A 72,089-nucleotide genomic window follows, 5' to 3' on the forward strand; every position below is an offset into this window, starting at 1 on the left:
CCTTCCAACTTTCCTTGGAGAGAAGTATTACACTTTTGGATTTCAAAGACACACATACTTTAAAGGACATCATGTCCCTGTTGGGTCTATCCCAACACGTTACCAACTGCACGCACTCGGGGGCCATACAATTGATTTCGTTTTTTCTCATTTTATTATGTCTCTACCCACACCCATCCCTCTAACCTGGATGGATCACTACAGGATCCAAATTAGCTAGCACATTGCTCCACTAGATAGGCTAGGAGTCATGGGGCATCTCGCCTGACCATACCTTTTTTTAGGGTCACTCAAAATAGCCTGCTGCTAAACCAAGAATTGAGCAAACCGACCTTGTCTGGTTTGATTCAATCTGATTCACAGTTGTTCATCAACTGGATTCATCCTTCGGTAGAGACTTGAGCCCCTCTCTCATGTTGTGCACTCAGCTGTAATAAGCTTTCTAGTTCATTATTTTTTAATGCTTTAAAAGAATAGAAAAAAGAGGCAAAAAGGCAGGAAGGGCTTGGAGGATAAACTATAGACCAGAAACAAAAGTATTGTATAAACAGGCTCTGAGGACCTCCATTATCTTTATTAACTCTGCAAAAAGAAAATATTAGGAAAAATGAATCGAAACGGCCGGTAATAGACCTAGAGAAAACGTAAGGATTGTAAATGACTTCTCAAATTTTACTGCTGATCATAGAAGCAAGGCCCCTCAGTCAATTGGTGCAAAGAATTGGACTCATTCCTCATTACAGGAGATCAAAACTAGCTTTTCTGCAATTCTGTCACTAAAACCTGAAGTCCCTATACATTATTTTCTATCTAAAACCATGTTCTCGTGGCTCTCCGAGTTTAATGGAATCTCGCTAGAGGACTCCAGAGAGGCCATTCTACATCTTAAATTGGGTTCTTCCTCTGACTCCTCTCCCCCTTCATCCTGGTCCTGAGAGATAATGTTGTTGATGTTATTAATCCTGTTATGAACTCACTTTTAAATAAGGCCCCAGCTACTGTTCCGCTCTGCTAGAAGCAGGCCAAAATTGTACCACTCCTAAAAAAAACTAACATGGACACTGATGTCCCTGGTAATTATAGGTCTATTTCACTCTTGCCAGCACCTTCCAAATTATTGCAAAAATGTGTGAATCATCAGATCTCCAACTATATCGAGGTGAACAAGCTGTTACATCCTAGCCAATTAGGTTTCAGACCAAAGTTCAGCAAAGAGACGGCCTTGTTGGAAGTTTCTGAACAGATTAGGTGCACCATCGATGCCGGCCGTAGGGCTGTCCTGGTACTGCTACACCTATCTGCAGCTTTCGATACAGTTCCGCATGGTAGGCTGCTTGCCCGCTTTCAGGAGACTGGCATGAATGATAATGCCTGGAAGTGGCTGAAATCTTTTCTTGAAGAAAGGTGCCAAGACATGTGGCTACCTCCTTTCACCTCTGGCCATCAAACTGTCTCTGTAGGAGTCCCCCAGGGCTTGTCCCTGAGCCGTACAGTACTCAATATCTACAGATCTCCACTTGCGGAATTGGTTAAATGCTTTGGAGCTGAAAATAATTAAGGTTGGGTGGTGAGCTCCCCTCCCCTGGCAGAGCCAAAGGAGTTTTTGGCACTCTGCTTGAAGTGCAGAGTTTGACCAAAAAGTCCACTAGCCATGGAGCAGAGTGGAGCTCACTGCACTAGTGCTATGGGCCAGACAGTGCAAGCGCACATTGTCTGCCCTTGCGCTGTGTGGCCCACAACTAGTCTGTAGTCCAGTTATGGGCCAGACAGTGCAAGCCGAGACAATCTGCACATGTCCTGTGTGGGCCATAACTGGGCTGTACGTTATTCTGCCTGGCCGGCATGTGAGCCTGAAGCTGCTGCTGAGGGGCAGCACCGGTGCCAGCTCTGGATCCAGGCCTCCCTCCTTTTACTGTCTTCAGAAGTCTGGGGGCAGAGGGAGGCAGAAAGCCAGGCTGCTGGCAGCATGGACCCTGGACCCAGGCAGCATTTGATGCAGGTAAGACCTGCCTTGTTTTACTTTCTCTTCTGTGTACATAAAGGGACCGGCATTGTGCTTGGACAGTATTTGCATATGAGGTGGGGTCTGTGCTTGGCAAAAAGGAAACGTACAGTCAGAGCTCCACTTTAAAAAAATCTGTCTCCCCTGAGTCCCTGGGAACGGAAGTGGTGTTATGCAGTAAGGTACTGAGACCAGCAGGGACAGCTGGAGACCGGGGAGCATCAACTGCTGAGTGGTAGTCCGGCAGCCCCAGCCAGATGTGTGTGGCCTGGGATAGTGCCTTAGAGCCCAGTGGCAAGCAAGGCTAGGCACTTTGTGAAAATACCAGGCTGCTGGTGGTGAGCTATTTTGCTGCCAACTAGTGCTGGGCCCTCAAGAAAGGGTGGTCCGAGGCTGTGTGTAAGTGCAGAGAAAGCAATTGCAAGGCTGGTGCAAGACAGCAGGAGTACTTGGCCCTCCACAGCAAGTTTGTGAAGGAGGGCAGTTGGTGAAAGGAAGTGTGCAGGACAGTCGGAGACTTGCACTCAATTTCAGAAGCGCTAAGCAGGCTTGGGCGTGTAGGCTTATTGTGTTGTCTATTTCCCCTGAGTCCCAAAAGGCCACTGTGTACACGCAGACTGGTGTCAAATTTTGTGAAGTTTTTAACATATGCATAACAATCTAAAGGCGTCTTTGAATTAGCCCTTTAAAATGGCTGCTGTCATATGAACGGAAGCACCTACAGATTTGCGATGGCCATAAGCAAGGTGTGGCTTTGTAGGTATGTAGGACATCCTATGCATGATATTCATTCATTTGATCTAGCATCAATGTTTGTTGAAAGTTAGATACCACTTCTGTACTCTCTTCTTTGAAAACATGAAAAGTTTGTTCTTCCTTTTTCTGGTGTCAAATGTTGATATGATGTCCCCTTTTATGTGCTAGGTGTAGCTGACTTTCACATATACATGAATTGTATTTGCTGCCTTTGCATGTGTTAAAAAAGAAAATTATAAGAAACTTGTGCTTTATAGCTTGTATCTGATTGGTAAAGTTGTATTAATTGTACAGTTCATTTAAAGGGTACTTTCTGCCCTTTATCACTTTAAATTTGCTGAACTTAAATACATTCTTAAAAGCTATTACTAACCTCATGAAAAATATGTTTTGTGATAAATAATTAAGCTGCTAAATCAAAGACTTGAAAGCTAAGCCATTCTCACATCATTCCAAATACATAGTTAGCAGACAGACTCAAGTTATAACAATACAAATTGAAACAATGTAGGTAAATAAAGAACAATGGCCCTCATTACAACATTGGCGGGCGGCAACCGCCCCACTCCAAGTTGTATCTGCTGCGTGGCTGCCAATGCGGCCGCACTCCCGCGGTAGCCATTTCAATATCCCGCTGGGCCGGCGGGCATAAACCTAGTTTCCGCCTGCCGGCCCAGCGGGGATGTCGGCCGCAACATGGGAGCCGGCTCCAAATGGAGCCGGCGGTGTTGCGGCGGTGCGACGAGCGCAGTTGCACCCGTCGTGCTTTTCACTGTCTGCTATGCAGACAGTGAAAAGCTCCATGGGGCCGTGGCAGCGGGCCCGTGACTCCCCTTTCCGCCAGCCTTTTCATGGCGGACCATACCACCATGAAAAGGCTGGTGGGAGGGGGACTCATAATCCCCTGGGCAGCGCTGCAAACAGCGCTGGCCTGGGGGATTACAACCACCGGGAACAACGTGACGGTAAACCGCCGGTCCCGGCGGTGCGACTGCGGCAGTCGTAGTCCCAAGGAAAGCACTGCCAGCCTGTTGGCGGTGCTTCCGACGAAACAACCCTGGCGGTCTTTGACTGCCAGGGTTGTAATGAGGGCCAATGTCTCTTTGTCCAAATATTTATAATTCATATATGGGGACTTTTACGCCTATGTACTAGTGGCAATTGTTCTCAAATACAAATGGCACCACTTTTTGCTTTGACACCATCGGGATTTGGGAGCAAATTATACTGAAATATAAGTATCCCCTGATTTGCCATTTTCACTCAGGATATCAACATTGGATGACAACTTTTGGGAGCATCCAGTACCATTTCTGTTTGCATCGTGGCGATTTTGTTCTCAGTCTAACGGTCGAGTCTATAACGACCCAGGCAAACTGCTACTCAATTAGCTCAGTAAAAGAAAATTACAATCAATAGTGTCTTTGTTATATGTAAAAAAAGATATTGTAAATTTGTCATGCTTATGGTATATGTTGAATGGCTGACACATGTGCTTCCTGTTGTGATATGCCATGATGGATGTTCAGGCAAACACCTACTAATTGACAAAACAAAAAGGAAACCCCAAGGATATCCATTCCTAATGATACTGTACTTATTCTAAAACAACTGAACTGCAAACTACTAATTTCATGGCTTTGAGCCATGGAAGTGTATTTATCCATAACATTTGCTAATTTACAGCATGAAGCAATAACATGACAGCTAAATCACAAGTCTCCAGGAGCTCCAAATATGGTGAGGAGAGAGAGCACTAAAAATCTAAGCTGCAATATACACAAGAAAATGAGTTCATAGATACTGAAGAATTAATTAACTTTTAATGAATTCTACTTTGAAAGAGCATTAAGCCAAAACGTTGCTGAGGACTTCATGTGCATGCTGAAACTCTCACAGGAGCAAATGAAGTTAATATCCTACGCCGTGGCTCTGCAAAGAGATGAATCCTACGACAATGTACTTTGCTTGATTGCAGGCGCAAATTCATGTTTTTAATGGGAGAACCTGCTGATTATCATTGCTGCTTAAGAAAAGAATAATAAAATCAAGTTTGCAAATATTACAATCCTTTTGGATTATTTTAATATTATTTTAAAATTAGTTTAAACGTTTTTTCAAAGACTCCACTACTGTTGTCTGCTGACAGGGCCCTTGAGGTCTTATTCCTGAACCATTTTACTTGGCGTGGGTCAAAACAGAGGTTAGATTTGCGCTGTAAGTGCTGCTGTAAAGGCAATTCTCTGGATGGTGAGATGACAAAAAAAAAAGTATTCAAAGTGCGATTGCTAGTCATTTCTGTGCTTATCTTATGTTAGAGCCAAATGCTGTCTTGAGTTGGCAAGCCAGGTTTGTCTGCATTGTCTTTCTCTCAAGCGGAAATATAGGAATGACTGAAGGTTCCAGTGCTGAATTTCTTTACAACTACCATTTTCTATGGGGAAGGATTTTAGCACAGCACTCTCATTTTTCATCTTGGGATGGGCAATCCCATTTACACAGTTCATAACTGGAGAAAGAGAAGAACCATCAACATATTTACCTTGTGCCCAGTTTCTTGCACATAGGCCGAAAACTCCATAAGAAAACTATTGGCCCAGTGCACAATGAAAAACTTTTTGACAGATTTTCATTAAGCATGTCATATTAGTGGCTGGTCCAGATTGAAATTATTTTGTGGCTTAGTGTAAATATTTGAAGTTGTTCAGGAATAAAGATGCATAAATAATGGGATGTTGTCTGTTTTTTTTTCTTGAACTAGTTTCAGGTCCACAATTTAGGCAAAATTAAATCTGACTGACTAAGACAAAAAAGAAAAAAAACATAAACTACAGCTACGTTTGAAGGCCTTAGAAGGAAGTTCAGGTACCTTTGTATTCTGATTCGTGAAAGGAGCTTCAATCTTGATAGCCAAATAATCACGAGTATTGCTGCTCCGTTGGGCAACTATACTATATATCACACTTAGGCCCATATTTATACTTTTTTAGCACCCCATTTACGTCATTTTTTGATGCAAAAGTGGTGCTAACTTACAAAATACAATTGCAAATGCAGCGCTAAAAGAATATAAATATGGGCCTTAATGTTGCAAAGGAATATCTCGGGACACTTGCTCAAGGGTGAGCTTAATGGACAGGGTACACTGTAGTCAGTAAAAATTGCCTCATTAAGCACTATAAAATAAACAAGCATTGGCAATGCCAATTGGTCTAGCTTTAAAGAAATGGTGTATGGTAATGTGAAGCATTATGAGTAAATAGTATATGTATTTGTGAGGAAGGAAAGAATAATATTGGTGTAGGTTAAAAGGTCAGGTGACAGTTGCACTGTCAAGCCAGACCTAAAAATCCATGTACATTATTAACTGCCCTCCTCCCATTTGTACTTCTGCGAAAGAAAGACAAAACACCATAAACGTTAGTTATCTAAGATACTTTTACAGCATTGCAATGCCATATGTGTGCCACAAAACGTTAAAGCTCAGTGAGCTGAATAAATAAATAAAATGATCACAATTGGCTGAGGGCAAGCATGTTTATTGTGAATGCACACAACTTCTGCCCAATCGAAACATGTGCTTCGGCCTCCCAACATGTAGGCAGAGCCTAAGCATCTCTCTAGTGGTAGTCACATATTTGTTTGGTGACATTATACTGTTGTAACTTAGTATGAAGGAAAACAAATTGTTGTACACCACTGACACGGCTCACGAAGCACTGGGAGAACACAAAATCCTAGAGATCCAGCAGTATTCACGTTTGTGAAACTTGCACATTTCTGCTGTCAGAATCACCCTCCGTCTCTCCTCTCCCATGCAGTTGTGACTATAGATATAGAAATACATGTGCTTAAGAATACATCACAATCTCCATCTTTGCCTCTTAAGAAATCCCCCTCTGATTGAGGGATCTCCCTCTTGTCACTCCTCAGCCCTGCTAAGTGATTGAGGGCAAAGCATCTCTGAAAAGTAGCCCCCCTCACTGTAAATTCATTGGCCTTTTCCAAAGGCTCTGAATCAAACATCTCCGAGAAGGAACTCCTCAACCACCCACATGTTCATTAAATTGCTTTTCCCAGAAGCCAGTGAACAATGGGTGCTTGAGCTGAGGTCCAAAGTTCTCCTCTCTGTTTGAGGACACATCCATCTTTTGAATCCCCTTCACCACATATTGTGCAGAACTAGGCTTCTGACAGCTGTGCTAACCTCCTGAAGCGACTTTTCACTTCCAGTGGCCTAGTGCCATTCATGAAGTGTTCAGTGTCCCATAGTGTTAGCATGCACCTTCCTGCTGCATGCTGGTGCTAGTGGCTTTGTTTAATAGGTGGCCAGAACACGTCAGTAGTCTTGCCTTACTGTGCATGGATGGAGCAGGTTAGGACACCCAACAGCTGGCATATTCTTTTCATGGCCTTTCATGAAATGACCATGGCTGGAGTGAATGTGGGATCATTAGAGGGGTATTACAAACAAATAAAAAGATTAACACCTGATCCTATAGTGGTTAAAGACATCACATTAAGGAATATGGGACTGAAGTGAAACAAAGAGACAGACTTACTGTGAAACACCAGCATCTGTTATTGAAAAGACTGCCATATGAGGACATAGTGGAACAAAACAACTTTACAGACTGAAAAATGAAAGGAAATAATAGAGAACTGTACACAGAAGGTTTAAATCAAAGACTATTCATAATAAAGTAGAACAGAAGCCTATATTGGATATATATCCTATTGGGGTTTAATAATTTTTTTTTTTTTACCTAGACTTATGTAAAAAGTGTGCAATAAATAGTGCAATTTCTGAGGGAGCATACATGATTTCAATGAGAGTAAACATTGTCAACATTGGATCGTGATACATTCAGAATGGCTTCATAATTGTCAATTGTCAGAAAAGACAAAGACACCTAACCACTGCATCTCTGCCTCCTTGAGGTCTGAGAACCATGGTATCTTATGTGGTTTCAGGGTTTACAAGTCTCCAGAAATGCCTCATCAAGCACAGAGCTCTGGACTATGAGTTTCAGTAAATTAGGGCTGCCTTTCTTCATGCTTCTGGGCCCCTAGCTGCTGCTTCTTACTCCTCCAGCTCGAAAATGCCAATCACCTGCCTAAGTATTTGCAGATGCCTTTGGGTAGCATCTCTGCAGCTTGTCTGGTTCAAGCTTTCGTTCCTACTTCATTCCCTTTTTCATCACAGATATTTCTTCCTTGATTCCTTTATGGTTTTCCCAATCTGTTGTGGTTCCTGTTGTGCGATGTTTCATGTAATTTCCTTTTCCTGTTCTTTTACTATATGAAGTTTTCAGTCTGGCTGGAGGGTGCATTGCAAGAAAGCTGTGTTCTTTAACCGGTTACCTCACTCCACTTGCTGATCCTGGCTCCTGCAACATTCCACCATTGGATTCTGGATTTCTGGTTTTCTTTTGTCGTTTCAGGTCTTCATTCAGTAAGGTTTTTTTTTACACCTTTGGCTTTTTCCTTCTGTGAAGATAGCATCTTCTCAAGGGGACTTGCCTACGACATATTGCAGGTTGTTGTGACATTGTGGCTTCCAAAACAGCTGTCCATACATTGCACATTATGGGTAAGCATTCAGACTTAAACAGAAACATGATTCAACAACTCTTTTTGATGAAAAGTTCAATTTGATGATGAAGTCAGAGGAGAAACAGTCTTTATTAATCATCCATTTTAATGCATGAGTTTACGAGGCATGCCTTTACCGCACAGATAAGTATTTTTACTTTCACCATGCAATACTTTACCATGCAGGAAGTACTTTTTTAAATAACATAATTGTTATGCTATTTTTTTTAAAAAGTGTTTGAGAGGTGATTAGAAGTAAAGGAAGGTAAGGATAATTTTAGGATTCGGGGGTCAATAGATGTAAAAGGGGGTCGGGTTGATTTTAGGGTTTAGGGGTGGGTAGAGGTTAAAGGAAGTGAGGGTAATTTGAGGCTTCAAGGGTGGGTAGAGGTAAATGGAAGTAAGGGTGGTTTTAGGGCTTAGGGGTGGGTAGAGTAAAACAAAGGTAAGGGTCTTTTTAGTGTTCAAGAGTGGGTAGCAGTATAGAGAAGTAAAGGTGATTTGCAGGATTAAGAGTAGGGGTGGGAGGTGAGCTCCACTCCGCTGGCGGAGTTAATGGAGTTCTTGGCACTCTGAGTTCCACTTGGAGTGCTAACCTGGCAGCGGAGCAGAGCTCATCGGCATGCGTACACACCGTAGGCCAGCTATGGGCCACACAGCGCAAGCGCAATCTATGCCTGCACTGTGTGGCCCATAGTTGAGCTGCAGTTTACACTCGGCCCAAAATGAAGACATTTGCTCTAAGATAGGCAAGGAGACTCCTAGCTAAGGCTTGCTTTCTGCCAGTTGGTGGTGTAAAGCTGCTGCAAGCTGCTGCTGAGGGGCAGCACCGGCACCAGCTCTAGATCCAGGCCTCCCTCCTTTCACTGTCCTCAGCAGCCTGGGAGCAGAGGAAAGAGAACCAGGCCACTGGCTATGGGGACCCTGGACCCAGCATTCAGGTCAGACGCTTGTTTCGCTTTCTCTTCTATGTGCACACGGGGTCTGGCACTGAGCATGGAAAGTATTTGCACATGAGAGGGGTCTGTGATTTGAAAGAAGCAAACTTGCAGCCAGAGCTCCACGTGAGAAGAACCTGTTTCACCAGAGTCCATGTAAAGGAAGTGGTGTTATGGGATATGGTGCTGAGGCCAGCAGGGGGAGCTGGAGACCAGGGGAGCTGCTGAGTGGTAGTCCGGGAGCCCCCACCAGATAGAAATGTGTGTGGCCTGAGAGAGTGCCTTAGAGCCCAGTGGCAAGCAAGGCTATGCACTTTGTGAAAATACCAGGCTGCTTGTGGTGAGCTAGTTTGCTGCTGCTAGTGCTGGACCCTAAAGAAAGGGTGGTCTGAGGCTGTGTGTAAGTGCAGAGGAAGTGATTGCAAGGCTGGTGCAAGACAGGGGTGTGCTTGGCCCTCTGTAGCAAGTTTGTAAGGGGAAGTGTGGTTTACAGCAGCAGGTTCCAAGTCGGGGGCTGTGTCAGAGCAAGAGGCCTGAAACTGCAGCTTTCGCTGCCTATGCCACACCCTGGCCTGAATGCGCCAAGTCTTGAAAGCGCTAAGTGGGGTCGGTCTGGTTAATGCTACTAACCAGTCCTGACCCTGCTTAGTGCTTCAGAGATTGTGCGCATTCAGACTAGGGTGGTAGTAGGGCAGGCGGAACTCTACGGAATTTCACAGAGTTTTTAGCTAACTCCACTGAATTCCACAGATTAGAACTCTGTGAGCTCTGCCTACCCCTGTTTAGGAGGTGGGTAAAGGTAAAAAGAGAAAAGGGTAATTTCAGGGGTGGTTGAGGTAAAGGGAGGCAAGGGTGATTTTAGGATTTAGGGTGGGTAGGGGTAAAAAGAGGCAAGGGTAATTTTATGGTTCATGGGTGGGAGGAGGTAAAGGAATGTAACAGTAATTTAAGCATTTAGAGGTGGGTAGAGGTGAAGGGAGGTAAGGAATATAAAAGGGCGGTTTATGGGGTTCCCCTCCAAGACACTTCAATATATATTTACATATATATGTGTGTATAGACAATCAAATATGTTAGGTTAGGTTATGCAGATTTGTAGAGCACATTATCACCTGGGAGGGTATACTGGAGCTGGGAAGGTGTGAGCCTAGCCCACCTTAGGGCTGAGTGAGACTGCTCGGAAAGCCAGCTATTCAGTTTCTTGCAGAATTAAAACAGTGAGGAGGAGACTTATGTGAGGTAAGAGGTTCCATTCTTTGGAAGCGATGTAAGAGGAGCTCGCCTGCTGGATCTAATTTTCCATATGCATGGGATTTATGCAAGTAGGAGTCCAGAAAAGTAGAGGTGTCTGAAAGGTATGGGAAAGCATGGGAGCTTGTTGAGGTATGCTGGGCCAGTGTTATGTAGTGCCTAGAAAGTGTGGGTGAGGAGCTTGAATTGTTCTCTTTGTGGATGCCAAGGCAACAGAGCTCCTTCAGGTGTGGTGTGATGTGGGCAGTTGAAAGTGATTCTGGTGCCATGTTCTGAATGGTCTGCAGCTTTCTGATGAGTTTTTTGTTGATCCTGTCATAGAAGGTCTTTCTGTAGTCCAGGTTTCTTGTGACTAGGGCATTTGTAAGGGTTTTCTGACTGCTGATTGGGAGCCATTTAATAATCTTCCTCAGCATCTTCAGGGTATAGAAGCATGATGCGTTGATGGCATGGATTTGGGCAGTCATGTCGATTTTGCTGTTATTGACAATCTGAGGTTCTTGGCATGGGTAGTTGTCAGTCCTAGCTCCGCTAGTTACCAGGTGGAGACCCAGGGTGAAGTGCTCTCCCAGAGGTAATGGTAATGTTGGTGTTCAGCTTTAGACAGCCGTGGCCATATTCATCATTCAAGGCAATGAAGCAAGACATCTTGCTGCACTGTGCTGTGTCTCTGGAAGAGAGCAGGAATGTGCCATATCTACTAAGATATGGGACATTCCTGTTCTAGGGAGTGTGAGCGCATAAACTGCAGCCTAGCGTATATCCAGCCACCCTTGTGCCATGGTGCAAGGGTGCCCTTGTTGCAGGCAGGATTGCTTTTGTGCAGGAAGGGGTTCCTTCCTGCATAAAAATAATCCTTAGAGGTTTTTTCCTCCTTCTGCATGCGTCTGAAATAAATAAAAAGTCGAGACAGGCAGTAACGGCAGTGAAAGCAGCAGCTGGGAAGCACAGGCAGATGTTCCCAAGATCCTGAAGCGAAAAGCTGTTTTCATTTTTGAGAAAGCCATTAGCAGCTCTCTAAGTAAAGAGAAGAAGGGTAGTCTGTACTCTTTTATAGACATTATAAAACAATTCAGGGTTGATCGACACAGCTAACACCCAAACAACTAATTATGTACATTCCGTACAATAGCCATAGTTACCATGTCACTGATAAGAATATGTTTGTATTTGTTTTGCTTGTACTTATTATGAATTAAGTAGTAATATGCATGAACAAATGCCAATGCTATGTTCTTGTCGGATCCGTTTTCTGGATGTATATTAAATTGACAAGTTTATAAACTGCCTGTTATATACCATGCCATCTGAATAAGATAGTTATGTATTAAGCCACAGCTTATTGGTCTACTACTGCTGTGAACATCAAATTGAAATGGAAAATAAAGTTTGAAAAAGCGATAAAGTATAGATTTTCAGGAACTGCACCATGACACTAATGAAGGCCAAGAAGCTTAAAATAAAATAGCTGTCAAAATGTGCAAGTTTTATGTCATACATTTTAACATAAGTCGAGTCAGCTTGCAGGCAGCACACTGCTGCCAAGACTCTTTCGGCAGACACAATCTAAAAAAATCACCATATGGGTTTTCGCAAAAGATATTCTCGCCAAGTCCAAATTGTTGAATAGATTTATCACCAAAATGATGCCCAAAAGGATCCTCAGTAGTTTGCTTTTAGAAAACACAGAATGTTCCAGATACCACCCACAAGCACTGGTCTTTATCACCAGAATATGTCTTCACCAGCACAGAAAGTACTTTAAGCCAAACAATTGAATGAGCTCTGGGTTGCTTTTCATCATTTCCAGCTTTCATTGTATGAGCTCTGGGTTGTTTTTCTTCGTTCCCAATCTTCTTTGCATGAGCTCTCGGTTACTTTTCACCAGCTCCAACTTTACTTTCATTTACTGTTATTTAGAAGTTACTACACTCTTAGTTTTAGAAAAAGAACTATTGTGATCATGACCATCTTTCAGTCGTGCTAATTTTTATTGCAAGTGTGCTTGGAGTTACATGACATTTCCATTACTGTTCTGAATTTGTGCATAGATCTGGTCATTTATACTAAAGGAGTAACTAGATGTTTTTAAAAACGGTGTTATTGTTTAACTATCAGATCGCTATAAGGCAGTGGTTCCCAACCTGTGGTCCAGGGACCCCTGGGGCTCTGTGAAGCCTCCTCAGGGGGTCCGGGACTGCTTAGAAAATTAAATAATATTAACAGATTAGGTCTCCAGCTTTCAGTAATGGCACACTAGGGGGTCCCCAGATTTCAATAATGATAAAGTGGGGGTCCACAGATGTCAAAAGGTTGGGAACTGCTGCTCTAGGGCGTCAGTTTTCCCAGTCTCTCCAGTGCTGTCTATTAATTCCTTGTCATGTTCAGGCTGTGGGGGCGTTTTTGTAAATCGCGCTGCACTCGAAAAGCTGTTGTTTCCTTTTCCCATCAAAAGTGGACTAACAATTTCGAGCATGAAGAGTCACACTACTAAAACTTCAGGGCTGGTTAAAAGGTGCAAACATGTCATGGGGCCATCTTACAGTAATAACCACCCGCAGACTCCATCTGGTATTTGACCACCCCATAGGCCCCACCCACTTGCCACTTTGGATTTCACACTTCTCCCCAACAACGCCTGTTCGATTTTTTTGTTACAGCAGATGGCTGCCTTGTATTAAACTGTGTCTTCACAATTTTCATAGCTGTTATCTGGCGACTTTTCTATCACCCTTGCTAAGCTTTTAAATTGCCAGTAAGGCGTATGTTTTCTGAAATCATGAACACCTTGTTTGTAATTGTACAGTATTTTCAGCAAAGTTTCCATAATACTATACTTCAGTAATAACAGAAATAAAACGATGCTACTCTGTGGGGGCATTGCCAGCTGATGATGAGAATTTTTGAGTTACTTACAGGTACTCTTTATTACCCTGATTCTTTCTTCCTCAAACATTACTTACTATATTGATTTGAAGTTGTCCCTTCAGCTTTCAACAATTCCTAAATAAGAATATTTCTGCATCTCTACTATAAACAATAACCCCACCCTCCTCACTTCCTGTTTTGCTAAATGAAAAAATTCAAACAGATCTGTGATGAAGGCACAAACAGGGATGTGGGGTGTGTAATGGAACAAGGAGCATAGTATCAGAGTAAGCAATCCATGCTTTAGCTCCTCTTGATCTCCCTCATCTCCTTGCTTATTATATGTAGGCTATATCTAAGGGGTATGACCTTCATAAAGATCTGCGAATACCCATTGAAAGTATCTGTGAGAGAACAGGGCTGATTGCAGAGGCCCCCTAACTTTTTGCCCCCATTTTCCACTTTTTGCTGGTGTTTTCCTGACTCTGATGGTGCCCTGGGTACTGCTAACCAGTCCCAGGGCCTGTGCTCTGTGTAAAATCAGTATGCAATTTAGGCTAATTATAATTGGCTAAGTCAACCTACCTATAAGTCCCTAGTATATGGTGGGGCATGGAGGTTTAGGGACCCTACCATAGGTAATGCACCCATAGGTGCACTGCTGAGGTGCCCAGTGTCGTTTTAAAGGCAGGCCTGCCTTGCTGGCTGCTTTTAAATTAAAGTTAGATGCAAATTCGACTTTGGAATTAAAAGTAGTTCCAAAGTCTTAAACTCCCTTATTTTTACATATAAGTCACCCCTAAGGTGTGTCCTAAGTGCCCCTAGGGCTGGGTGCCATGTAACTATAAGCAGGGACCTTATAAAAATAGTTTTATAAGCCCTGGTGAGGTAAAACAGCCAAATTTGTTTTTCTCTCATTGTAGTGAATGGCCTCCAAAGGCTAGAATGGGGAGACTTTATTTTAAATTTAAAAGTCCCCTTAAGTAACAGATACCAAGAGTTTGGTATCAAATTAATTGTTATAATAAATCCCACAACTCCCAGTTGTGGGATTTAATATAACTTGTTCAGGTAAAGAGTTTTAAACTTTACCTGAAAAGTTGCCAACTTCAGCCCTGCATTGATTATGCTGCTGTGCTCTGATTGGCCAGGCTCTGGCAGCCTGGCCAGGCTGCCTTGATGAGGTGTGAAGTGGCCTGGCTTCACACAAAGAGATGTGCCTGTGGGAGGAGAACTCCCCTCAGCAGATGGTGAGGCAGGAGGGGGAAGGGCTGCCAAAATGGTCTTCAAAGGCAGAGAAGGACATTTGGAGCAATCCAGCAACACCACCACATCCTGCAAACCCAGACAATTAGGTGCCCCCTTGTTTAGATTAGGAGAGGGCAGGAGAGGGGTGTGTTTAGGATTTTTAGCAACACCAGTGGGTGGGCTCAGCCAGATGTAACCTCCAAAAATCACTTTCAGCCATGATGTATTTTTGAGGAATGTTGCTCCCTGGGATTGATTTTTGCCACACTTCCCAGGAAGTGGTCATCACAGGGGGAAGGGTCCTACCCCTGATTGTAGAACCAGGACCCCCCTGTTTTTCATCCAGGAGCAAGGATAAAACTGGCAGACCTGCACCCACACCTCAGTTCCCTACCAGATCCCTACCAGGAAGAACTACAGAAGAAGAAGGACTGCCCTGCTGGACCCCTGGCCTGCACCTGGACCCTGCACTCTGAAGGACTGCACCAGCTGCACACTTAGGCCTCACCACAAGAAGGACTTTGCCTGGCTTCAACTGGTTCAAGGAGGGACTCCCTGTTTGCTACAGGTGAAAAATTGCTGACCAGAGTCCCCTGCACCAACTCCTGAAGTAATCAACCAGCTGACCACTGGCCAAAAAGGTGTTTGCACCAGGTGCATTCTGGGAGTTGTAGTCCACACCCCCAAGGATCATCTCAGAGCTTCTGGAACCTTGGGGTGAGCTGTGGACCCCAAAAGAACCTTAAGTGAACATCTGGGAGAAGATCCAGGAGTTTGGAGAAGTTTGGAGAACTTTTGAAAACAATCTCCGTAGAGGGACCGACCCGCCGCTGCAACTCTAGCCAGCTTGACTCAACCGCGACCCGGCCTGACTTGCAGGCTCATCCAAGTGAAGAAAATCTCCAAAAAAAGAGACTAAGGGGGTCATTCCAACCCTGGCGGTCATCGACCGCCAGGGTGGAGGACCACGGAAGCACCGCCAACAGGCTGGCGGTGCTTCCCTGCCCATTCTGACCGCGGCGGTAAAGCCGCGGTCAGAAAAGGAGATCCAGCGGTTTCCCGCCGGATTTCCCCTGTCTGGGCTGAATCTCCATGGCGGCGCTGCAAGCAGCGCCGCCATGGAGATTCCGACCCCCTTCCCGCCACCCTGTTTCTGGCGGGACACAGGAACAGGATGGCGGGAACGGGTGACGTGGGGCCCCCTAACAGGGCCCCAGCATGATTTTCACTGTCTGCCCTGCACCCGTCGCACCCCTGCAACACCGCCGGCTCCATTCGGAGCCGGCTTCCATGTTGCAGGGCCTTTCCCGCTGGGCCGGCGGGCACTCCATTTGGCCCAGCGGGAAAGCCAGAATGGCCTCCGCGGTCTTTTGACCGCGGAGCGGCCAAATGGCAGTGTCCGCCGCGGTCAGAATGACCGCCTAAGTCTTAACGTAGGAAGTTGACCGGGACCTCCCAGCCAGCGTATCCGAGGAGGGTTCCAAGGACTTCGGATCAAGATCCAGGTTCACCCCGGTCGAAGGATTTTCACCTCGAAAAAACGATTAAGTCCGAAGGTAAAAATCTCCACCGAGGGCTCCCGCGACGCGTATCCGGAGAAGAGTTCCAGGAGGTCGGATTGGACTGGCAGGTTCGTCCCGCTGAAGAAAATCTTCTGAAAAACGACTACGTCCAATGGTAAACTTTTGACCGTGGCCTCCCGTGGGCTGTAGCCGAGCCGGGCTCCATCGCGGTCGGCCTTAAACTTTGACTTTGCCCCGGTCGAAGTGCGACCAGACGACCAGATTGGCGCTTTTTGTTTCTAGGCACTAGAAAATAATAATTCTTTAAAAATTCATATCTCCGGTTCCTCTTATCCGATTTTATTCGTTTTTGTGTTATTATAAAGATAAAAGATTTTTAAAATCTTTCCTGTGTTTTATTTAATTACTGTTTTGTGATATTTGAATGCTTTACACTCTGTCTCCTAAGTTAAGCCTTGTCGCTCGTTGCCAAGCTACCAAGGGTTGAGCTGGGTTTAATTTACTGAGACCTAACTGGACCTAAGTGGAGGTTAGTGGCCTATTGCTAAGTGTAGGTACTTACCTGACCTTACCAATAACCCATTTTCCAACAGTATCACATAAGTAGACAGAAATGCTGCTAGACATACATTTTAATTGTGACACCTATGTAAAGAATACAAGCAAATTGCAACTGTTTACGCTGAAACAAATTTAATGAATAAACTATCAGACGGCCTGTAATCAAAGGATTTATGGAGGTAAATCTTTGCAAATCCAGAAGGTACACATTAGCATACTCATTTCAACCAGGATCACAGGAAAGACCCAAGTCCACTACTTCACCATCTTTAAGGATGAACAAAAATGATTTTCATAGAAAATTTTGAATGCAGTGGCAGCAATATTCTTGCCTCAAAGTAATTTAAATAACAGAGGCATAAAAGAGACATAAAAGAGAACCTTGCTCTCCCTGTCTCCTAGCTGGCGAGATTTCTTGTAAGGAAACAACTTTAAGCATATGAAATCTTTTTCATCCTGATGTAAAGGTTTATCACGAGGCTCCTTAGCAGAAGCCATAGCCCACCAAATTTTCCAGAGAAGATATAACTCCCTAAAATTACTCAAAACCTTTAAACAATCTAGAAATGTACGATTCCACAGCTTAAAAGGCATTCTGCAGTGATCTAAAGGTTCTAAAGCTACTTGTTGCACTTTCAGAATAGCCACTGACACCTTTTTCTAAAACTCATCCTGCAAAAACATATTTTTTCTGGATCACATCTGACAGAGGAAAGTTTATTAAGCTGACACAATTTACTGAAGGAAGGCCAATGATAATTTTACAACTTTCTTGTAGTCTCCCTTATGGATGTCTGAATGTACAGAAAGACAGGCATATCCAAGCCTCAATGCCCTAAACTTTCAACCTCTACTCCAATAGTTTGATTTGGTAATCTGTCTCTAATGGAAACAGAGGCTGAAGAAGATACCAAGGAATTTTGGGAGGGAACCATTGTTCCTGTCACCACCAGAGTTAGTGGGGGGAAAGAACACAATGAGGTTCATCATATTAGGTAGAACTATAATTACATACACCCTGCCCTGCTGATTTTTTACTAAATCCCTGGAAAGCAGAGAAATTGAAGGAAAGGCAGATAAACAACTTTTAAGACAAACTAAACCATCTGTCCCCAATGCCTGAGAATCTAGGAACTGGATCAGAAGACTGTTCTGGCAATTCACAAAAAAAGCTTTCCTTGGGATCTTGAATTACTGAATATGAGGACATATCACCTGGAACACAAATGAGCTCACATAGTACTCATGAGAGAAAGAAAACATTGGATTTGACCAATCTGCTCGTACATTTTACTGCTATGATTGATAGAAGATTTGCTTAAGGCAATGAGTATATGAGAAACAACATAATACTGAGAGTTAGGAACTTTGTCCCAAACTAGCAATATATATATATATATAATGGCTATCATATTGTCTGTCTGAGTCTGTAATTAGGACAGTCTGCAAAGTGCTGAAGTGCCAACGAACTAGCCATCATATCTCTCCAGTTGGATTGAAGGCTAATGTGCCTTTTGGACCAACACCTCTGAAATGAACTGAATTGAATTGAGCATTAACAGTACCCTGTAACCTACAATTCTAGCATCTGTTGTCAATATCACTGAGTCTAATAAGAAGGATTGCATTTCCCTCTTCTATCTCACAGAATCTGAATATCATAGTAGACTGTCCCAAATGTTCCTAGTAAATGGAATCAATGCTTCATAATGCACTAAAACAAGAGACCATGCAGGAGAAATATTGAAACCATTTGACCCACTTTTTCTGGATTTAGCAGTGTCTATTGGGATATGAATACATTTGCTGCCTTGAAAAGAAAAACATGAAGGAATAGTCACTATCCACGCTCTGAAATTTCATAATCTATTGGAAGTCAACAAAGCTTCCTTGTTGTTTTATGCTCATTGTGACCCCTGGATCTGTAGCAATTAAAAAAAAGAGAATAGTTTTTCCTCGTAAATTGCTGGTGATGAAGAAGCAATTTCATTATTTTTGCATCTCAAAGAAAAACTGCCTACATCTGCCCTGACTGGGGCTCCTGTGTATTCCAGAATCTAAGTTGGCAGCAGATGTGGTTTTAATTATTTGATTTGAAAACGTAATCCTTGAAAAATGTTCTACACATTCTCCAAATCTTTTAAACTCAGGGTAAGTGATAAAGACTGTACCAAAAACAAACATCCAGATATGAATGAATCCTGATTGCTTTTTTTGTGCAGTACTCCAGAAACCTTAATGAAAACCCTTGAAGTAATCTTGAGTCTAAATGGTATAGCTACAAACTGCCACTGAAGGCTCGCTTCTGCATAACAGAGAAAACTCTGGTTTGAGTTTCTGATTGGGGTTTGTAGATATTCATCAGGCAAATTTATCTTTGACAAGCAGGACCCTTTCGCAATCAGTGAAATTAAATATTGAAGAATATTAATTTTGAAATGAGCTGTCAATATAAACGTATTCACCATCAGGATGTCTATGACTATTCTTTAGTCTCCTAAGGCTTTCTTAATTAGGACACCTATTGTAAATGTAATGTAAAATGTAAATGTAAATGTAATTTATTGAATCACACATCACACAGTAAGCCCCTGTCCAGAGGAGGTAGAAGGAGAATATATTTGTTCACTTTGTCAGGACCACAGGGTTGATATCCTCCTCCAGGAACTTTTTCTTCATAGAATATCTGGGCCACAGTGTGTGGTTGAAATGAGGACCAGGTGGTATTGACGAGAGGTCTAATTTAGTAGTCCTTTAAAAATATCTATTTCCTATTTTTCTGACACTAGATTGATCCACTGGTCCATTAACAGTGCCATATGACCTGCAACTGACTCTGAAAGTATCTCTATCCATGCATAGACAGGCCTGTGCAAGACAAATTACCACATCTGGATTGTTTAGGCTGAAAAGAACACTTATTGTTGAGTGTAAATTCTGATCATATACAATGTCCCTCCTAAAATATTTTTTTCCACTTACAAAAGGTTAGAATTTATATCAAAATGGTTTAGGTATGTCTGATTTTTTAACTGGTGAACCATAGACCCCAGCTCTTGGTCAAATTGTCTGCTTCCTGAAGAGGGCATCCTCTGAAGACAGTTCTTTTGTAAAGTATCAACTTTCCAGCATCTAAGATGCAAATGCCTTTCAGATGCTACTATCTGACATTAGGTCAAAGGTAGTGTCCAACAAAATTTTAGCTTGGATCCTCATTTAAGCTAAGTTCAGAGAACAATCCCTGCCCCCCCCCATTCCTGGATGCCTGATGATAAGGACTGAAAATCTTTGACCAGGGACTGATGCGTGCACAGTGTACATTTCAGATCTCATTGCCACTCTTAAGCCTGAATAAGTCTTCTTAATGCATCCTCTTCCTTTTCATCTACAGTATCTGAAACTGCAGTCTCCTTTGTCAGTAAGGCAATCTGATATGGTAAATTGGTCCAAACATAGGTCAATGACTAATGTCTGAGGACGATCCTAATCAGCTTTAGTCAAAGGGTATAGTATTTCCAGAAAACGTGAAACTGCACACTCCACAAACCGTTCCCAATAACTGTGCAAAAGGCTTGATGCGACCCACTGGGAAGTTTTGTTTTTGGACAAATGACATGCCAAGGCCATTCATATGTGGTCTGTTGAGTCTATGCACCTACAGGGGACAAAAAGGATTACTTCTCAAAACTCAACAGGGAACTCACAGAGATTGGAGAGCGTGCACTGGAGATAGGTAGGGACTGGAACCTGACATCTGATCCAATATCAGACAGATCTGGTCTCCAGGACCTGCACCACAATAATTAAAGGGGACTGCTGAGAGATTTTATGACAGATCACTCACTGGTTGAACCTTGCAGAGTAACCCACCTTCTGGACCAGGACTATACTTTCTTACCATGTCCACATGATGCAGAGGCACATACAGATTATTTTTTGACAAGCTTGACACTCCTTGCCAAAGTCACAAATGGTGACATCAGAGTACAGCGTATATCTGATCAAGCCCCAATTTCAATGGACAATGACCTACAATTACAGATTTTGAAGGACAGGACATGGAGGGTGGATATTCTCAGGTACAAGTATACTCAAGAAAAAAAAGTTGCTTGCATATCCCAAGGGCTACCTAGATATAAACAAAGGATCAATGTCCTCTGCCTTGACATTATAGGCAACAGAAAAGGCCTATCTTTGAGGATTGATTATGATGGACTCTCCAGCAGCAATCAAAAAGACAGTGGTGCACAAGCAATTTCTAGAAGATCTCTCGATCAACAGAATGTACTGTTCTGCTCTCTCAATGAAGTCGCTCCATCTACTTACTACAAAATAATATGAGCTAAGTATACTATATAGGAAACAAGCTGGAAAAAGCTGTTCATAGCTTTAGAGGACACCATTAAGAACATGGGGAGAAAGTTGGTCCTTCCCTTCCAACCCAAGCAAAGAGCAGTGGGATCCAACATATCAGCTCTTTATACAAAGGATGACATCCCTCTTAGCTGTCCCAGAGCAATAATGGTAGACTCTGCCTCTTTCTACACAGCCCTCTATACTTCAGAACAGCCCTCTGACACTATGGTTGAAAAAAATGTTTTTGAGGGACTTTCAATTCCATGCCTTATGCCAGATGGCAGAGCTCCAGTGCATAGCGACATAACGGATGACGAAATAGCAGCAAAAGTTAAAGATAAGCTGTTGGCTAATAAAGTTTATTCCATCACTGATCCATAAAAATCAAGTGGGATTTGTCCCATGCCATTCATCTGACAATTATCTTTGCATCTCATTGCACCTGCTCTTGATTGCACAGTTGAATATAGACAAACATGTGACTCTTTCTGTAGATGCTGAAAACAAATTTGGCCATGTGGAATGGGTCTACTTGTTTCACATGATAGAAAGAATGGAAATAGGGCCTTTCTTCGTAAAGGTGGCACGCTGGCTTTATCACCAACCCAACAGCGATGATCCACTATAATGGATTCCTATTGACACCAACTGAAATTAAAAGAGGAACTATGCAGGGTTGTCTACAATCTTCTTTGCTTTTCATACTTGGTCTGGAACTACTGGCTATTGCCACCCGTACCGTTACTGAAACCGAGGGTATATAAATGCCTATTGAGAGTATGAAACGAATGCTATACACAGACAACATCTTGATGACACGGATCTTCGCTAACACTTCTATACTGGCGTTGATGGACAGTGCCTTTGGTTTCCCCATTTTCATAGGCTATAAGATTAGCTGTACTGAAAGCAAAGCAATGACCATGTCGCCTGTAACCTCAGTAAAATCCCTAAATGCCCTCCAGTTCTCTTGGTTGCCAACAAAAATGAAGTATCTTACAATTCTGGTTAGCAACAACTTGCAGCCTGTGGTGAGAGATTATTTGGCCCTCCTAATGGACCAATTGTTAGCAAACTTCACAAAGTGGTAACATTTACTGATATCTCTGTGGGGGAATAAAAATGGCGATTTTAATTATCTCCTAGCTTTGGCAGATTGATAACCAGATCAAACAGTATATTTGGTTTGGAGAGATGCCACAATTGTTGAAGAGGAAGCTACATGCAGCCAAAATGACAGGTGGTCTGTAGCTCCCTAACATTGAACTGTATTTCATGGCCTTGCACCTACCACAATTGACATATTATTTTCACACTTACCGGGAAGCCACTGACCATGTGGCCCTGGTGACACATTAGCAAGGAGGCCTTAAGGGCATGTCACTCATATGAAGGAAATTTGTCACAGAGGCTGCGGGACAAAATGTGATAAAACTCAGCACTATCAAAACATAGGAAAATAGTAATAAGTTCTTGAAACAGATTGGGTACATATATGAGACAGCACCCTTATGAAGCAACTTGGAAATCAGAGTTCTTCATGAAACCCTAATCTGGCCTCACTGGGCCAGGAAGGGCATCCATACAGTCAAGAAGGTTGTGAAGGATGGAATCTCTATATCCTTTCAGGATATGCAGGTTGAATTGGAAAATACGCAATACCTCAGTCATGAACAGCTGAAACATAGACTGCATTGGAAACTGTGTGGAAAAACAGATGTGCTCCACCTCTCATTGGTCCAGGACTACTTGGTGAAGTGTGGTACCTATAAAACGCTGACTGCGGGCCTCTATGAATCCATGATAGGTATCCTTTATTCGAAACCCACCTAGAATTACTCTTTTCTGTGAAGGAAGCCATACCTAGGTGGCTACTGTGATCAAACGGATTGGCAGGAGGTTACATACATGCATGATAGCAGCCTTCAAAAAGTGAGGTGAGACTGAAATAAAATTTCTTCAAAATCCTATACGGTCATTGGTCACCATGTACACTACACAGAGCAAAGCTAATCCCAAATGCCCAATGCTAGTGATATGGACACATCCATTTTCTATGGCTGTGCCAGAAAGTCTTATGATACTGGGAGTGAGTATGGCACAGGACATTGCAGATATCCGTTACAACCCTTGCTAGTGGTTAGAAATTGGGGTGTCTAGTTGGCAGCGGAATACAACCTGTCTAATTAGGGACCACAATCCTAGTCAGGATAAGTTAGTTACACACCATTAATTAAACTATGCTAACCCTCTTGTAGCTTGGCACAGAGTAGGCAGGCTTAAGTTAAGAGGCAAATTGTAAAGTATTTGTGCAACACTTCAAACAGTAGCACAGTGAAAACACCACAAAAAGACTCCACCCAGCATTAGAAGAATAGATAATATGTCTATGACTAAAACAAGACCAAAACAACAAACATTTAGCAAGTGGATGTTGAGATATGAATTTTCAAAGATTATCTGCAAATATAGTGCTCAGAAGCTTAAAGCGTCAATTGGGGCTATCTGGTCGAGGTAGACCATTTCAAATCTGAAAAGTCCAGACGAACATGAGGGAGCATGGGTCTGACACAGGGACCAACTTTGTCCTGCTGCAAAAGTACCTTTAGATGGAGGATGCATCGAATGCAAAGACCAGATACGAGGAGCAGAAGAGGCAATGCTCAGGTGATGGGTTATTTCCAATCCGTGCAGTTAGGGGTGCGTTGTCAGTCAGTCCTATGGCGATGAAGGTGATGCATCAGGGCTGAGGGTGATGTGTCAATCCTGGGCAGCGCAGTTCATGTTGCGTTGTTCTAGTCCTCAGCAGCAGTGGCGATGTGTTGGCATCATGGAGAGATGCTGCAGTTCCTATAAGCGCATTGACAGCGATGCCTAGATTTTGCTGGTTCAGCACAGGTAAACCCACTTCCAAGGGCCCAGAACTGGATTGGCACCACTTGCAGGGAGAACTCACAGTTGGCAGAGCCCAGGTGCTGGTGTTAAGTTGCTGCAAGTCTTTGATATCCCTGTGACTTCAGACCAGGAGGCAAGTATGCGAGCCCTTGGAGTCTCCCTTCGTTTAAGTGGTGCACATCCATTTCCTCTCACCCAGGAAGAGATGGCAGCAGGCAGGTCAGCACAGCAGCAAAGCAGCTCTTCCAGAGCAGCAGTCCTTGTAGCAGCACAGCAGGCCTTCTTTGTGGCAGAGTATCAACAGGTCCAGAAGTGTACTGATTTGGTGGTCCTTTATTCCTGCCCTTGCTCCAGATGCAATAAAGGGTATGAAGCATTCCTTGGTGTGGGAGCAGGACAGTGCCTATTCAGGTGTGTCAGCTCCTCCCTCCCATCCTGCCCAGGAGGGTCCATCTACATGCAGATGGCCCCCTCAGTCACACCTACCCTTCCTTTGTGTGAGTCTGTCTAGAGGAAATGGAAGAAAAGAGCTGTCACCCCACCCCAGACATGTATTGGAGACAGGTTGCAGGCACACAGAGGTAAGGTCAGAAAAGTTCCACCTTTCTAAAAGTGCCATTTTCAAAATTGTAATATTAAATCTGACTTTACCATTAAAGAGCATAAGTCATCACGATTCCATAGGTAGTAAATATGACATAGCTACTGCTTCTCAATTAGGAATTACTGCTTATTAAATGTAATAAGGAATTTCACATGTTAACCTATGGAAGGGGTAGGCCTCACAGTAGTTTTTCCCTATCAAGACATGCAAAACTTAAAAGTACATGTCCTACCTTGTAGTTACATGCCACCCTGCCCTATGAGCTACATAGGGCCAACGAATATGTGACAGAACAACTAGGTCCTAAACAACTGTAGCCTAAACCACTACTGCTAAACAACTAATATATATATATATGTATTCTAAACAACTCATTAACCATAATAACCAAAAAGAAAACCTTACCTAAAAATTAGTTGTTCAGGCAATTGTTATTCAGGCACAATTGTTGTTTAGACAGTAGTTGTTCAGTACTTAGTTGTAGAGACTTTATAGTTGTTTAGCAGTAGTGGTTTAGGCAAGTAGTGGTTTAGACCTAGTTGTTCAGGATGTTTCCCAGGGCCGACCACTGGGGGTGACCCCTATATATAATAAGAGGGGAGCTTAAGGTCTGGCAAGTGATTTTAAGTGGGAAGTCACCTGCAGTGTAAGCTGCCCACAGAATCTCTTCAATGACAGGCCTGAGACATGTTTAAGGGCTACTTGAGCGGGTGACACTAGCAGTGCTGCAGTCCCACTAGTAGCATTTAATTTACAGGTCCTGGGCACTTTTAGTGCACTGTACTAGGGACTTACAGGTAAATAAATGTGCCAATTGTAGATACATCAGTAAAACCATGTATTTTAGGAGAGGCACATGCACTTTAGCACTGGTTGGCAGTGGTAAAGTTCCGAGAGCTCTAAGGCCAACAAAAAGAATCAGCAAAAATATGATGCAAGCAGACAGAAAGTTTGGGGGAAGACCACCCTCAGACTGACAGGTGAGACATGGAAAATATTACCAACCACCAAAAACAATGCCTAGATGAATCTCTAACAGTGGCCACACTATGCATACTTAGACATTGGAAACAGCTAAAACCTCTGACAGTGGAGGAATGGTCGACAACTATGCAGACACAGCTATGCTGTGTGTCTAATTCTTAATGACTGATATTTTTACCCCTTAGTTTTTCCTTCCTCTTAACTTGTAAAGGAAAGATGAAAAAGCCACGTCACATCTCTTACCCTGTCCTGCTCGCTATGTTGAGGCTCTTCCTTTAGAAGTTTGGTGGACAATTTAGTACATGTATATGGTTCCTATTGATGGACATGTATGAGCAAGTAATATAAACTAATATGCTTTTTGTATAAGTATTTTCTATTTCTCTGTTTGTGATCATAATCCTGTTATCTCTGTCATATATCTGGTGTTTATTGTAAAACCAATAAAAGATTAGACACAAAAAAGAAACTGTGTCTTGAATCTGCAGGATTGTGGGACTCATTGCTTGGGTAAACAATAGCCAACTTTCATACAAATGTATTTCCTTCTGAGAGAAGGAGGGAACACAGGGAAACCAAATCCCTATCTTAATCCACGGATGAGCAAAAAGTTAAGATGGAAGTGAGGAAAAGAAACTGAAAAAATGAAAGATCAGAATTTTCAGGGGAATTTCAATGATAGAGATAATGTATACCTGTCTGCCTATTGTATGCCTCAGAGAGAGATTCCACCAAACCCTGAGCAGACTTCCTTGAAACTTAAGATGAATAACTGCTTCATTGGTGACTTCTACTTCATCTAGGAGAAGCGGGAGGTGAATAATGATGTCTCTTTTTTGCACGTTTTCTATGTTCTATGTTGCTCATTGAAGACCAAGAAGACTTAGAAGCCAAATACAAGACGCATCATGCTCACAACAGATATATAGACCAGAAGGTCCTTACAAAGTGTTGGAAAACATGAATTCAGATTATCAAGGCTAAAATGACAAAACACTTTTACTATACATTACAACAGACAATATACTATAGATACATAAACATTATAAAATAGAGAGGGACACTCCCCCTGTCCCTCCTGCCCCCCGTCACTTCACTGGCCTATTATGAGAATTGCCACTGATCCTGAAAGAGCTGCGCAGCCATCCAACAGGTAAATGCGTTCTGGTGATTTTTACCTTGGTTTAGTAAAGAGAAAATAACTTGAGAATTAGGGAATGTGGGCCACTGTCATTTTTCCAATTAAATCAATATGTCTCCCAGTAGTGGCTTACTGCACTATAAAGGGGTGGCACGTGGGGGAAGGGGGTTGTTGGGGGACAAAAATATTTAATTAAAAAAAAAAAAGTACCTGCTCCGTCGCGCTGCTCCTCTTTTTTGGTCACTGCAGGTAGGCTCCCAGCATGCCCTGCGGCCAATCCTGACACTGCTCAGAGCATCGTTAGGATTGGCTGGAGTGCCCAGCCAGGGCGCTCCCAGACAGACAGGGAGCCTGTTCATTTTCTTTCCAGCTGTGCAACACAATGCCAGGCTGGAGAGAGCATAGTGCAAATGTGAGTTTGGCCAGCCCAAGACGGCTGGCCAAACATACATGCACACTGAGGAGAGTGCACAGTGCACTCCCCCTCGTCAATGCCATCCCACCCTTCTTTAACAATGAAACGATAATAAATGGGGGGCAATGCCCCTCTGCCATAGTGGAGGAGCCACCGATGATGTCTCCGAGGCTCACGTCTCTTGCAACACTAAGGTACACAATTGAGACAACGTACCTGTGCATCCGATGTCAGACTTGCGTGCTAGTGCACCCAAATGTTCTGAAGTAAGTAAAGAATGGAATGAGCTTAAGCACTGCCTAGATCTATCTTAATGTGTTGATTAAATTAAACTTGTCCCACCAATTTGAAAACTGGTCAACACAATGTGTCAACACAACGTAGCAATGCAGGCTGATGCACAAAGGGAAGTGGGCAATACATCAATACTAAAATGAAGGCAAATGCATTGTTATATTGAAGAATAAAACATATCTACGTAGCATTCATTTAGAGAGACATAACGGATCCCAAACAAGCCAGGTGCTAAATATAACAAGATGGTTCTCGCACCCTTTATACCAGGGCCAGTGCATGGATGGGCAGCACGCAGTATGCTCGTCAAAGGCTAGTCCGTCAGCTGCCAGATTGCAGCCAGCGCCATCCATGCTGCCGGTTTTGCAGCTTCTTCAGGTAAATTAGTTTATACTTTCTCTGCTCTTTATACCTTACGATAGGAGGCTGCTTTGATTTTATGTTTCCCTTGGCTCCACTTACTGGTTTGTCTGCCTTTCTTGCTCTGAGAATGCATCCCCTCCCAGCACCGCACCCAGTTCTCCATCTCCTAATGCAAGTCTGCCAGGCCCCTTACCCCCCCCACCTGCTCCTGGAGCCATACCTATTCCAAACAGTGAGTACCCTAACCACGTGCACCCACACTAATCACATCCAGCTCCTTGTGCATGATAGCCAGCTATTGAAAAGACGTAACTGGTTGACTTCCTCCATGCTGGAAGACTCTTTTCCTCCTGAACACTGACTAAGGCCGGATGGCTACCCCCCAGCAAATCGTGCAGAGCCAGGCAAAAGAATATACATAAGGGGAATGTCCCTGCCCTCTCATCTCCGATCTGTTTTAACCTCATTTAGCCAGATGCACAGACCTTCTTCCTACTCACTGAACTCCTCCCAAATAACTTCCCTACACCCACTGGCCCCCAGAAGAACAGCACCATCTCACATTTCCCTTGCAAAACTTCCACACATCACAACATTTCGAAGGAGAAAGGTCTCGTTTTTGGATCCCAGTGCCCTACTACCTAGGTCCAGCCTTCCAACATCTTTTTTCCCTAAGTCACCAGTTGGGGGGGAGGGTAGCCCCATAAGGGCTTACCCCTGAACACCACACTTGCCATTTTTGCATAAATAGGCACACCTGTCCTGCCTACTTCCCTGTGGGACATTACAAATTGAACTGAATCTTCTGTTCTGACCCAAACCTCTGACTTTCACCTGATGCTATCCTCTAAGCATTCAAAACAGGCCTCTTTTGAGACTGCTATATGAACTGCTACCAGCTGCAAAAACCCCTCTCTCCTATTGAGCAATGCTCCAGCTGCCCAGTGTCCACCTCCATCTGCCCTCGTGGTCGGCTCATGAAACCTCCTCCACTGTGAACAAGACAAAGCAATGGCAATGTCACTGTCCACCCCTGGCACATGCCTGGCTCTGAAACTATACTAAGATGCAGCATTGTATAACCATAAACGTCAACAACTGACTGCCTGTTAACCGCCTACCCAACTGTCATGTTGACAACCCTGAGGAACACACTCTTGAGGAACAACTGCTGATCCACTGCATCACTGCTGAAAACCGGGGAAGGAACCCTAGAAATGCAAAGTTGTGCCCACCCCCGCTTCCACTCTGGCGGGTGCTCTTTGGTCCCCCACTGGCCTTGCCAATAACATCCCCAATACTTGGACCCCCTTGCTGTGTCTGAAAACAAATGAGACTCCCAATCTATGTCCTGACAAAGTTGCTATAGAAATTCCATAAAGGATTGTAAATAAGGCCTGCTGCTTCCTCAAGCCTTCTTTTGACCCCTGCCTGATGATATGGCACTGGCAACCCTGAGAGTGACAAGCCCCAACCATCAACAAAACGTCCTCCCTGCACTGTCACGACTCACGTGCTGCTTGCGCCTGGAATTTGCAGATCTAGTGGCGTGGATCTTCGATGTTCGGCTTTGGCCCAAAAAGGGGCGACTCTTTCTGGTAGCCACGGTGCTGTAGGTGATGGAGACGACAAGAACAGACCGTGGCCTTCAGAAAATAGCGCCAGAGGGAAAAAAACCCTTAGAACAAAAGGGGAAAAAACCTCTAAACAGGAAGACTCCTGAAAAACAAGAACAAAAAGCAGGAATCAAAAAGAACAAAATTCAGGAAACACAGAGCGATGAAATCCAGAACCAAAAAGGCGAGGAAATCAGGAGCGAAGACACTATCTGAGCAGAAAGTGTTGCAGCGCAAGGAAATGAAGAAAACACAGCCCTATATACCAAAAGACAGGAAGTGACCCACAGGAAGTAAAAGGACACCATATTAGACAGGGAGAGGTACATAGAACAAAACAGAATAGAAACCATAGAGAATAGGGAACAATGAATGCTGGGAAGAGAAAGGTAACCCGGGAAGGGAAGAAGACATAAAAAAAGTACAACAAAAAGACCCAAGAAAGAAGAAAAGAAAGAGGACAAGAAAGAAGAAAGAAGAACAGGTAAGAGGGGTCAGGAGACCCCAGCAAGGCGGTGGAAAACGACAGAGCGAGGCCCCATGCAATGCCTGGGGCCTCGAAAAGTGCATGAAAGGCTGGGGGCGCGCCGCGTTTTAGAAACGCGCTGTGCGGCCCCAGCCGAACGCCCGGCTTGTGCCGAACATTCGTCTCACGCCGCACCACGCGGCGCGACATGCACTCCCACTCTGAATGCTTTTGCTGTGACTTTGCTTTTCCTAACATTGCCTGTAAGCTATCCCATTGTAGATTGCTCCTCCTCACGCAACCAGGTTTCAATATCTCTTGAATCAATCTCCCTACCAGAACAGACACAAACGTGCTGGGACCAATTGTCTTCTGTGGTGCCAAGGTCTCACCCCTAGGCACCCATGAGCTTCTTGAACTTACCATTGTATGCTGGCAGTCTGCAGAACAGGGTTTCCCAGAAGAAAAGGTTGTTCCAGTAATGCCTTATATGCTTAAGCCCCTTGCACCATGTGAGACTCCATTGCAAAAATGTGCTGAATCACTTAAAGAGAGAACAGGGAATAGATTGGTTCATTGGGAGCACTTTGTCTACATGCCATTTGTTCTCAAACGATAAACCTTTCTGGAGACTGGCCTCCCGCTCTCCATAGGCTCGTTCATACCATCATTAGTGAACATCACATAGCGATCTTTCTGGAGATGGACCTGCACACTCTCCATAGGCTCCTTCATACAAACATTAGTGACTGTCACATATAGCTCTTTCTGGAGGTGGGCCTCCCCACTCTCTTGAGGCTCCTTCACCTTGACCCCCACAAATAACAAACATGAGGCATATGTGCCGCCCCACAGAATCTTACCTGGCACCAAGGTTGGTGCCCGCACAATGGCCCACTGCTTCGCAATCCTTTTTTTCACCTGGTTCCACATCATCCTCGGTGCTGTTGTCTTGCACCTGTATCCTGCAAAACACTAGCAGCATAGTGGATAGATGAGCCCCCCCAAACCTTCCTGCCAACAGATCTACTCTTCGGCCTGGCCCTCATTCACTCCAGCCACCATCCAGGCACCTCCGCCAGCCTAATTTTGCATATGTGTGTCAAATTGTACTGTTGTTACAGAAACCAACTTATGCGGGGGTTTAGCTTCCCCTTTCCACTGCTCCAACGATGGAGGACATGCTATCTTGTATGACCTTTCGCCAGAGGGTGCTCACTACCCCTTCTACATGTTGCATTACTTGAGGCAGTGATCTTGTGGTCCATCGCCTTCATCGAGCTAACAGTATGGGGCTGCTCTTTCTCTTTCCCTCAGGGATGATGAGCAGCACAACACTTTCCTGAGTCTGCCACCCCAGTTGCTCAGTTGACCTGTGAAAGGCAAGGCAGGCCTGGTATGCTTGTACAAGACTTATACTTACGTCTCCAACGAAACCACCCTAAGCTTAGCCTTCATATCAACTCTCCTTTTCATGTGGGCCCTCCCGATCAGCCCCTTACAATTTAGCCATTACGCTCCCTGTCCCATTTTTCATTCATTTATTTTTATTATGAGCAATTTTTGGTTTATTACAGACATTTTGTAGATAAATGGTGCAACATCCATAAAAAAGTTTCTTTTAGATCAAAACAGGACCTTACATACGGGAAATGAGAGGGTGTCACAGAGATTATTTGCGCCAATATTAGTGAGCTGCTGTTGTGTTGCAATATTGAAAACATGTCACTACCCATGAATATTTGATAGAAATATATTTAGAATTGGACGATTGGGCCTGTGCACTGTCAGTGATCTGGCCAAAAGGACAATAAAGAGCTGAAATTGGATCATAAATGCAAGGCTGTTGTGAACATGGGGTCCCCAAAATATGTTCGGGCCAGGGTCTCCAAAACCCTTAAGATGTCCCTGTCTTGCCACCCCCTATATATTTTAGCTGCAAATTTTACAGTGCTTGGGGACTTTAATGTTAATGTGGATGGACCTAAGGATGTACTGACCTGTCAGGTAATTGACTTTTTGGCTTCACTGAATCTTCATTAACTTGTCAACCTGCCTACACATGAGACTGGTCATATTTTTATCTGCCCTTGATAGATAAGAAGCTGCAAGGGCCAGGCAATTTAGAATCGTAGCACCCTTGGAGGTAGGTAAGTATAGCTGACTTCCATGACATCTTACAGTCTTCTTCCCCTTAGATGTCTAGGTGTGTGGAAGAGGATTGGACATGTATCTCAGGTTGGCTATTATCCACTGTAGACAAAGTTGCCCCAAGCAGAGGTCATTCTCCTTGATGCTCTGCCTCTTGATTCTCCCCTCACGTTTGCTTGGAATAAAAATGGGAAAGTAAATGGCATTTCAGTTATAATTCAGAGGATAAAGCTATCTATAAAAAAGCATTGAAAGATTTGAAGAAAACAATAAAAGTAGTGCAGGCAGAATATTTCACTGGTAAGAAAACTGAATTTAGCAATTCCACCTGGGAAACTTTTAAAGTTGTTCAAGCCTTTCTTAAACCAAAACCTTGTGTCTCTCAAATACTTCAGTCCCGAGAATAAAGTGATAGGTTGTCAGAGGTTTTTGAGGAGAAGGTGGATTTTATCCAGTGAAGTCTTCTGCAAAAGCAGTGTTAACTCTCTTCTTCTCTTATCTGTTTCCAGAAGAGCTGATTCAGCAAAAACTGTGGCTTCACTTTCCTGTTTTAATAAGGTTTAATTAGATTAATACAGGCAGGCCATTCTCTAATGCCAGTTTGGGTCTCAACTGATCCATGTCAACCCAGCTTTCTAGCCTCTGTTGTGGATATTATTAATCCCATCTTTAATAAACCTTCAGTGACTCTCTAGCTTCAGGAGAGGTTCCCAAGGTCTGAAAGCAGGGCATGGTGATCTCTTTGTTAAAAAGAAAATAAACTTAGGGCCAACTCCATCAAGTTGGAGAACTTCAGACAATGTCACTGCAACTGCTTCCAGTGGCTTCTAAGATGCTAGAGAAGTTGGAAGATTTTCAGATGAACAATTTCCCGCAACACCATGAGCTGCCACATCTGTTTCAATCTGGGTTTCGCCATAGATATAGCACTGAGACAGCATTAGTTGAGGTCACAGAATCCATCAAGAGCTACTTGGACTTGGGTGAGAACTCCTCATTAATCCTTTTTAACTTATCGCTGGTAATTGACATTATCTCAAATTAAACTCTTTTGCCAAGGTTATCTGACTTTGGAATGGGGGGTACAGTCTTGCAATGGATACAGTCTTTTCTGTTAGGCAGATCACAGGCCATTATGCTAGAGCCTTTTCTCTCCCCTGTCATAGCCCTTCAAATTGGAGTTCTGCAGGGCTCACCCTTGAGTCCTTCTTTATTTAATGCATACATGTTACCTTTCACCTACATCATTAAAGCCTTCAATATTCAGGCTATCACCTATGTTAACAATACCCAACTAGTTTTATCACTAGAAGATAGTTCAGCAATAAGACAAGAGGACTGTTAGGTCTGTATACTGAAGGTTGTAGAGTAGATGAACCTAAATAGCTTGTGATATAATTCTTCTGAAACAGAGATCCTACTCTTTGGTCTCAAAGCCACTGATGGTCCAGTGACTGGTAGCCAATGGAACTTGGTCTGCTGCCAGTACCGGCTTCAGTGGTCAAAATCTCAGGGAAAAATTGAATGATAGGCTTTTCTTTTGCATTCTAATCACTTCACTGTCTGGGGTGTGTTTTGCTCTACTTCACGCGGTAAGAAAGATTAGCTTTTGTTCTGGTTGAAGCACAGAAAACTATTGTTCATGCGGTTATTACCACTAGATTGGATTATACCAGTGCCTAATTTGTAGGTCTTCCAGCCTTTTTTATTAAACCTTTGCAAGTAGTTCATTACACTGCAGCTAGGATGATTTTTGGACTTCTAAACTGACACTTGATAGCAAGTCATCTTAACTGGCTCCCTATCAAGAATAGAATAATTTTCAAGGCATTGGTGCTTGCTTTTTGCTCATTTCATGGGGTTCACCAAAGTATCTTTGTAGGAGACTCTGTCACTATATCTCTGCTCGCTCCCTCAGATTGAAAGAGGCTTTGTTACTGATGACTCCTGGCTTCCGTCGGAAATCTTTGGGTGGTTGATCTTTTACTGACATCTGTGGGCTAAAGGTCTGGGCAGTTGTAATCCTCCATTGGCCAAATGATACTTTATTGTCTTTCAATGTGTACGATTACTCTGGCTCCGGAGAAATCAAAAGCTATCAAGAGATAAAGCCTAGGATGGTCAAGGCTGATTCCCAATCACCAGCGTCATCAATTTAATAAAACTATGATCCCTTTCAAATTGTAGGTTATCATATAGGTATTAAATTAAATTAAAGATCTTAAGGAAATTTGGGATTGTTGCACCCTGATATAACTTAAATGAGAATGACAATCCAGAGGCTGGGTCTCACAAAGAAGAGGGATTCAAAATTGAGACAGCAACACAGATTAACAATTTAGAGATCTTACATTCTTGGGCAAAATACAAGAAGCAAAATATGAATACTTGTTTGGCCTGACGAACAATTCAGAAAAATATTTTAACTGTTGTGTTGAGTTCCGTAAAGTCTGGACAGGACAGTGGGAATTTAAAATTAAAACGGACCACAGATTCTAAATGCATCTGTTGAAAACAACAACAATTCAAGAGCAATGATGTCTGGGCTTCTTTGATGTGCTTACACATTGAAATACTCTCATGAAACAGAACAACTCCTCACTTCAAGAGGGAAGATCACAGAATCCCTTTCACACAAAACGTTGCCCAGGAAACAGCTCAGAACAGGAAACCCTTTTTGGAGCTATGATGTAAGAGGAATGGTATGGAGATAACCGTTGCTTTCACCGGCCTAATCAAAATGAGAATCATTCATAAGGGAAGATCCCATATATTTGAAGATTTGAAAAGCTTGAAAATGCTTCTTGGTAATCACGATACAGAAGATATGGACAAATGACTGTCAGTGAAGAGTTTGCAAGGGCTTGCAGTAAACGGTTCATATTAGAGCAGAATTAAGGATTATTTGTTTATGTCTGGTTCCTGTCTGAGGTGGCATGTGGGCAAACATGTGATGGACTTGACTGTGGCCCAGAATAATTACCAGTGGCTGAGATTAATTCAGGCAATTCACCCATCACCTTTTTGTTTTCCTCTTTGAGAATTAATAGTCATTGCCTAGATTCATCACAGATACATTTACTACACACAGTTTCTTCCCCTTCAAAGTTTTAAAATGCATTTCATAATAATGGATCAGCATTCCTGATGTTGGATATCCTACAAGAGCTCCAGGGAAAGCTCATTAGCCACTCTGACAAAGGCAGTCTTTTGGATGTGGGGAATTAAGCTTTATACATCCCACCTTTCCTTATTTTATCCAGTTTAATTTACTCCTACCAATTCAGGTGCTTCTTGGAACATTACTTTTATGTATTGTCCATCTCATGAGAAAGAAGCCTCTCATATCTTGTTTCACTTGGTCATTAATATCTCTCACTTTTCATATGACAAGTGATAATTGTTCTATTTATGAATCATGGTTGGTTTTTGGGATCATTTAGGTTTTCCCATGTCATCACCCAACCATTTGTCTCACCTTGCACTGGCAAATGTAAGCCATACAATGTGCTAGTTGTTATGCCATGGTCATTTGCATTGTCCCCTTACTGCAATTTCCAATGGGGCCCTACATGACATAAATCTCACATATTTATGAAGACACCTTCCTAGTATTCCCAGACTCGTGAACACCCATGAAAGTAGAAATGAAATGCAGAGTGAGAATTAAACACATCTTTCTTCTGCTTGGAGGCAGCACAAGCAGTGCCACCATGATGAGGCAACCAACCTGGCACTTTCGTCCTCAAAATCTATTTGCTATATTGTTGGTGTCAGATACTAGAAGATATAATACATAGTATTCCTTTAAAAGGAAGGGTTTTACAAATGCTAATGTTCTCACTTCATGTTGGCTCATATGTTAGGGCTTTCAGTGTTCCTCTGCCAAGTTCTTCTCCTGACAAACTGTTGGAAAAGATAACCATGAAGCATATCCATATTTTTCAGAGGTCATCACATTCTTAAATGCATTCCTGACTGATGTAGGCCAGGAAACAGAAATGAACCTGCCATATTATATGTCCTGAAAGGCCAGGGAGAGAGGAATTGGTGCAGTTGGTTTTGGAGTACCTGTTCATGTGCACTTGCCAGCAGTCTACAAAACCTTTTTGACAGTTTGGATCAAGGTGCGCCTTAAGGATATTGTTCTTGATTGATTTAGGTTGTATTTTACTGGCCAGACACAGGCAATCTCTGCATCCATTTCAACACAGTACCTGTGAGACTCAAATGGGGTGTCTCCAAGCTTTTCCCCATTATGCCCCTTTTCCTGTTAAATATATATATATATATATACACATACATGAGGAATCAAGCCAAAGAAGTTGTTGCTGTGTAATGGAGAGTCTTCCTTACTTGAGGTCTGAATTTGGCCCGTGTTAATGATTCCTTGTCCAATGCCTTCAAACGATGTTTGAAATCTGGGGCTGTTCTTTGATGGGTGAAGCAGATTTCAAATATTTCATCAATGCGCTTTTACTATTCCAAGAATCTACACAGGGTTTTTGCCATTTCTACAGCTTTATCTCTACATTTAGGTGATAAATAATTGTTTCTACTTCCAACTGGTTACTTAATGGTATTTATCTGTCAGCTTTAGAGTAATCAATTTCTGAGTTACTATTGGTGCAAAACTCACTGTCATGTTGATATGAGGTCTCTATGGAGATTATCTATGCCTCAGCCACTATGCAAAGACTTTATTGACTGCTGTTGAAGAAACATGTCCTATTGAAGTACTTTGTATTGGTACATTATGGGCCTCATTATGACCCTGGCGGGCGGCGGAGGCCGCCCGCCAGGATCCCGCCCTCCAAATTACCGCGCCGCGGTCAAAAGACCGCGGCGGGTATTGCGAGTTTTCCCCTGGGCTGGCGGGCGGTTCCAGTTAAACCGCCCGCCAGCCCAGGGGAAAACGACCTTCCCACGAGGATGCCGGCTCGTAATCGAGCCGGCGGAGTGGGAAGGTGCGACGGGTGCTACTGCACCCGTCGCGTATTTCACTGTCTGCAAGGCAGACAGTGAAATACATTTTGGGGCCCTCTTACGGGGGCCCCTGCCGTGCCCATGCCATTGGCATGGGCACGGCAGGGGCCCCCAGGGGCCCCGCGACCCCCCCTACCGCCATCCTGTTCATGGCGGCTTTCCCGCCATGAACTGGATGGCGGTAGGGGGGGTCAGAATCCTCATGGCTGCGGAGCGCGCTCCGCAGCCATGGAGGATTCCAATGAGCAGCGGAAAGTCAGCGGGAGACCGCTGACTTTCCGCTTCTGACCGCGGCTGAACCGCCGCGGTCAGAATGCTCATTGGAGCACCGCCAGCCTGTCGGCGGTGCTCCCGTGGTCGGTGGCCCTGGCGGCCACCGGCCGCCAGGGTCAGAATGACCCTCAATGTCTTCTTTTGCAAGGTTCCACTTTTTCTTGCTAACAAATTTAGCAATTACATTCACACCCATCCTCATCGCAATCTCAGCAAAGTAGTCATCTTTGTGAAATTATTTGTCAGAATAGGTAGTAGAAAATTGACCATTGCATCCACTTGAGTGTGATATTCACTGCGTTCTAAACTATGCTTTGAATAGACTATAGCCTCCTCTTATCTGCAACATAATGTTGAATGTAACTTGTTCTCTGAATCCTTCCTATCTACCTTTAATGTGATCTGTCTTATTCAATTGCCTGTTTCTGCCTAGTATAGCCACATCATCTGTTTCTACACACTCAGCTTCACTGCAGCTACCCTTGGTGGCAACCTTTGCCTCCCGTCTTTACTCACATTGTTTATCCTCCACAGATTTCCTAGATTCCTCAAGGATCAGTAGAATTTCAGTGTGTGATTGTCAAGAACCTAATACAGAAGGCAGAAAGAAGGCCTCTGAAAAGACAAAGAGTTAGGGAAGTTGGCACAGTATGTTTTAATCAACACAGGATACAGATATGACATGATTCAAAGAGATAATTACTGGTTGGGTAGATTGATAACGTGCTGACTGGGGAGGAAGAAGAAGAGGAGGGTTACACCTGTGTGTAAGCTCAACTGGAGACTAACTGGAGACTAGAAAAAGTTGGGAAGGTTCTTCAGGTTTATTTGAAGAAGCAATAGCAGAACAGAAGAAGTTGCCTTGTCAGTTCATTGATTTTATGGTTCTCCATAGGCATTAAAGTAAGCATTTTATGCTTTCCCTCTTCATGAACACTTTGTTTCCTCTGAAGATGTTCCCTTTTGTGCTATTCATGCCCACTCCTGGTTGGTATTCTGCATGTGTGGCTGCTGGGTCTCCCAAATCTGGGGTGGATTCTTGGAACTCTGTGGGGTCATCAATTGCTCTTTCACTGGAGCATCAGATAAGCTGATATGGTGTTCTTTGATATCTTCATAGTCATACCAAATTAATGTAGTACTTAATAGCTTTTTATGTTGATCTCTAAGAGTTCACATGCAGTGAGAAGCCCTGTCAAATCTAAGCATTGAGAGAAGTGCCTTGCAGTGTGGTGATAAGCATGATACGTCTCTCTCTCCCAATCCTCAGAAACCCTTGGAGCAATAGTGTTAGTAGAATAGCTCCACTTTGTGTATGCCATTTCTTTTGGTGAGTAATCCTCAGTAGCCTATGTCACAGTATTCCCCAAGTTATTGTGTTGTGAAGGAGATACATCAGGACGATTGGGGTTTTCTCTCCCATGTTAGCCTAAAATATCCTTCATATGTGTCCCCTTTCATGCTTCTTTCTAATTTCTTCTTTTTAAATTACACCATCCATACTTACAAGGAGTCCATAGCAAACGGTGAAAGAAGTGCCTTGAAGCAGTCACTACTTTTGTCTTTCATGTGTTTCTATTTGCTTTTGCACTACTCGGGTACTAACAATTAGTTTAAAGAGGACTTCCTATGCAGCAGTATTGTTTTGTAAGTCAATGAGGGTACCTACACAACTCTGTAGGTTAAACCTGCAAGCAGTACATTGATGTAGTGGAAGGTTTTCTTCCCATCAGCCTATCACTGCATTCTGGATACCAGGATATTTGTTAAAGTTTCTTTTATCAAAAGAAGGGTGACTATAGGGCCTCACTCTCCTGCTAACATACTTTCAGCCTTTTTTTTTTAGCCTACGTACATACGTTCAACCTTGCTCTTTTCCTGTTTATTGTCAGAACCACACCACTGTCACACACCATCAGGGATGCACCACCCACTTTACTCTTTTTATGATCAGAGTGAAGAACAAAGCAAACTATCAACTTTCCTGGCAGCCCCAAGTAAAGTGGTGACCCTACAATGGCCACAGCAGGATTAAAAAGCAATGTTTGTTTTCCTTGGTGCTTACATCTCTAGATACCAGTAACAACTCTCAATCAGCTGACTAGCACGGAATCCTATTCTTGAAGAAGTGGGGCATTTTCCGAGGTGCAAACACCTAATTGTACTAGAGACCTGTGAAAATCTACAGCACTATTGTCAGTAAAATCACTTTGTTTTTCAGGTACAGAGTATTTTAAATAGTTTCAAAAGCAGATTAAATTTGGCTGGCAAATTTGCACAGATGTCAGACAATGCATATGAATGTTTGTAAACTTCTAATATGGCCCCTGTTAGATCAACAGTACTTGGTACAGTACCAATGTTCTAGGCTGCTTTTGATTTCATAATGTCTGACCATAATGGCATATTTTCTTGTGAAGGAAGTTTATGATATAAAGGGGCATATTTATACTCCGTTTGCGCCGGAATTGCGTCGTTTTTTTGGGCGCAATTTCGACGCAAAACTAACTCCATATTTATACTTTGGCGTTAGACGCGTCTAGCGCCAAAGTCCATGGAGTTAGCGTCATTTTTTTGCGTGGACACCTACTTTGCGTTAATGAGATGCAAGGTAGGCGTTCCCGTCTAAAAAATCGACTCCGAGGCATGTGCGTCGGATTTATACTCCCGGGCAAAAATCACGCCCGGGAGTGGGCGGGTCAAAAAAAATGACGTACGGCCGCTTTTGCGCCGTTTTTTAGCGCCTGCAAAAGGCAGGCGTTAAGGGACCTGTGGGCTCTGAAGGAGCCCAGAGGTGCCCTCCCATGCCCCCAGGGACTCCCCCTGTCACCCTTGCCCACCCCAGGAGGACACCCAAGGCTGGAGGGACCCATCCCAGGGACATTAAGGTAAGTTCAGGTAAGTATTTTTTTTATATTTTTTTTGTGGCATAGGGGGGCCTGATTTGTGCCCCCCTACATGCCACTATGCCCAATGACCATGCCCAGGGGACAGAAGTCCCCTGGGCATGGCCATTGGGCAAGGGGGCATGACTCCTGTCTTTGCTAAGACAGGAGTCATTTCTATGGGGGTTGGGAGTGAAAAAAAAATGGTGCAAATCGGGTTGAGGCGCAAAAATTGCCTCAACCTGACTTGCCCCATTTCTTGACGCCCAAGCTCCATTTTCCCCTACGCCGGCGCTGCCTGGTGTACGTCGTTTTTTTTAACGCACACCAGACGGCTAACGTCATTCAATAAATACGGCGCCCGCATGGCGCTTCAGAATGGCGTTAGCCGGCGCTAATTTTTTTGACGCAAAACTGCGTTAGCGCAGTTTTGGGTCAAAAAGTATAAATATGGGCCAAAGTCCTTTAGAGGTTTCCCATAATGATTAAGTATGCTATGTCCCAGAAGAGTTCTCAACTATCCCCGGGGATAGGGATTTTACTTTAGATGTGTGGGGAGCTGAATACTATTCACACAAGGTGCTAAGAGTAACCTGTTGCTCAAATGCTGGTCATCTGTCCTCCCTTTCTCAATCAACTGCTCACAGAGCTACATTCAATGCGAGTAATAGACTTCCTTATGACTTGCACATCTATATTAGAGTCTACACTAGGATCATAAGATGAAGGTCTCTGAGGTGAAGACGAAGGAAGAGCAGAATGGGGAAGTACAACTGTTTTTAAATTTTCCTTCCGATTGTATGTGATTGCTTTCTGGAGTAAATCATGAATCATCAGCCACTGGATAATTGCAGGTTTGGACTTCATTAAATGTATGGGTTATTGTGAATCAAAATGTACATGGGCCATTCAACCTTCCTTCTTTTCCATATTAACTACTCTAACTCTTGAACTCTCAATTTTTTTCTGGAAGTCTATTAACTCCGTCAAAACGCTTTCTTCAAGACCTGCTGTCTTTAGATCTAGAATAAAATCAAGCACAACCATTGACAAGAAAATCAGGCTGCATGAAACAGAGGGCTCAACAACAGGGTACTCAAGATAAATCAGGTCAAAGCTGAATCAGCAAATGCAGGCACAAATAAGATGGGACTTAGAATACACAAAGGGCTTGTCTTAATGCTGTCTAGGGTCAGAACCATGTGATGCAAATGCACAACCTACTCTACCATCTAACAGTTCCACTGATAATTTTGTGTGACTAGATGATGCTGGTGAGATCCCTGAAGGCCATAAGGACACCAAACTGGAGAACAAATCACCCGGTCACATGGAGAAAATCAAGACACAAAGGGCAATATGATTAACATGAAAGGTCCACATTAGGAAGAACTGAATTGTGGATGTGGGCTACTGCAGTCAATGTGAATGGCAGCCTCTGACTGACAAAGCACTGTGAGTATTTCCCAGAATTGCATCAGCTGTCACTGAAGTTCTTGTGTTGGACTATTGCATCAGGGAACCTTGACGTGAGATTTGACAATTCTTTGTGATACCATCCATCCTTCCTTTACATGAGTGAGCAACAGAAGCATCTAAACAAGCTGTTTGGTGTATCAGGAAGCAGGAGCGCTGGGCCCAGAGAGCAATTTCTTCTCCCCGGTTCACAAACCACCAGCTCAGATGAGACACCATCACAATCTTATCTATCGAAGTCGACCGAATCTTTGGACTTGGAGAAAAATGTAGTAGTCAGGATCATTCAACCACAAATGAATTGCATTATACCATAAACAATGCTAAACACCATAAACAATTTACACACTAAATCAAAACTCCAAACTGACTAAAGTTTCAAAGCTTTATTACAATCCCAAAATCAATTTCATATATATGGTGAGCAAAACAAAGTTATAATCATACATAAAAACCTTAGACTGACAAAAAGGTCTGAAAAGATTTAATCTACTAAAGATGAAATACTGTTAGATATTCCAAAAGAATAATGTAAATTAGCAGCAGTGCAATATTTACATTATTGTAAGAATTCAAAGCAGATGATGGTGACTTCAGTAAATCATAAAAATACAGTTTTCACAATCAATTTCAGATTTCAGGTTTTAGAGCTGGGCCATCCTTATCACTAACCCTAATTTGGACTTGCAAGTGTGTGGGAACAGGCTAACACATGCGGGCAAAAGCAAAAATAAAAGAAAGACAAAAATACTTTAGAAAAACATCTATCTAGGGCAACTCACTTTAAAAATTAGGTGATGTAAATGCCTAACTGGAAAGGAAACAAGAAACCACATTTAGTTATATCTTTACTTGTGGGACAGCAGACAGTAGTAGTTCATCAGACAGGATGGTCACCCTCTTCCAACATCAGTTAAAAGCAGCATCGGGAGGGTGCAGAACATGGGCTGCACATAGGACAAATCAGAAGTTCAGAATTAGTTGGCCTTATTAGTACTTAACTACATAACAAAATAGGGCAATTAAGACTGAGATGGGGAAACTCGTCAAGGGACTTGAAGAATAGGAGTGTGACAGCAGACTCAAATAGGGTTCTGGACAGCTATGAGGCAGGAAAAGAACTAACTAGGACTTCCTCAGGACTGACTTCAGTTTGAATGTTCCTCACTAATTAAAAGTATGTACGATGCATTCATTGATCCTTCAAGTGGGTGCACTTCCGATGTCAGATTCAGCATCTAATGGCTGTAGATCGCACCACCAATTCTGTCACTATTTCAAATCTTCTCAGAAAAATTGTATTGTAAATTCCATGACTTTACACGTTTTCAATAAAATATTACATTCTCAAGTCATCTGTTACTTGAAATTCTTTCTCATGGCACACAATAAATAAAACCAATACTTTTCACATGAGAACTACAAGTTTTCCGTCTTGTTCCACAGCTAAAAAAAAAATAAAGCAACATTGTTATTCAGAAACATGTTTCTTACCTTCAATACAAAAGAACATTTAACATTCACATTAACAGGCTAGGGAAAGAGCTCAGGTCAGAAGGGACAAAATAAACAAGTGAGTTTCCATTACTGCTGCAACATGAATCTTTCAGGCCTAGTCAAGCTAAGAAAGCCTTAATATGTATTAATACACTTAAGAAACCTAATGCACACCTTACAATTATAATCAAATATGCAAAGTAAATTATTAAATGTCATACTTTATTTATAACACGTTAGAACAAATGTAAACGTGCATATATGTTTCTCCACAAATGTAACTTGTAATAATAAAATCAATGTATTTCAATATGTGTGATTAATGTATATTAATTTAATATTATCAATGACATTCTTAATATTAAATCATAATAGTATTTCATTTAATATAAATGCAAATCTCTCATGTTATAACGTAGTGTTTAATACAAATGGTGGCCACATGTTTCACAATAATTCAAACATGCTCATTTTATAACTCATGTTATTTTTCTCTGTTAGGCCTTTAAATGCAGGTTAATATCTCACCATATTCTTACTTGCATGCCACTAATGTATTAGTAAAATGTGATCTCTCTCAAGGATTAACATGGTTAAGGCCCAATTACTTTATTCAGTGTTTGGAACACAATAAATCTGGCAGGAAAGTGATGGATTGACCGAATGTGCCTTACCTAAGGCAGCCACAATATGGTAGAATGGCCCTGAGATCTTTGCTAAGTGTAAGGCCCACTGAGGGAGGAGTAGATAGATTTCCTTATAAAAATAATTTCTAGCTTTCTTGATTTCAGGCTTTTCAAGGAATGATGGTACACTGCATTTGACAATGAAAGAAGAGTGGGCTGATTAACACCACCACAAAAAACAACCTTGTGAAATCACTGGATTGTGCCCCAAAATAATAAACTTTGTGCACTACTTAAATCCTATGAAAAATACATAGGACCTCCGGCTTCCACTTGCAAAAAAAAATTGGAGATGTTATCATACGGCGAAGGCATTCACAGTGAATGTAGTGTGCGTACACTAGAATACCAGGGAGAAAACTGTCCGGCTAAAAAGTAGTAATTTCTATCACAAGATAATATTTAAGATTTAATTATATTACATATACAATTACTGTACAGATAACAAAAATAAGCAGAAACACGCTGGCCATGCTCGGGAACTGATAGAGATTGAGAGAATCCACTTAAAAATAAACAAAACAAAATAAAGGTAAAATCTCGATTCTTTAAAAGGCAAGGTCGTACTTACAAACGTTGTTCATTTGGATAGAAATATATGTAACAAACACCTGCTTTAATCAAAATTTTGGAATTTGTTAGGATTGTTTGCAGAGCTTATTTGAAGTGAAGTCATATTGTATTTTTATTAGTTTGTCCACCATTTCAAATGGAACATATGAGTATGTTCTGTCTACATTTTGCAAAGGAAGTAGCTCCTATCACAATATCAAATAGTATACTAGTGTTTTCAGAGTAAGCAGTACCACAGAATCATACACCAAACAGGTTCCTAGTCCAAGTGAGCAGAATTGATACCATTAAGATTAGTTAAATTGTATTCCATGTTTCTTTCCAAAACGTTTGTGGTATTCAAATAACGCATGTCGACAAGCACCAAGCATGTTTTTTAAATGCTAATAATGAATTGTAGAGCCAAGGTTTGCCTTCAATAAATCTTCGGACGTTCATAAGAATCATAGCAGAATAAAATACTCATTTTGATTTTTGTCCTGTGTGCCTATATTTTTGACAGAATCTAAACAAAGTAAATCACACCTCTCCCTTTAATGTTTCTTAGCTTAATATTTACGTTCTTACATCTGTCCTTCAATAACATATCTTTTATTTTTAATCTGTAGACTTTTTTTCCCATGGGCCTTAAGACTGATTCTTTCTTAAGACTAATTCCAGCTTTAGTAAATCCTCCAGTCTCTCTATTTATTTGAGGAGAAAACTGCTAGTAAGTCCCTCAAACATGATTTATTATTATGAAATAATATTAAAATTTCGAATTGAAGATTTTATTGTTTTACAAAAAGTCACGAATTTCTGCGGGGAAATGCATAACCAAATATTTATTGCTTTGAAGTGATTAATTTAATTTATCAGGATTTCTTGTGTGCCATTTTGAGATATGGATGTTCTGAAACGTGCAGGTTTTCATGATTAATTCAATGCAATCCCTTTTACTGTCCAACATGTAGCCAATTCTTAGGCATCAGTCGTGCATAAGAGTAACAAGTCAAATCACTCTGTAAAATTGTCTAACCTCGGATATCTTTTAGGGGTAGTTGATCTATTCATTTCAATACACCCTTCATGTTACATTGTTCTTTATATTTTCTAACTACTGTTAGATCTTGGAAGAGATTCAGAGCTACATTAAAGTCAGCAACTAATGTTGCTCTCTTGTTGCCAGGAACACTATACACAGTTCTTCAGCCAAATTGTCCAACTTATCATTACATTTAAATCCACATCACTCATAACGACACCATAATATTGAATTTATTTTATTTTTTCTGATGGTAAAAGCTTGAAGCAGGCATCTTTCAAAGATACTTCAGCATGTAGTTTCACATAGCAAGCAGAAGTTCTGGAAATGAAGGGTGCAGTTGCCTAGTCTCTGTAATAGCAGAATGTTTTCAACAGGCCTCGTGCACAGAGGCTGCCTACAATGTATTGTTTTTCGTTGTGCTGTGATCAGTCTGGCTGTTTGTGGTGCTAGAGATTCCTACGTCCAAAGGCAATTTTCAAGAAAGTTTAAAACCTCCCACTCCATTGAAATTATTGTGAATGGAATCAGCTTTCTACTCATTGTGAAATGAAGCAACTGTAGGGCCAGTTGATTGCATGTGTCACCAGACCACCGTCTCGTCATTTGTCATGTGTCTGCATTGCGACCCATGTCCCTTAGAAGGGCCCAAAGAGTGGCACATTGTGGACTGCACATCAGGAAGGTCATGTACTGGTGTGTGGGGCCACTGCCTCTTCGCACCTGTGTCCAAACCTGAATAAGCAAATCTAGGCTAGCAAATATTGACAACTTACACTTTGAAATTGCTATGGCCTGCCCTCGGCAGTTGTTAACAAGTTTATGAAACAAGATAGCAAAGACGTTTCTAAAGCACTTGTGCATACCACTGCGAGCTGCAAAGGGAGAAGAAACGCTCCTTGACAACTCCCTGTACTCTGCAGCCCAAGGGCTTGCAATGAGTGCACTGCCATTCAGAACGGCATTACAAATGGCGACACGCTTCCTGGTAATGTGACTTTGAAATTGCAATATCAGCATGGTCAGTGCAATCTTTTGTACGTTAGGACCCGTGTTTTTTTTTTTTTATATGAACGTGGAAATGCAAAAAAAAGGGTGCCCTGTTTTGCTGAAATGTGTATTTCATACCACTATAGCCAGAGATCAACTATTTAAAGTGTGTCCTTTAAACATGTTTCAGTTAGTTTGTATGTGTTGAGTCTAAATCATTCACCCTTTAAAACAGTGCTTCCGTTTTTCAAATGCTCCTTTATTTTTTCTGTCAGGTTTCCTACAATAATTCTGAGGTACTACAATAGTGAGGATGGGATTTGCCGGGATGGAAGAACAGTAATGCACCTTTAGCATACATTGTATAATGACTCCTGAATGGGAACATCAAAATCCTTTTCTTTTTGGTACGTATGCAAATTAAGATGCTTACTTCTGTGGTCACTGTGTGTTTTGCACTAATGAAAATGCACTTTCTCGATTATTTTGATCATTCTGGATCTATTTTAAAGATAAACATTTAATCATTTCATTTGGTCGAGCAATTAAGTCCTGTGGCAAAGTGATGCAATATGCTACAATGTCATGACAACAAAAACAAATAGCTTACTAAAGGGTCCTTTTATAACAATGTTCCAAGAGGACAACGAGCTCTAATCATCGTGTTGCTCGGAAACGTCTCTGAGTTGTAGCTTCTCAGAGGTAAACAGTGTTCAGTGGAAAACATTTTGTTAGGAAATGCAAATTGTATTCTCAGCAAAAAAAAATTAAAAAAACTAAAAGTGCAGGCTGTCCAGAATAGCCTTTAAAAAGGATGTTCCCGGGCCCAAAAGAATTGCAAGCTTTTCTTTTTCACAGGATAAGCAACCAAAATCTCTTGTGAAGGACCATTGAAAACATGCTGCAATAGTCAGAGGAAAAAATGATTCCTTTATGTCACGCCCGAAACCTTATAATCCCCTTTATTTTCCTGTCTCTATAATTCACCAGGTCTGAGGGTACTGGGAATTCTGAGGTGGGCGCCCGTAATCAAAGCTTTAATGGCATGCATATGTTATGTTTATGATAACTGTTACTGCTGCTTTGATATATTTCTTCACAACCTCTCAAACACTAACAGGCCTTGGCTTCGGCACCTTTATTTTAAACAGCAATGACAAACTTCCCACGAACAGGTTGAGCTATAGATTTGAAATTATGTGGTCCTATTATAAGGACCCTGTCTTCCAACACAGATAAGAGAATTGGTTTTTATGCAGCTGCATTGTGTGAAGGAAATTCATTTAATCTGATATTTCTCAAAGTATGGGGGGGGTGATCTTCAGACAGTGCAGTTCGGAAACAGTGAGCAGGGTTTGCCTCCTTCTGTTTCTGAGCTGTGCTATTTAGAGTACAGCTCTAACCTGGATAAATATTGACTTTAAATATTTCAATTAATTCACTAGACATACTGCCGTATAAAAACAAGATCTAGTCTGTTGCCTGAGCCAGTGCAGTCCATCATGATACTGCCACAGGTGTTGTGGCTGGTGTAGATCCCTTCAAAGAGGGGTAGAGTTTGTGGTGCTTCTCAAGCTGTTTTTTATTGTGTTTAGGAGCTCTCTATTCAAGTGGCTGTCACTGCAAAAAGAGGAGGGGTTTTAAGAGGAAGCATCTTGTGGAAAGTCTGTCAATGGCAAGGCAAAATGTCTGCTAGCAATAGTGTGCACTGGAAATGCACTCCAAAAGTTAGAGTACATTGTCAGTACCCATATATCTAGAATGTAAGCCACACTACCCTTACCAGTTGATGACAGTTTGTTATTAGTCCCTTGGTGATCTTTCAAGCTTGTAACCACTCCGACAATGGTGTCGGGCATTTCTGATGGGGTCCCTCCTAAACTTTTGTAGAACCTATCAGAGGACAGTTATTCAACCACCAGAGTGGTTATAGCATAGTTGCTGTTTATTGGCAAAACCGATGTTACTGTCAACCTCTAAATCAAACCTTTAGGCCCTCTTTACGAGTGGGAGAGTGTTATGGCCAATATTTATCATAACCAATGACATTTGACTCTTTAATTGTGTGCGAATAATAGCATCCGGTTATGAGTCTGTCTTTGATAATGGGTAATACAATACATTTTGGTGCTTACCACACCAAAATCTGCATGTCCCAGTAACTATCGGGCATTTTCCCCCTGATAACATTTAGCAGGTTTGACCTGCAGAAATGTTTTCTATGGAAAACTGGAGGATAGTGGTGTTAGCTGCCACATCTATAATTACTGTATGTGTCGTACTTAATCCTGAGATCACAAATAATATTTGCACAAAAAATAGGACCCAACCACAAATACATTTCCATATCAATGTAGAGTTAACAAGTTCCGAATTTTAATTCTGGAGCAATCCACAAATCCACAAATGATAAAATCAATTTCTCTCTCTTTTGAGTTCCTAAACAGAGCATTATTTCGAAGCACAGTAGCAGAATATGACATATTTGCTAACCCACTCTTTGGTGCTCTTTTGAGGTATGGCCAACATTTTTATTCTACTTTAGGGTTTTGCTGTTGTTCCAAGGACTTTTTCCTTTGACAGCTCAAAGTTAGAGAAAACGTTTTTTTTTTTATATTCATGGGTCGTTTTATAATTGCTATTTGAACTTATTAATGCTATATCAATATGGAAATGTCTTTGTCCTAGTGTCTTGTGTTTTTTGTGTATACTAACATATATACATATATATATTTAAATATATATATATATATATATATATATATATATATATATATATATATATATATTCTACCTACTTACAGTACAGATCAGTAACTGTTATAGATTGTACTCACTGTAGGTAACTGCATCATCTTATTCTGAGTTCCAAAATGTAATCAACAGGTTACATGCATTAACGTAATTTAGGGGTCTCCAGGGGTCACAACTTCGACCCCCTAACTTGCCTCTTGCGACCTCAGGCACTGCCTTTGCAACCCCTGGCCTCACAGGTGGCAGAATCAGTGACACCTCAGACACAGAGTTCCACTCTTTGTTTTCTGACATTTTTCTCATTACACTAATAGTGAATAATAGTACATTATTTACTATTGATATAATAAAAACAGAGTAGAATTAGCTGGAACATGACCTTCCTTGGCAGCTGAGGTAAGTAAGAAAAGTCCTTTAAATGTATGCCGTGTGCATGCTTGCGGATGATAGTATGTATGTGAGAGAGTGTCTGTATGTGTAAATGTGCGTTTATTTGTAAGCCTGTGTATGAGTGAAAGTGAAGTTCAAAGAGCGTGTGATGTCACTTCCGATATCCCTGACATTTTGCAGCATTGACGTTCATGGTTACATGCACTGTTTTGCAGTAGACCGATTAACACTGCAAGATGTTTTATAATTGAAACTTTTGAACAGGAAATACCAGCTCACGTATAGGCACAGTAGTGGCCCAAACACAGCCACTAAATGTCCCACACAGTGACCTGTCAGACTGGCCCCATCAAGCACTGCCTGATTGCCCTACAGGCCCGTCTCACCCAGACTCCTGATCATGCTCCATTAAGGGTGATTATGCTTTTGAATGTGAATTTGCACACCTGAATGTGTTTGTAGACTACTGATGATATTCCACAAAGGTTGATTTTGTTCACGTGTTATACGAGTCCTTCTTACTGTAATCTGAGTGATTTTCCACCTAAAAATAATTTTATTTATAGTGTGCATTGTACTGATAAATATTTTCCAAATGTATGCTGATGTTGCACTAAGGGATTATGCATCTCAACGTGCTGTCATTCTGATGTGATTTTATACTAATGTACATCTTTTGCACTTGGTGCCCTATGACCAGTTCCCCGTTATCTCTGCAGGAAGATGCTGTGGACGGTACTTATGATAATGGGCTTTATCTCCCGATAACAAGTTGTTTTCCGCAGAGAAGGGAACAGCACAAAGAATCTGGAAAACGGATTCCGACCGGCATGTTTTCTCCCTTGCGAGGGACACAATGAGCAAACACCCTTGAACCTTTACTACGTGTTTGAAAGAGTTAGTACATGCTTTGTGGACTTCTCTATCCTGTGGATGGGGAAGGGTCTAGCTGGAGAGAATGTATTCTTTTCCTCAGCTGAGGGGTGCCTCTTCTGCTCCCCTAAACTGAAATATGCAGTCAGGTCTGGGCATTGCAGCTGTTTACAGCCCTAGCAGCTCCGCTGTCTCCGGGCCTTTAATAATCGGGTCCAGAATTTGAGGACCTGATAAAGTTCCTTAAACACAAATGGATTAATGGAATGCACTCCTCTTCATTCTAATGTCTCACAGAGGAGATTACGAACAAAACAACTAAACTACCAGGCCAGACCATCACATACTTACCACCAGGCAGCAAAAAGCATTTCAGTAATGAGTTTCTTTATTATAAAACCGAACAACTGGCCTCCTCTTTGAAGAGATTTCAACATTTTACAACATTGGATAGTTCCACATCCACTCCGAAAGGATGAAGACACACCTGCATCCCATTTTATATCATTCCCAATGGGCAATTCAATTACCTTCTCCGAAATTGCTCTCTGGCTTCGAACTAAAAGCGTTCTACCGTGGACATGATGTTCCTGAAGTAAAAACACCTTTTAAAAATGAAGTAGTCATTCCTTTTTATACCCGTACTTTAACCTTCCTTGTGACATTGCCGTAAGCAAATCCACAAAGTCTGGTTTTAATGTGCTAACGCATGCAAACGCAGGCAAGCACAAATGTGCACCAACTATTTGAGGTGTGTGTTCTTCTAAAATGTGTCTCTTTCTATGCCTCCTATGGTGGTGATGTTTTTAATTTCATTAAGCTTGAGGAATAGAACAAGGAATCAGAACTGAGAGGTTATGAAGTAATAGGTTCCATATAGATATGGGACAAATAGTCTGTTTTTGCTGCCATCAGGTATAAATCCTCTAGGGACGATGCTGATTAACAGACGCTTAACAATGGATGCAATCTAAGGAGTAATTATACATTATAATTCTGATTCCTTGTGTATAGGAAAGTAATCAGTAGTTCCTTTGAATACAATAGATATTTTGTAATCAAAAGTTGAGGACCCAAAGCAATAACAGTAAAGTAGCAAAACATTTTGTAAGGATTCACAAATGATTAATTTTAATGAATTTCCTAAATAAAAGGACAAATGTTCAACAGTTTTTGTTAAGTGATGGCTGAAATAATACATTAGGAAAGGTAGAATGTGGTTTCACTCGTTATTGTTTTCTAAAAGCCACAACTAATAAATAAAAGCGGGCGTTATTATTACATTAGATCCTGGTTCCCAACCTGTGGTCCGGAGACCCTTTGGGGGCCCTCAAAGCCTCCCCAAGGGGTCTGCAACTTCTTGGAAAATTAAATATCATTAACAGATTAGGTCGCCAGCTTTCAGTAATGACTCAATGAGGGAGGGGTCCCCAGATTCCAATAGTGATTCAGTGGGGGGCCCAGGGTTCCAGTATTCATAAAGTAGGGGTCCACAGAAGTCAAAAGGTTGGGAACCATTGCACTAGATCTTTGAAATAAGAATATTTTGTGCTATACTATTCTTACCAGGGGTAGAAAAGTTTTTTTCTTATTTTACCTATACCATTAAAGTAACTCCAGGGATCCAATATTTTATCGAATTTCTTAGAACAATCATGACTGGCATTCTAGGTCAGTTTCACCATCAGATGGCAATCCGAGTTCTCACACCTGTTATCACGTGTTGGGGTGTCTACTTCCCCATGGTTGTCCAATATCTCTTTTAGTCACTACCAAGTTTTAGAAGCGCATTTAATTGCAGTGTACAGAATGGCATTGAAACCTAAGCAATGTGCCAAGATAAAAATCACAACTCCGGGCATCATATAAGGTCTTGCTAGAGGTAGATGGTTTTGGGTTGTCTGCTTAAGTAATTCGTTTAATGGAAATAAACCATTGTCATGCTAAATCTACATTTACTGTCTTTGAAGTAAAGCCTGGACTTCTAGCATAAGGCAATATATCAATAATACTCATGAAGACTTAAAATATTCTTCAATTTATCATCCAAAAGATCGTTATGTATGGTGCATCCTCTGTTCTTGCACACTGAACGTTCTTCCTTACACCTGTGCACTGCTAGCATCTGCAATGACTGCTACCACCCCCCACACACAGACTGTGTGACTGACTTAAAGCTGCTTTTCTTAAATCTTTCTCCTGTCCCTGGACCCTCCACCTTTTCAAGGCAGAAGTTGCCATTGTCCCGTCTCCAAGTATGCACGTGAGGTGCTTTCCCCGTTCCTGCAAGCCGTGTGTTCACATATCCACAGGAGACAGTACAGGGTTCCCTATTGGCTTATACCAGTGATGGATAACAATTCTCCAGCTGCCTGGCACTTTCACTAGTCCATCCTGCGAGAGGTTCCCACTGAAATCTCTGCTGACCAACTAGACATCCGCCTACTTGCAGTGGTGGCTGCCTTGCTTTCTTCCATCGTGGTTGTATTTGGGGATCTATTGGCTCACACCCACTTCAGTTCCCTCTTACCCATCAATCAGTTTCCAGCTCCTCTGACCTTTCACAGCTTCAGTTCCGTCTGCTGATGAGCTAATACAGCAGATGATAGGTGTAAGATTTATCAAAAAGAGGGCTAATAAATTCTTCTTTCAGTGTGGCTAAATTGTGATTTACTCCTGTGTCCAATTTGAAATAAATGATAGGTCACTGGAGTTATGTAAAGTGTCGTGATCTAAACCAGCTCTAACATTCAAGCAAACACCACTTTCAGTTCTGAAACTCAAGCTTTGCTTTTGCCCTTTAAAATGTATGCTTTTTTAAATCTCAGTAAGCAAAGAGTCGAACAGTAGCTCACACCAATGCCTAAAATATACCCCCATCTTTAATTACAGCATACTGTGGAGAATCCATCTTAATTCTGACTGCAGATCCGTGTGTCTTTCATGCAACCTTTTTCAGATATTCATTAACATTCGGTTTCAAAACAACTAATGTCTTTAATTTTAGGTACTTTTAACATGTACAAGAAGCGCCAGCTAAACGCTCTAATGCTGTAATCCGTTACTAACATGTAACCCCTGCAAACACCTCCAACTCATGCCAATCAACGGGGCTCCTTGTATTCCTGCCCTTAAATCAGTCTCTGAGCTATGCGGATTCACATAGCATTGCTGCATGTTTTTCCTGCCACATGCTTCAATTGCCCAGTGTCATTGGGCAATAATCGTGCACCTGGTGTTACCAAGCATTATCTGGGACGAGGAATTGATCCCCCAGAGCCCCCTACAGTCCCCCATACAGTGGAGAATAAGATACGGAACCTGTGTTTTCGGACTGATGGCCTGTGAACATGTAGCTCTGGGTATTTTATCAAGGACGTGGAGGGGGGATTTGTTCCCTGTTAAACATGCTGGAGAATCGCATCTGGGAATTCTGGATCCAAATGAGATTATCAGGCTATTTATACTGAGAGTTAAAAACCCTACTTTTGACGCACATCACAAACTGCCACCCTGTTGTATATTATACAGCATCAACAACATTGAGCACAATGACTTCGTACAGACTCAACTCTACAGTTTCTCAAACCCATTTAACAAACTACACATATGCCGTGCGTATTGGTAGCATAGGATAACGTGGATTAACTAAAATAAAGTTGCATTAATATATTTAATCTTGATTAAAACATGACAATAAACAGTGCTGTCCACTGGAGTGTTGGGTGAGAGGAGAACGTGCTTGCCAAGTGAAGCATGAGTTGACTTTAACATATGTACCTTCCTGAATTTTGTAACATATTTTCCGATTGGGATGGCTCAAGGCACATCTGGTGCCCTTCTGTGCTAGAGTTGTCAGTCCAAACATATTTCATCATCCTTTATAGCTTTTTGTTTTCTATGTTATATCTCAAATATCCAAGAATGTCAAACTGAATACACTTGATCATTACTTTCTAAACTGCTGTGTGCAGTGCTTGATGTTGCCATTTTTACCGAGTTCATGAACACTGAGGGGCATATTTACAGGCCAATGGCGCCTTCTTGCACCACACTAGCGTCATTGTTTTTACACTGATGTGGCGTTAAGGAGGCTATTTCCATACGCATATTTACAAAGTGGCACAATGCATTCATTGCCCCACTTTGTAATCCCTTGTGCCACATTATGCCTGTGCCAGACATAGGGGGTGATTCTAACCCTGGCGGTCGGTGATAAAGCGGCGGCCAACCCGCCAACAGGCCGGCGGTCCAAAAAATGGAATTCTGACCCTGGCGGGAACCGCCAACACAGCCCGCCACATTAACACTCCGACCGCCACGGCGGGACCGACAAACAGCGCGGCGGTCACCGCCAACAGCCAGGCGGCAGACAATGTTCCGCCCACACTATCATGACCGGCCAATCCGCCACCTTTTCCGGGGCGGGAGCACCGCCGATAAAAACACAGCGGAAACAGACTACGAATGGGAAAACGCGCACCTCTACGCACTCCACGAGGAAGGAGGACAGCATGGAACCCGAATTAAACATCTTACCTGCTCTCGTCTACCTGCTCATCTACCACGAGTACGAACGCCAGCGCAGACGACAACGGTGAGTACTGCACCTACGACACAGGGGAGGGGGGAGGACGAAAGGTCACGTGCACACACATACGCGATACACCCACCCCCCCAAACCATGTACACACCAATGCAGAGCAACAAGTCACAGCGAAACCACCCAAACCCCCGTAAAGAAAACAAGGACATAATTAAATAGTGACTCGAAATTTATGGGAAATAAAAACCACTGATAAGTCACGGTCAAATAGCAATAACAACTCAAAAATCCAAATTCAATATCCAGTGCATACGAAAAACCGAGGCAATAAGTCCTGCACAACTAACGAGATTCAAAGTGTCCGTGGGCCAAAGTGTAGCAACACAAGGGCAAAGCCCACACAGGAGACCTGAGTCCTTTGGAGAGAACACTGCAGGGGCATCTGATGAAAAAACTACAGGCACCTCAGGGGGAAGGGAAGGGGGGGCACCACAGCCACATGATCCCACGACGCCAGATCCATGAAGGGGCCACCATGCCCACTCGGCCATCCTGGGGAGTGCAAAGCCACAGTCTCTCAAGTCTCTACAGTGGGTAGGTTGCCCACTCGGCCATCCTGGGGAGTGCAAAGCCACAGTCTCTCAAGTCTCTACAGTGGGTGGGTTGCCCACTGATCAATCCTGGGGAGTGCAAAGCCACAGTCTCTCAAGTCTCTACAGTGGGTGGCTTGGCCACTCGGCCATCCTGGGGAGTGCAAAGCCACAGTCTCTCAAGTCTCTACAGTGGGTGGGTTGCCCACTGATCAATCCTGGGGAGTGCAAAGCCACAGTCCATCAGGTGGATTACAGTCTCCACTGGTCAAGGAGGAGGCATGGTGGGCACAGTGAACCGTTAACAGTGCTTGACAGGAAGGGCCCAGCGGAGCGGTGCTTGAGATGGCGGGCCCAGCGGAGTGGTGCTTGGGATGAAGGGCCCAGCGGAGCGGTGCTTTAGACAGCGGGGCCCAGCGGAGCGGTGCTTGAGACGGCGGGGCCCAGCGGAGCGGTGCTTGGGATGAAGGGCCCAGCGGAGCGGTGCTTGAGACGGCGGGGCCCAGCGGAGCGGTGCTTGAGACGGCAGGGCCCAGCGGAGCGGTGCTTGGGATGAAGGGCCCAGCGGAGCGGTGCTTGAGATGGCGGGGCCCAGCGGAGCGGTGCTTGGGATGAAGGGCCCAGCGGAGCGGTGCTTGGGATGAAGGGCCCAGCGGAGCGGTGCTTGAGACGGCAGGGCCCAGCGGAGCGGTGCTTGAGACGGCGGGGCCCAGCGGAGCGGTGCTTGGGATGAAGGGCCCAGCGGAGCGGTGCTTGGGATGAAGGGCCCAGCGGAGCGGTGCTTGAGATGGCGGGGCCCAGCGGAGCGGTGCTTGGGATGAAGGGCCCAGCGGAGCGGTGCTTGAGACGGCGGGGCCCAGCGGAGCGGTGCTTGAGACGGCGGGGCCCAGCGGAGCGGTGCTTGGGATGAAGGGCCCAGCGGAGCGGTGCTTGAGATGGCGGGGCCCAGCGGAGCGGTGCTTGGGATGAAGGGGCCAGCGGAGCGGTGCTTGGGATGAAGGGCCCAGCGGAGTGGTGCTTGAGACGGCGGGGCCCAGCGGAGCGGTGCTTGAGACGGCGGGGCCCAGCGGAGCGGTGCTTGGGATGAAGGGCCCAGCGGAGCGGTGCTTGGGATGAAGGGCCCAGCGGAGCGGTGCTTGGGATGAAGGGCCCAGCGGATCGGTGCTTGAGATGGCGGGGCCCAGCGAAGCGGTGCTTGAGACGGCGGGGCCCAGCGGAGCGGTGCTTGGGATGAAGGGCCCAGCGGAGCGGTGCTTGGGATGAAGGGCCCAGCGGAGCGGTGCTTGGGATGAAGGGCCCAGCGGAGCAGTGCTTGAGACGGCGGGGCCCAGCGGAGCGGTGCTTGAGACGGCGGGGCCCAGCGGAGCGGTGCTTGAGACGGCGGGGCCCAGCGGAGCGGTGCTTGGGATGAAGGGCCCAGCGGAGCGGTGCTTGAGATGGCGGGGCCCAGCGGAGCGGTGCTTGGGATGATGGACCCAGCGGAGCGGTGCTTGAGACGGCGGGGCCCAGCGGAGCGGTGCTTGAGACGGCGGGGCCCAGCGGAGCGGTGCTTGGGATGAAGGGCCCAGCGGAGCGGTGCTTGAGATGGCGGGGCCCAGCGGAGCGGTGCTTTGGATGAAGGGCCCAGCGGAGCGGTGCTTGGGATGAAGGGCCCAGCGGAGCGGTGCTTGAGACGGCGGGGCCCAGCGGAGCGGTGCTTGAGACGGCGGTGCCCAGCGGAGCGGTGCTTGGGATGAAGGGCCTAGCGGAGCGGTGCTTGGGATGAAGGGCCCAGCGGAGCGGTGCTTGAGATGGCGGGGCCCAGCGGAGCGGTGCTTGGGATGAAGGGCCCATCGGAGCGGTGCTTGGGATGAAGGGCCCAGCGGAGCGGTGCTTGAGACGGCGGGGCCCAGCGGAGCGGTGCTTGGGATGAAGGGCCCAGCGGAGCGGTGCTTGGCATGAAGGGCCCAGCGGAGCGGTGCTTGAGATGGCGGGGCCCAGCGGAGCGGTGCTTGGGATGAAGGGCCCAGCGGAGCGGTGCTTGGGATGAAGGGCCCAGCGGAGCGGTGCTTGAGACGGCGGGCCCAGCGGAGCGGTGCTTGAGACGGCGGTGCCCAGCGGAGCGGTGCTTGGGATGAAGGGCCCAGCGGAGCGGTGCTTGAGACGGCGGTGCCCAGCGGAGCGCTGCTTGGGATGAAGGGCCCAGCGGAGCGGTGCTTGAGATGGCGGGGCCCTGTTCAGCGGTGCTCTTCTGCACGGCGGGGCCCTGTTCAGCGGTGCTCTTCTGCACGGCGGGGCCCTGTTCAGCGGTGCTCTTCTGCACGGCGGGGCCCTCTTCAGCGGTGCTCTTCTGCACGGCGGGGACCTCTTCAGCGGTGCTCTTCTGCACGGCGGGGCCCTCTTCAGCGGTGCTCTTCTGCACGGCGGGGCCCTCTTCAGCGGTGCTCTTCTGCACGGCGGGGCCCTCTTCAGCGGTGCTCTCCTGCATGGCGGGGCCCTGTTCAGCGGTGCTCTTCTGCACGGCGGGGCCCTCTTCAGCGGTGCTCGTCCAGTAGGTCAAGGGAGCCAGACCTGGCCTGGACTCCCTGCTCAGTCGCCCTCCGACCGTGCTGTTGCTGGACCCTTCGGTGACGGAGTCCTGGGCCCTTTGGTGTCCTTCTTAACACCCGGGATGGGGTTTGTGGGCCCCTCCTGCTCCGCGCTCCTGCTGCCTGACTTTTCCGCCCTGCTGCCCTTTCGCTCCTTATATGGGGCTCTCGGGCCCTTGCCTCCCCTAGATGTTGTGGCTGGTGAAGTGGGCGAACTTGGCTCCTTGGGGGCAGCCGTGTCAGTCCTCTCATGGCGGCCCTTTAGCTTCCTGGTCTTCTTGCCTGGTGGGGGTCTGGCTGTCCCCTTGCTGCTGATTGAAGTGTCACTGCTGGCAAAGGGTGGGCTCCAGAACCCATGCACCACAGTGACACTCAAAGCTGGGCTGGTGGTGGCTGAGGTGCTCTTGGGACTCTTTGCAGATGGAGGGGGTGGGTCAGTGGAGGGAAAGAGGTCAAGATTAGCAAGGAAAACTTTCTTAGGACCAAGGTAAAAGGTAGGAGAAGTGGAGATGGAAGTGGAGGAAGAGGATGTGGTTGTAGGAGAGTCAGGTGTGCTGTCTTTGGGTGCAGGTGCATGTGCTGGAGGCTGTCGTGAGGTGGATGGCTGTTGGGTGGGTGTCTGCCTGCGTTTGTGTGTCTTGGAAGAGGGGGTGACAGACACAGTGGGAGAGGACACAGGGGACGTGTAAATGGTAGTGGGGGTGGTGACTGCACGTGTGCGGACTGGACTGGAGGGTGTGCTGGTGATGGAAGCACTGGCTGATGGTGGTGTGCATGCAGGTGTGAGTGTAGACGTCACAGGGAGGGAGGAGGGAGACGAGGAGGAGGGGGACACAGAGGTGGTAGTGACTGTTGGAATGTCTGCATCTGGGTGTTGCTTGCGTGAATGCTTGTGGGTTCTGTGGTGCTTGTGTCTGGATGAGCTGCCCTTGGGTGTTGAGGTGTGTGCAGGCTGGTCTGATGGTGTGGATGGGATAGGCTGAGGAACAGGAGACAGAGACAGGCTGGAGGCAGTCAGAAGAGGGAGGCTGGAAACAGGGACAATGGCTGCCGTCAGTGCTGAGGCCAGAGCATTGAACGATCGTTGATGGGCAGCCTTACCCGAATGAATGCCCTCCAGGTAGGCATTGCTCCGATGCACCTCCCTTTCTACCCCCTGGATGGCATTCAAAAGGGTAGTCTGCCCAACAATGAGTGTCCTGATGAGATCAATGACCTCCTCACTGAGGGCAGCAGGGGTAACAGGGGCAGTGGCTGAGGTGCCTGGGGCGAAGGAGACGCCCGCCTTCCTGGGCGAGCGGGCACGGAGCATAGGCTGAGGGGCTGCTGGGAGGGCGGGGCTGGTGCGCTGGGTGGCGGCTGTACCTGTAGAGGCGGGGGGGCCCGGATGTTGCCGCCACCGCTAGGGTGCTCCCATCCGAGGACGTGTCGCTGTCGCTGGTGTCACCACCCGTCCCCGTTGTGGTGCTCCCCTCGCCCTCCGGATCACTGGTGCCCTCGGTGTCTGTTCCTGGTCCCACCGGGGACTTGTGACTTGCAGCTCCCTCGTGCTCCGATGCCAATTCTCCTCCGCCTGATGATGCTAATGCACAGATGCACAAGAAGACGAAGAAGAAGGGTGGGGGGAGAAAAACGAAGACCAGGTTGAGTGCATGCAATGTCAACACCGTTGGCGGAGAGGACAGACACAGGAGCCTCATGCACTAAGCCGCGCATTCGGGGTACACTACTCAGTACTTCTGACTAGGACAACAGGTCTAAAGACGACAAAGGCGCACATGTGTGATGCTGGACCATCGATAGCTGTACTTGTCACCCTACAGAGGTGGGGGCCGGGAGCACAGGGCCATGCCTAAAGGAGAGGACTACACTACAGAAAGCGCCCTGGCCTAATGTCACCCCCAACCCTCCTCCCCCACCCAGATGCCTCCACTGCGCAGAGAGATAGCAGAATGTGCTGATACTCACCCCCTTGTGTCTGCTGTGATGTCCTCAAGCGCCCATCCAAATCAGGGTAGGCCACCGCCAGGATCCGGGACGTCAGGGGGGTCAGGGTACGACTGGCACCCCTCCTAGGTTGGGAGGCCATCCCCAGCAGTGACTCAGCGGTCTTCCTGGTCCCGCGGCGGATGTCCTCCCACCTCTTGCGGCAGTGGGTGCCCCGTCTGACGTGGACCCCCAGGGCCCGGACTTCCTTGGCGATGGCACGCCATATGTCCACTTTCTGATGGGCGCTGACCTATTTGACATGTACAGGGTGGGAAGGAGAAATCATCATATTCCTGCATGTTAGATGCGATTGGCCCCCCCTCCCCAACCTTGCCATATGGCACATGCTCTCATCTGTCGTGCGTTGCACTCCTCATTCGCCCCCCACCCCACCAACTTAGCATCCACCCCACTCCACACAGGCATAGCCCATTCAATGTGCACCCAGTGTACTTACCTGTTGGTCTGGAGGACCGTAGAGTAACGCATACTGGGGGAGGACCCCGTCCACGAGCTTCTCCAACTCTTCGGAACTGAAGGCGGGGGCCCTTTCCCCAGTCGCAGCAGCCATTGTCACTTCCAGACCGAGGTCACAGCAGCACTTGCAGTATAGGTCCTCTCCTGTGGAAGATCAGGTCTCGAGTGATTAAGCAGATAGAAAATAGCGGTCACGCCCGCGGCGGTGCGTACCGCGGCGGTGCGTACCGCGACCCGCCGGCGCACCTCATTATTGGCTCCTGAAACCCATAGGCTTCAATGTTAGCCAATGTGGCTTCGTATAGCGGTCTTCGACCGCCTACCGCCACTGTGTGCCACGCCAGCGCATTGACCTCACATCCCATTGTCCCACTTCACAGGTCAGGCAGCTGCCATTTCAAGGGCCCACATGGCATTATTTGTACTGCGTCACACAGGCCTAGGCCTTGCATTGCCACACATACACGCCTTTCAATACATAGATAATCGTGTGCTATGCATGCAGTGGTGAACGTACCTGTGACTTGCTTGACTCTGTGCTCCATGTTGTCCTTCCTAGGCACCGTCCGCTGGGACTTGCGAGGAGAAGGATGAATCCTCGCGTGTACCGACCGCTGGTGGACCTGTCGACAATGGAAGAATGCCACATCATACTACGATACCGACTTGACCGAGCCACTATACATGAACTGTGTGCTCAGCTGGAGCCAGCCCTGATGTCCCCCATCCGCCAACCCACAGGAATTCCCCCTCTAGTGCAGGTTCTGTCAGTCCTCCATTTTCTGGCAAGTGGCTCATTCCAGACAACAGTGGCCATGTCATCTGGAATGTCTCAGCCTATGTTTTCAAAAATCTTGTCTAGAGTGTTGTCTGCCCTGACGAAACACATGCGGCGCTACATTGTATTCCCTGAGGAGGTAGATTTGGCCACTGTGAAGGGTGATTTCTATGCCCTTGGACATATCCCCAACATAATTGGTGCCATTGATGGGACCCATGTGGCTTTAGTACCCCCAAAAGACGATGAGCAGGTGTACAGAAACAGGAAAAGTTACCATTCGATGAACATTCAGGTGGTCTGTTTGGCTGACCAGTACATCTCCCATGTGAATGCCATGTTCCCTGGGTCAGTGCATGACGCGTATGTGATGCGAAATAGCAGCATCCCTTATGTGATGGAACAGCTACAGAGACAACGTGTGTGGCTAATTGGTGACTCTGGTTACCCCAACCTGCCTTGGCTATTGACCCCAGTGAGGAATCCCCGGACCAGGGCAGAGGAACGGTACAATGAGGCCCATGGGCGAACTAGGAGGATCATTGAAAGAACCTTTGGCCTCCTGAAGGCCAGGTTTAGGTGCCTACATATGACAGGGGGATCCCTGATGTACTCACCAAAGAAGGTGTGCCAGATCATCGTGGCCTGCTGTATGCTTCACAATCTGGCATTGCGACGTCAGGTGCCCTTCCTGCAGGAGGATGGTCCAGATGGTGGGGCTGAAGCAGCTGTGGAGCCTGCGGAGCGTGAAGAGGAGGAAGACGAAGAGGACGACCCAGACAACAGGGACAGAGTTATCCAACAGTATTTTCAGTAGCACACAGGTAGGAATCACCCACGCCATTTAACATTTACTGAATGCCCCCTGCATCTTTACTTTGTGTATTTCCCCCCAGTTCTTTTAAACTGAAGTTTACTTTTCCCTTCCCTTTTCAGTGCTGTATGACCCACTGCGTGACTTCTGCTTGGTTAGCCCATGGACTAATGCTTATTGACATCGGTATGTTGTCCACACATAAATAACAGAACATTATTGATAAGTAATGTGTTATACATTTGTAATTAATACAGGCTGACTCCAGAATGATTTATGTGCAATGAGTGATTTATTTTTAGTGCTATATATTGGTACATGATATTAAAACGGTGAAGGGTGAGGGTGGAGTTATGTCCATGGCAGAGTCCAGTTCTCGGTCGCACAGGTGCATTGTTCATATGGCTGTGGAAGGATGGAGCAGGGGCAGTTCAAGGTTGGACAGGGTGACACTGTGGGACAGTGGAATGACATCCGGGGGGATATTAGGCTGGCGGGGGTCTTGGCATCCTACTCTGTCTTCCTTTGAGATCTCAGGTTCCTCTTGCGGGGTGGTTGTTCTTCAGCAGGAGGTGGGGTTCTGGTGGCCCGTCGTTCTGTGGGGGCCTCCTGACCACTAGCGCCGGCGGAGGTGGTAGGCTGTTCCTGGCTAGTGACAGGGGCCCTTTGCGGTGCCACATGGTCCCGCAATGTGGTTTCTATCCGGTTGAGGGCCTGGACTATGGTCCCCATTGCGGTAGCGATGTCCCGGAGTTCATTGCTGAACCCCATGTACCGTTCCTCCTGCTGTGCCTGGATCTCGGTGAACCTGGCCAGTACCGTCGCCATCGTCTCCTGGGAGTGATGGTATGCTCCCATGATGGTGGTGAGGACCTCTTGGATAGTCGGTTCCCTGGGCCTGTCCTCCCCCCCCTGTCGCACAGCAGCCCTCCCAGTTGCCCTGTTTCCCCGGGCCTCTGTCCCCTGGACGGTGTGCCCACTACCACTGCCCCCAGGTCCCTGTTGTTGTTGGGGTGTTGGGTCAGCCTGGGTGCCCTGTAGTGGCGGACACACCGCTGATTGACGCGTCCGCGAGACAGAGGCATGGGCTCGCTAGGTGGGAACTGTGCTGGTGTTCCCAGAGGGGTTTGGGTCTGCTGTGGCCTGTGTCTGTGTGTGGGGAACCGACTGTCCAGAGGTCCCCGATGGTCCGGGCTGGTCGTCAGGTTCTAGGTCGACAGAGCTGCTGTCCTCGCTGGGGGCCTGTTCTGGGGGTGGGATGGACATCTCTGGACCCTCCGTGGCGGTGTGTTGGCGTTCGGGCCCTGCAGGGGTGAAGGAGTATGGTTATTGTTTCTGTGTGTGCCATGGCGTGCATTTTGAGTGCCCTTGTCCCCCAGTGCTGGCATTCCCTTGTGGGAGGTGTTGTGAGGGTTTGGGGGGGGTGTATGGGTATGTGCAATGGTCATGCTTTGGTGGTGGCTGTCTATGGTTTGTGTTGGCATTCAGGGGTTGGTGTTGTTTAGGGTGGGTTGTGCTGGTGAGACATTGGCAGGGAGGTTATGTGCTGGGGGGTGATATTGGGGGTGAGGGAGGGGGGGGTTGGCATGCTGGTGGTTGGGGGGGGTGAAGTAGTTGGGATTCGACTTACCAGAGTCCATTCCTCCGTGTACTCCAGCGAGGCCATCAGGATGCAGGATGTTTACCACCTCTTGCTCCCATGCTGTGAATTGGGGTGGGGTGGGTGGGGGTCCGCCGCCAGTCTTCTGCACAGTGATGTTGTGCCTGGAGATCATCGAGCGCACCTTCCCCCGTAGGTCGTTCCATCGCTTTCTGATATCTTCCCGATTTCTGGGATGCTGTCCCACAGCGTTGACCCTGTCTACGATCCTTTGCCATAGCTCAGCCTTCCTTGCTATGGTGGTGTGCTGCACCTGTGTGCCGAAGAGCTGGGGCTCAACCCTCATGATTTCCTCCACCATGACCCGGAGTTCTTGGTCCGAAAACCTTGGGTGTCTTTGGGGTGCCATGGGGTGGTGTGGATGAGGTGTGGGGTGGTGTTTGTGGTGATGTGCGTGGTGATATGTGGTGATGTGTGCGTAGATGTGGTGTGGTTGATGAAGTTGGGTTCCTGTGTGTGTTGGGGTTTTCTATTGCTGTGCTCGCTATCTCTATCTCTCTCGCTCTCGCCTTCGCTCCGATTTCCAACTAGTGGGGGTTTGTGGGTGATGTGGGTGTGTGTTTTATAGTTGATTGGATGTGTGGGAGCGTTGTTTGTATGTGTCTCAGGTGTGCGTATTTCAAAATGTCCAATGTGGCAGTGTTTTGGAGTTGGGTGTGTATTTTGACCGCAGCGGTGTGTACCGCCAATGGAATACCGCGGTTGAAAGACCGCCGCGTGGATTCGTGGGTCAGAATGGCATGGGCGTGTTTGTGTTGGCGTGAGGTGGAGGTTTGTTCATCTCCAGTTTTCCGCGGCCCGCTGATGTGGCGGCCTTCCTTGGATGTCGGATTTTTGGCGGTTTCACAGTTGGTGGTCAGAATGACCGTGGCGGTCTACCGCGGCCGCGGCGGTAGAATGGCGGACTTCTGACCGGCGGTAAGGGCCTTTTACCGCCGAGGTCAGAATGACCCCCATAATGTATGGAAGGGGGGGCGTTCCCCCAAGGAGGCCCATACAAATGGCGCAGTGGAATTTACAAGCTTTCACTGTGCCTTTTTAGCATCATTTTCAACGCCTGCCATTGTTTTCAATGGGCCTCCCTTGACTTTGCACGATTATAACCATAATGTTTGGCACCCATCCTGCAAAGAGCCACAATAGCGTAATAATTTTTGAAGCTATTGTCCTAATGTGTGCCATGGTGAGCCATATTGTAAATATGGTGCACACATGGTGTTGTTAGGGGGGCGCAGGGGGACGCAAGAAAAGTAGAGCATTAGGACTAATGCACCACTTTCTTGTAAATATGCCCCTGAATATCTCTGCCTAAGTGTCGGTTCCAATTACTCCATTAATTGTGTAATCTCTATCTACTTTTAATATATTCACTTATGGAACTTTGCAGATTTCATTTTTTTGCATTTCAACATTTTAAACGACAAATGATTATTCTATATATACCTCTTTTTAAAACAAGAAATCTTAAAGGGAACTTCAAGTAGGCACACAAGATTCATGTCACAAAATGTGAATAGTAGTTTTAGGGCTGTATGTTCTCCTTTCTATTCCAGACTACAAGGCACAGGTTGGTTAGCTAATGGCTTGAAGTTCAAATAAAAAATATGCATTTTAACTTATTTGAAAACTTTATTCGCAGTTCCTCGTATCCTGGGATGATGGGTGGTTTGTTAATTTGTAATTAAATGAAGATTCCCATTGACACAACTACTAATACACATATTAACTCCTCACACATATGTTCAAAGCACCATACAACTTAGAACCCACCTACCCACAAAATTACACCCCCTTCCAGCCACTGATTAGACACCTTTATTCCACAGAACTCTTACTCAAACACATTCCACACATATCTAGAACCAGATGAGGAAGGCAGGCATACTCTTACATCACTCCTAAAGCATGGAAGGGCCTCCCACTCCATACCATAGCCTCCTCAAATCTTCTTGAATTCCACATTAAGCTGAAGACCCAGCTTTTCAATCAACCAACCTATCATAGGCAGCTCCAGGCACACATACCTACTCAGTGCCAGGATTTCCTTGCGGGGGATAGTGTGCTTTACAAATAGACATACTGTAACAAAACACATCATTCAAGGACTACAAGGAATACACATAAGATCAGGGATCTTCACTGATATTACATTTTCATAAGGAGTGACACCTTAAAATGAGGGCTGGGGGGTTAAGGAAAGAAGGAGAAAGGAGAATACAACAAATCTAGTTTTCTACCCAAATTGCATATATATGTATGTAGACTGAAGTTTGCTAAAATTGCATGTGGGGAAAGTGATAGTTATCTGCGGCACAGCCACAGCTTTGAGCCTCTCCAAAAAAGTCTTTGACTGACAGCCCATACATCATAGAGCCATCAGGCAATTGTCAACTTATGTCATGCCCTATTTAACGCAGACCATCTGTCATGCATTATTTTCTGTTTGGACTGCAAGCAAAATCCTGGTGGGCGAGAAACGTAAAGAGTAGATCTGGCCTCCACACATTTGGAGAACACTCCCAAAGCATCAGGTCCATCTGCTTTTAAGTTTTCTAAAAAAAGCCCTATTTAAGTAATTTGTTCAGAAAGAAACATTCTTGGGCATGACCTGCTGCGAAAGGTGACAGAGACAGATGAAGAAGAAAGAGAAAGAGAAAGCAAGAGATGTTGGAGTAGAAGGGAAAGAGCAAAAGAAAGAGGAAAGCGAATCAGGTGATAGAGAAATAGTAGAAATGTTAACTGGCAGGTGACAGAATGTAGGTGCATGAATGAAAGAAAGTTTGTAATGAGGATGATCGGATGATTGTCAAGATAGGCCACTCACCTGAAAAGCAGGATGTCAGCATGGGTGATGGTATGCCCCCGACCTCCTGGAACACCTCTAGGCACTTCCTTGTGGACACAGAAACCCCGTCAGGTTTCCCAAAAGGAAAGGGGGAGTGGAAGAGAAAGAGACAAAACACTGCCACGTCTTGCCGGTCCAGCCAGGCACCCTGTATCTTTGGGGGGGAAGGTCGTTGTTGACAGAGTGATAGTAGAGTTAGTGCACTCAACTTCCTTGAAACTGAATCTCTCTTTTTGATATGGGCACGGGAGCGGTAGAAGAACGCCGGGATGCTCCAGCACTTTTCTTAGATAATAATAACTGTTGGCACAATTACTAACACTGCATTACCAAAAACCCAAACTGAGTACCATAACAATAAGTACTGCGACACTAGGGCTGGCTTCACAGAGATTCACTGTTACACACTACAATTAGAACTGTGGTTGCAATTATCATGCACAAAAAAGACGAACAAGGGCATTAATTATATCACACGTAACTTTCCTGCATGCATGGGGTTAAACTAAAAGGAACAAAAACAATCCAAGAAATACAAATGTCCACTCTGGGTTTAAACAGTAAGGGTGGCACAGTTTGGTTTGGTTTCACTGTGTGTGTGAAAAACCCTTCAAAAGCAAATTCCTCAAACCTGAAACACAGGCATGAATGACACAATTTAAATCCAAGAGTTATGCTATTAGAGAAGGAAAAGTCACGTAAATGCTCTTTTAAAATTGCACTGTCACTTTTTATAGTACTTGAGCTCAAGCAGATTTCTTGAAGCACATTTAGGCAAGTAACTACAATACCAATGTAGAATGTTCAAAAATTCATTTGTCTCTTCAAGATAAGCACTTTGCCAAAATACGAGGTCTGAAATACACCAGCTGTTCTAGGAAAGCGCGGCACTCAAAGAACAAACTCCCTGGAGAATACTAGTCCCTTAGCTGCAGCCTTTTCCGGAGTGCTGGAGGAATGCCTGGTGTCAGCTGGTAGAGGAATGAATCAAAGAATTGCCTCGAAAGTCCTGAATATGAGGATGACAGCAGGGGCTGGACTGCCAACTCAGATGCTGAGATCAGGAAGCAAAACAAAGCCAAACAGGGAGGCATGCTTCACTCTGCCATTGATAGCCAATCAGGAAAGCAGTTGAGTTTCCACATTTGGATGATTTACCACACCCAATTAGAAGCACATGTCTCCTCCACACCCAATTAGAAGAACATGTCTACCCACGCTCACATTAGCAAACAAGCATTGGTAAAACAAGCATTGATAAAACCAATTGTGTAACACAGCACATTATGTTTACTTAGAAACATGAAGGTTTAACCAAGAACAGAGATATGATTTAACCCTAATCACAGGGGATGCTGACAGATAACGCAGGAGGTACCTTGAGTATTCCTGAAAGTCCTCCTGACCAAGGACCATCTCAAAGGGCGGGGCTTGGAAGGGTGCAGGAGAAGGAATTGTTTAGTAAGACGTGGAGCATGAACTGTGGACGCGGGTTCCCAGGAATTGTCCTCAGGCCCATAGCCTTTCCAAGCCAATAAATAGTGTAGAACACCATGGAAGTGCTCGGAGTAAAAAATGTTGGCCACTTCAAATTCCCATTGCCCGTGTACTTTTACCGGGGGAGGTGGTGGGGCATCGCGGGTATCAGGGGAATAGGGACGGAGTAATGACACATGAAACACGGGGTGTACCTTGAAATCATCTGTCAATGTCAGTTCTACTACCACAGGATTGATGATTTTGGCAATATGAAAGGGGCCTAGAAATCAGGGGTTAATTTCTGGATCCTGCAAGATGAGGATTTTTTTATGAGAACCACACCTGACCTCCTATCTGATAAGAGGGAGCAGGTCTCCTTCTTTTGTCTGCTTGTTTTTGTACTTGAGCTTAGTAGAGTTTTAAGTGGTGTTGTACTTGTTTTTGAATCTCCTGTAACTCTTTATGGTGTTTCTGTACTGATGGGACTTTTGTTGATGTTTGGGACCCAGTTATAGGTAGCATTCTTGGGTGCAGATCAAACAAACAGTAAAATGGGGATACTCATGTAGCCATGTGGACACGGTTGTTATATACAAATTCAACAAGAGGTAAAGCCTTATTCTACTGAGTAGACCATGTGTCAATGTAACATATCAGGATTTGCTCCAGCGATTGGTTGGCACGTTCCGTCTGCCCATCCGTTTGTGGATGATATGCAGAGGACAAGCGGACGTCCATACCGACAGAGGAACAGAAGCTACGCCAAAACCGTGATATAAATTGGGGGCCACGATCGAAAACAATTGTGGTGGGCAACCCATGAAGCCGTGCAATGTGTTGGACAAACAAATCAGAGAGCTTGGAAGCCGTAGGGAGGCATTTTAATGGAACAAAATGAGCCATTTTAGTTAGGTAATCTACAACCACCCATATGACAGTGTGTCCATTGGAAGCTGGGAGATCAGAAATAAAATCCACAGTTATGGTATGCCATGGGGCTATCGGAATTGGCATGGGAAGTAACAATCCTGTGGCTGGAGTATGTGGGGTTTTAGCCCAAACACAGGTGGAACAAGTCTGGATGTAGATTCTGACATCCTGCACAAGTGTGGGCCACCAAAACCATCTTTGACAGAGATCTAACATCTTTTTTTCACCTGGGTGACCTACGAGGACAGAATCATGTCCCCAGTGTAACTATGTATCCCATAATTCTTTGGTAGGGGCCTATAACTGATCAGCATGGTATAGTAAACCCTCTTTTTCATACACATCAGTTGAACAGGGAACCTTGTGTTGGGCTACCCGTATTTTCTCAAGGAACTCTTGGGAAGTGCACACAGCCACGATTTGTTCTGGGGGTATAATGCTTCTGACCTGTTCTGGTGCAACATCAGAGGAGAAACCCATCCTAGACAACATGTCTGCCTTTTGTTGTGTAGTACTGGGCCTTTTGGTGATTACAAAGTCAAACTCGTTAAAGAATAGAAGCCAGCGTAATTGATGAGGTGTCGCTTGAAAAAACTGTAAATTACGGTGATCTGTGTAAATAGTTACAGTGTGTCTAGCGCCTAGTAGGTGGTGACGCCATTCGTGGAAGGCAAGCTTGATGGCCAGAGGTTCCTGCTCCGCCACCGTGTAATTTTGCTCTTTGGGTATCAGTTTCTTTGAGAAGTAAGTTACTGGATGGAAATGCCCAGACTCAGGATCTCGTAAAACAAGCATTGATAAAACCAATTGTGTAACACAGCACATTATGTTTACTTTGAAACGTGAAGGTTTTACCAAGAACAGAGATATGTTTTAACCCTAATCCAAGGGGATTCTGACAGATAACGCAGAATGCACCTTGGGGATTGCTGACACTGATGGCGCTAACAATTGTTAGAAGACAAACTATAGCCTTATATGCCTGTAATAGAATAGATAGGTTTTTGGACAAAGAAATGAAAGGTGACCAGAAGGAGGAGACGGATAGGACATGAGCAAAACAGAGCAGAACAGAAGAGAGGAGACAAGACAGAGGAGATGTGAGGAACAGAGCAAGGGAGAGAGGGACACAAGAATGGTTTGACAAAAGGACAGAAATGGCATGAAATGAGACAGATATTAGGAGAGGCAAAAAGGCAGGGAAAAGTTAGACAGGAAATAAGAAACAAAAGAAAATAGTCATGTTCTTGTGAAACATCGGCAAATTCTGGCGCATTATAATGAGCATGGAGCTTTTCTTATGTTAATGCAATAAATTTATTATTTTGTAATGGGTATAATGGTCAAGTATTCTGTGACAATATTCCTCTTCATTTAGTCTGTTTAGTTTTGGTGGAGGCCTAGGAGCAAGCATAGCTCATTCATAAAGAGTTGCTATCTATTTTCATCACCTCAAAGTAAGCTTTAGACCTCATACAGATCTCCAAAGAATACCATCCATATAAGGGTGCAAAAACACCTAGGCCCTCATTCTGACCTTGGCGGGCGGCGGAGGCCGCCCGCCAAAGTCCCGCCGTCAGATTACCGTTCCGCGGTCGAAAGACCGCGGCGGTAATTCTGACTTTCCTGCTGGGCTGGCGGGCGGTCGCCTTCAGACCGCCCGCCAGCCCAGCGGGAAAGAGGCTTCCACGATGAAGCCGGCTCGGAATCGAGCCGGCGGAGTGGAAGCTGTGCGACGGGTGCAGTTGCACCCGTCGCGTATTTCACTGTCTGCGCAGCAGACAGTGAAATACATGTAGGGGCCCTCTTACGGGGGCCCCTGCAATGCCCATGCCAGTGGCATGGGCACTGCAGGGGCCCCCAGGGGCCCCGCGACCCCCCCTACCGCCATCCGGATCCCAGCGGTCGGACCGCCGGGATCTGGATGGCGGTAGGGGGGGTCGGAATCCCCGCGGCGGTGCAGCAAGCTGCGCCGCCGTGGAGGATTCAATGGGGCGGCGGTACACTGGCGGGAGCCCGCCAGTGGTGCCGGTCCGACCGCGGCTTTACCGCCGCGGTCGGAATCCCCATTGGAGCACCGCCGGCCTGTCGGCGGTGCTCCCGCGGTCCTCCGCCCTGGCGGTCAAAGACCGCCAGGGTCAGAATGAGGGCCCTAGTGTTCAGAAGTGTCCTCAGGTATTTCCAAAGCTGTTTGATTTGATTGTTAATTTTGCAATGTGCAAATTGCACTGATAGTCAAAATAGAGCTGGGAATGATTTTTTAAACTTGTCAATTACACTGTCTTGCACAAAGCCAAGTGTTTTGAAGTTTTGAGAGAACAAGCAAATTGCTCTGTCGTTGTTGGTCTTTAGGTAATTTATTCCATGCTATAAGTTACAAAAAAACACTTTAATAGCCTGACAACTTCTTGATACCTCTAAATAGGAAAAGAAGTGCTAGAATAAGGTAACTGAATGAAAGATGGTGCTGGTAAATCGTCCAGTGGGAAAGATAGAAGATCGCAGGTGCATACAACTATTAAGGCAAATAGCTACATAAACAGGTCCGAAACACTTTGGTAGGATGTTTAGGTTAGTTTTTGAGACTTCGGAACACACCGTGGTGTGACCTCAGAGGATCTCAGGTCTGAACCCAACAATCTGACTAATCTCAAGGGTAGAGTCTTGGTGAGAAAGATAGTGGGCTACCTCAGACTCCATCTCGTGCACAACTGCCAGTGGGCTGGTTTGTGTCCATTCTGGTTTGAGAAACACAATTGTGTTTGCCATAGTCTCTTGGAAGGTGGGCCATCTAGAAAGCAATGCGAACAAAGTTAGTCATGTGTCCATTCGAAGAATCAGCACTTCAAAATGCCATTTCTTAGGTAGTGACTGTATAACATTTTTGCAACTATGCCTTGGCATCTAAAACGTTCTCACATTTGAATGACATATACTAATATGAAGTGCCTAATTTAGAAATCTGATTGAGGGAATGTGC

This window comes from Pleurodeles waltl, chromosome 3_1, assembly GCF_031143425.1.
Source record: "Pleurodeles waltl isolate 20211129_DDA chromosome 3_1, aPleWal1.hap1.20221129, whole genome shotgun sequence".
Lineage (NCBI taxonomy): Eukaryota > Metazoa > Chordata > Amphibia > Caudata > Salamandridae > Pleurodeles > Pleurodeles waltl.